The following is a 55844-nucleotide window of genomic DNA, read 5'->3' as shown; positions in this document are numbered from 1 at the left end:
GGACTTGCTGCCCACTGTGCTCCTTTAACTCGAGGGGTGGGGTTAGGGAAGCTGAGCCTCTGCGTACTGTGCTGTTGAAGAAGTTGTGATAGTGTATTTTGTAGGTGGTAAACATTGCAGCCATGATTCATTGCTAGTTAAGGGAATGAACATTTAGGCTGATGGATTTGGTGGCAGTGAAGGATATTAAAAGGGTATTACTTTCTCCTGGGTGGAGTTAAGCTTCTGGAGAAGTGTTGGATCTGCACTCATCTCCTCTTGTCTCATTATCAAGCACAGTCACTCTCTCTACACCTCTAGAATTCAGTTCTTTGGTCTGTATTTGAAACAAGGCTAGAATACAGAATACAGTCAACAGCTGATTCATCCCAACCAAACCCAAGCGAGTTGTTGTTCAGCAGGTCGGCGAGAGAATACCACTTAATATTACCATCAACAACACTTTACAGCATTTTGATTATAATTTGTGAGTGATGTGACGGAAAAATAATAAACCAGATTGGATTTGTTCTGCAGCAGTTGAGATGGTGGCTCTCCAATATCTTCCCAAGGACAATTAGGGAAAGGAATTAAATGCTGATCTTGGCAACAAGGTTCACATCCTGTAATAATCCTTCCACATCCTCTGTAACATCAAAAACAGAACACATAACTTATCAAGTTTCTAATTACCTTTGCATTAAAAATATTCAAAGACTGAATGTCCATATGTCTCTTTTAAGTTGTCTGTGCCTACTTCCTGTTCACAAAACCCATGTTATAATTTTTGACATATTTTAATGTAAACATTTTTTAATTATAAATTTTTCTACCCAAGGTGGTACAGCTAGTTGAGCTGCTGCCTCACTGCGCCAGAGACCTGGATTCAATCCTGACCTTGGGTGCTGTCTGTGTGGAGTTTGCACATTCTTCCTGTGACCACGTGGGTTTCCCATGGGTGCTCATTTCCTCCCACATCCCAAAGATGTGCTGGCTGGTAGGTTAATTGGCTACTGCAAATTGCTCCTAGTGTGTAGGTGAGTGGTAGAATCTGAGTTGACAAGAATGTAGGGAAGATAAAATAATGATATTAAACTAAGATTAGTGTAAATGGGTACCTTGATTGTTAGTGTAGACTCCATGGGCCGAAGGGCCTGTTTCCACACTGTATTTTCCTATGACGTATGACCATCAATGTAGTCTTTTATAGGTGAGTTAGCTTTGTGTATGCAGTAACCAAACTCTAAGGTTTCTCCTTCTCAGAGCCACTCTCAAAAAATTAATAAAACAAAGGTATACTGAGTAACAGTAAAATGGTCGGCACGGTAGCATAGCGGTTAGTGTAACGCTATTACAGCACCAGTGATCAGGGTTCAATTCTCGCTGCTGTCTGTAAGGTGTTTGTACGTTCTCCCCGTGTGTCTGCGTGGGTTTCCTCCGGGCACTCTGATTTCCTTCCACATTCCAAAGACGTATGGGTTAGGTTAACATGGATGTAATTGGTGGCACGGGCTCGTTGGGCGGGAAGGGCCCGTTACCGTGCTGTATAAATAAAGTTTAAAAAGTTTAAATAAAATTTAAAAACCAGCATGGTTTCTAAATTTTAGTGTCACTCAGTATACCTTTGTTTTATTAATTTTTAAAAAATATATTTTCCCCCTCATCCAAGACTCCTGCCACGTTAAAGCTCTTAAAGCGACAGGGCCTCCTCCCTCCCCTAATTACCTTTGTCGGTCTTCTGCTCCATTGCTTTCTCAATCTTTTGCTTCCATCCTGCTCCCATTCCTCTCTGTTTTAGAGTTTGCCAGCACTCTCCATGTATTCCACATCTGTGTTCCCATCTCCTTGAGCACTCCCTCAATGTTTTAAGCTGGTATGGTCCTTCACTTACTGGGTCATTTTATCCTTATAGGTTCCTGGTTCACCGCAAGCCGTAATCACTCTAAAAGGGAGTGCATTGCTCGCCCTGTCAGTAATTCATAGGAGGTGAGACCCAGCATGCGGTTTGGAGTTGCTCACAATCTCATCAGGGATAGCTGGCAGTACATTGACCCATATCGTTCCTGTCTCTGCTTTGGCCTTAGCTAATGTAGTTTTGATTGTTTGGTTCATTCCCTGTACCATCCCTGAGCTCTGGGAGTGGTAGGGTACATGGAATTGTTGTTGTATTCTTAACAGCTTGCACATTCCCTTCATCCCTTTCCCTGTGAAATGTGCTCCCTAATCTGAATCTACCTGGGCTGGAGTTATCCACCTGGGAAGGATTTTCTGAGCTAAAATCCGTGCCGTCGTGCTGCTGGTGTAGTCTCTTTTGGGAAGGCCTCTGTCCACCAGGTGAAATTCTTGATCACTAAACAGTAGCTTCTCTCCATACCCTTTGGCAGGAAGTCATGAAGTCCATCTGGATGTTTCTGCAGGGCTTCCATGGCTGTGGCTGGTTTGTGAGCTGCACCTTTATGCCCCTGCCTGGGTTATGCTGGGCACAAATAATGCACTGCTAACAGAATCTCTCTACGTCACTGCCCATCCCTGGCTACCACTAGCCCTGCAGCCTCCAATGCAACTGAACCCATGTTCACTGTCGAGGACGTAAGATAGTCTTCCAGAGAGTGAACCCAAGTAAAGCATTTGGCCTAGATGGTGTCCCTAGCCGAGTGCTCGGATCTTGTGCTGATCAGCTGGTGGGGGTATTTGCAGACATATTTAACCTCTCGCTGCTTCAATCTGAGGTTCCTACCTGTTTTAAGAAGACCTCCTGGTATCGAAGAAAAACAAGGTAACATGCCTTAATGACTACCAACCAGTGGCTCTGACATCAACCATCATGAAGTGCTTTGAGATGCTGGTCATTCACGCATTAACTCCAGCCTCCCAGACAACCTCAACCCACTGCAATACACCTGCCACCTTAACAGGTCTACAGTGGACGCCATCTCCCTGGCCCTACACTCATCTCTGGAGCATCCGGACAGTGAAGACTATTGTTTATTGACTACAGCTCCGCCTTCATTACCATAATTCCAAGAAAGCTCATCACCAAACTCTGAGACCTGGGAGTCAACACCTCCCTCTGTAACTGGATCTTTGACTTTCTGGCCAACAGACTGCAATCAGTGAGGATAGGCAGCAATACCTCCAGCATGATTATTCTCAACACTGGTACCCCACAAGGCTGCGTCCTCAGCCGTCTACTCTACTCCCTATATACTCATGACTGTGAGGCCAGATTCTGCTCTAACTCCATCTACAAGTTTGCAGATGATACCACCGTAGTAGGCCATATCTCAAATAACAATGAGTCGGAGTACAGGAAGGAGATAGGGAGCTTAGTGACATGGTGCCATGACAACAACCTTTCCCTCAATGTCAGCAAAACAAAAGAGCTGGTCATTGACTTCAGGAAAGGGGGCAGCATACATGCACCTGTCTACATCAACGGTGCTGAGATCGAGAGGGTTGAGAACTTCAAGTTCCTAGGAGTGAACATCACCAATAGCCTGCCCTGATCCAACCACAAAGACGCCAAGGCCAAGAAAGCTCACCAGCGCCTCTACTTCCTCAGGAGGCTAAAGAAATTTGGCATGTGCCGTTTGACACTCACCAATTTTTATCGATGCACCATAGAAAGCATCCTATCTGGATGCATCACAGCTTGGTATGGCAACTGCTCTGCCCAGGACTGCAAGAAACTGCAGAGAGTTGTGGACACAGCCCAGCGTGTCACAGAAACCAGCCTCCCCTCCATGGATTCTGTCTATACCTCTCACTACCTTGGTGAAGCAGCCAGCCTAATCAAAGACCCCACCCACCCAGGTCATTCTCTCTTCTCTCCTCTCCCATCAGACAGAAGATAGGGCACATACCACCAGGCTCAAGCACAGCTTCTATCCCACGGTGATAAGACTATTGAACGGTTCTCTTATACGATGAGATGGACCCTTGACCTCATAATCTACCTTGTTTGACCTTGCACCTTATTGTCTACCTGCGATGCACTTCCTTGTAGCTGTGACACTTTACCCTGTACTCTGTTATTGTTGTTACCCTGTACTAACTCAATGCACTTTGTACTAACTCAATGTATCTGCACTGTGTAATGAATTGACCTGTACGATTGGTATGCAAGACAAGTTTTTTACTGTACCTCGGTACAAGTGACAATAGTAAACCAATACAAATACCAATACCCTGCTGGAGGATCAGGATCATGCTGTGCCATCCCTGATGCATTGCCCTGTGATATAACTTTAGCAGTGTCTGCCTAATACATGCTGGGACTACAGCTACTTCTGCCTCCCCGTGAGCCCAGGTGTTATCAGGTCCCTCCTTTGCTTCCTCTTTTCTCCACTTCTCCTTCTCTGACTCCACATCTCCATTTAATTTTACTAAGTTGGCTTTGGTAGTTTCCTTCTCGACATAGCAATTTCTGTCATCTCCTGTTCTTCCGCTGCCCTTATTGCCCTGAGATCTGCCAACTCATTCCCTTTCTGCTCCTTATTTTCCCCTTTCTGGTGTGCCTTTAATTACTGCTACCTCTACAGGCAGCCGCACAGTTCATGTTTGTGTTTGGCCCCTACCCCTGGGAACTCCTGATATAATCCGTACACACTTATAAACAAGGATATATACAGCCCCCCCCCACCCCCAGAACAATTATACACACACCCTCTGGCATCCCAAATGGTCAATAATCACCATCTGTGGCCCTATCTCACCAAACTACCCAGTGCCATCTGATAGCTTACACAAAACACACACACCACACTTTTGTATCTACCACTTCAGCTCTTTGCCGTGTTCTTTGATACTTCATAATCTTGTGGTTGTTGGGCTTGAACAGAATTAAGTGTGGGGTGCTACACTTATAAATACTCACCCCCTTAGACTGCTGAGGTCACTGGCCATGCAATGGTTCATGAATGTATCCTGGACAAGCCCCCAAATGTTGCAGCTATGAACTGAGTCACTGGAGAGGCACTGAACCTGGTTGGTACAATAGGTCTTTATTCATCACAACAAGCAGGCAGTCTCCTGGAGACCCCTTAAGTCTTGAAAACTCAAAGTACATCAAATTTTTATACTCCTGAGAACAAAGGTAACAGTAGGTGATTCGATACAATTTCAATAGCTGCAATAACATTGTTTACTTCAGTATTTTGAGTCTGACAAATTGTTCCATTGAACTACATATTTACAATGAGAGCATACTGTAGCTGGGACAAAGTGATTCACATGAATGGTCTAAAAGCTTCTGAGGACAGAGAACCCAGACACCTAAAATTACTGTTGTGAGGGCTGGCTCTCTGAGTACACATATGTCCCAATTATTGATAGCAAATATACCTGTTGACCATGTTTGATAAGTAACAAAATCACTGGTCTGGAAGCTTCCTTGATCTCAGTCATGATGGTGTAAAATAACAGCCAGTGTCAATGCCTGGTTTAATGTAGGCCAATTAACATACTCCCATTGTTTTATGTTTGGCTGATGCAGACAAGAATGTCTCATGGTCATGTCAGTTTACAAACTGTATGTCTTGAGCAGCCAGCCTCCTGCTGTGGGCCAGTGGCCTGCACTTTGTAGACAGTACTGCTTGTTTACAAAGCTGTCCTTTTAACTTCAAACTGATTACTACTTGCAATAAGTAGTAATCAGTTCTCATTTGAATTAATGCCTGGTATATACATATAATTCCATAACTCCTGAATCCCTAACAACCTGTATGCCCCCCGAAAGATTTGGTCTCCAGGGGCTGACTGTTGAGTGAACAAACAAGGAGCACCATAAAAGGTCAAAGTAAATACATCCCAGGAGAAATATGCACAGAAACAGGATATTGAAGATGAACTGTGTTTTAGAATAATTGAATATGTTTGATGGACCAGCAAAAGGATAGTATGCGGATACAGCAAGTAATTAGGGAAGCCAACTTAATGTTGTTATTTATTGCTAGCCGAATTGAATACCCAAGTAGGGAGGTAATGGTTCAGTTGCATAGGGTGTTGATAAGACCACATCTGGAGTACAGTGTACAGCATTGGTTTCATTTGAGGAACGATGTGAGTTTATTGGAAGCAGTTCAGAGAAGATTTACTAGTCTAATTCCTGGAAAAGGCAGATTTTCTTATGAGGAAAACTTGGACAGGCTAAGTATTGTCACGAACCAGCAACAAAAGAAACACACTGAGCATGATTCAGTGTTAAAAACTATTTTATTAATCACTACTTATGATAATACATAAAATAAAAGTAAAAATGTTAGTATGTTAGAATTGAAAAATGTTAAACCTTGAACGTTAACCCCAAAACTAAACTCTTCGTGTGTGTGTGACAAAGTCCCAAACTCCAAGTTCAGGAATGGTTCTTAAAGTTCAGTTCCGCAAGCCATAAGGTGAAACATGAGCAAGGGCTTCTTCAACAACCACCGTTGTCTGAAGATAAGACGTAGACGTAGAGAAACATGGAGAGAGTAAATACGAAATCCAAATGTTCCACGATGGAACCCCAGCGACACTTCAGTGTTTACTCGGTAGTGACTTCCTCACCCCGAAAAGCATCCGAATCGTGGTCGTCCACACACACAAAAACCTGTTTCCTTCTACAGGTCAGCAACAAAGTGAACTCCACCGGATTACTTCCAACTTCCATACATGGATTTCTGTGGCAGACACAGTTATTGTTTCTCATCCATCGATAGAGAAAACTAGCAGGCTGGTGTCTCTCTCCCTTCTCTCTCTCTTCTTCTTCTGTCTTCTTCAACAACGTCACTACGTCCTTTATCTTCTATTGACGTAAGCACGCCCCACACACACAAACACACACACTCTCTATCTTAAAGGGACTTTCACTGAGTCCGTAACAGTATCCACTGAAGTTCAGAAGAGTGAGAGGGGACGATTGAAACGTAAAAGATCCTGAGGATTGTTGATGGTGGATGTGGAGAGGATGTTTGCTCTAATGCATGAATCTAGAACTAAGGGGTCTAAAAGTCCATTTAAGACAAATTTATTGCTTTCAGAGGGTCATGTTCTTTGGTAGAATCACCAACATATTCCTTTTCTTCTCAGCATTTCTGCAGAGGCAGGGAAATAAGCTTTGTGCAGCAAGTTGTCACTCCAGAGGACCTGGAGAAATCTTCTGAGGCACAGGAGATTCAGGCATCTCCTGCTTCCAAGGACACCAGCTCAGATACTGACACCTTGTGGTCACAGGTTAGAATGCAGAGCACCAGTGGCCTGCGGTTGATCAGGAGGGAAAAGGGAACTCCTCTCTTCAAAGAACAAACTGTTGGAAGAACTAAGCAGGTCAAGCAGCATCTGTGGAGGGAAAGAGATGGTCGACATTTCTGGTTAAGATTCTGCATCAGGACTGAGAGTGTAGAGCAGGGATAGCTAGTATAAGGAAGTGAGAGTCAGAGCTCAGTGAGATGGGCAGGAGGAGTCCATGCTCCACTTGAACCTATTTTTATGCACACGGCACTCTTCCACGCAGTGTTATAGGAAGGAATTCCTAGGTTCTCTGTCTCTTAATGATCGCATTTACAACATGGGTGTAATTCAATATTCCGGATATGGTATGTATATCTCAACTGAAGTGTGTCCAAGACCAATGCCAATATTGTAACAAGGCCAGGGTTTGTTTGGTAAGGACCTGATGGCACTGCAACTTTCAGTAAAGTGCTTCTCTTTTTAACAGAAATCACAGGAACAAGCTGGTGCACTCTATGCTGAACTCTGATGACCTCAACATACTAAGGGAAAAAGAAAAACCCACTTTCCCAAAGAAACGGTTGAGTACGCCACAGTACGGAACACAGGTATACCATTTTGACCTTAAATTTCTCTTAGATATCAGCACCCACAATAACCACTACAAAGTGCCCAGGGACCTATTGAAGATTTCTTTGACTGCCCAGTGATCTTAGTATTTTGGAGTCTGGGAGGAGTTTTTCTGAGTTCTATTTTGCTTTGCAGCCAGAGAAATTATTTTTTATGGAATACCTTTGTCTTAATGTTAAGAATAGATCGAGGAAGAGTTTAGGCAAGGGTTTAAGAATTAGTTGTCATCGAAGATGTCTCTTCCATATATGTACACATTTATTCACCAGAGACTATAGACCCAGAAGGACTTAGAGACAAGCCAGAAGGCTTTTTTTTCTCAGGTGCACATTGTGGAGTGGAAATAGAAGAGTCATCAGTTTAAATAAAGAAAACACTAGCTCAGCCAACACCTCCCCATGTACAAGCCAAACTACCAACTAAGCTGCAATTCCTAATAAGTATTTAGTTCGCAAGGTGAAGTTGAATGTGTATGGTCACCTGAATCACTGCTGACCTTACTTGATTTGTCTCAAAGTACTAGCTTTTCCTGACAGTGCAGGTACTGGCAGATCAGCACTTGGATTTACCAAAGCTTCTTGTCTGAAGCTTCTTTATCTCAACACTGAAGGACAATAGCATCACTACCCATCCTTGACAGTTCACTAATGCAGGGCAGACAGACAAGGGTGCTCCTGGGCAGTGCAATTATAGACCTTATAGTCCAGTGAGACCACAGAAATTCTATGCAATGATTCTGTTTGAAACATCCTTTGAAGCACTGGTACCTGCAACGCCTTTACAAACTCTTCTTGGTGTCTTGATACTGCAACATTTTTCAGAGTTTTCACAGCCTTCAGCTCATCTCTTGGCCCCAGAATCCACAATGTTACAGTGTGGAAGGAGACCACTTGGCCTGTCCAGTCTATACCAGCTCCATGTAGAAACAATCCAGCTGGTTCCTCTCATTCAACTCTGCAAGTATTTGCCTATCAAATACTTATCCAGCTCCCTTTTGAATACTACAATTGAATCTGCCTCCAGTACTCCCCTAATCGTACAATCCAGACCCTAACCACTCACAGCAAAGAAGTTTTCCTTATTCACTTTCAGCTGTTCTGTTAATCATCTTCATTCATTCATGTCGCTGAATGCTTGACACATTCACCAATGAAAACAGTTTTCTTCTATTTATTTTGTCCATATATTTCCTGATTTTAAATCCCTTTATTTGATCCACTTTCAACTTTCTCATTTCCAAGGAGAACCACCTTAATTTCAGTCTATCCCCACGACTAAAGCCCCTTGCCTCTGGAATCATTCTTGCAAATCTCAGATTGTGGCCTCCTCTGGTCCAGAACTGTGCATTATCTGTGTTTCTCCTGCTCTTGCCTCCAGGGGCAACTAGGATGTTAATTAAGCCACTCTGTGGGGCAGCTTTGTCAGTTTGCTAGGCTGGGATTTCTTTTCTGAACCTCTCCCCATCTTTGCCTCGTTTTCCTTTAAAACGAGGCTATCAATCTTAATACAGGCCATCCTCGAGTGACTTATGGACACCCTTACATATAAATGAGCTCCCATAATATTACTAAATTCAAAGTCTGACGTACATACGTCTGTTTGTTCCAGTGAATGACAGAACTGGTTTCGTCTCTCTCTCTCTCCACTTTTAGTAATTGTTCTTTCTTATCAGTGTTACGTGGTTTTGATGCCATTCGTTACAATACTGTGGAGGTATGATTACCATATTGAGACTTTTTTGACTTATGGACAAAATTGACTTTAAGGACATCTGTCAAAACAGAACCCACTCGTTACCCAGGGACAGCCTGTATATTAAGTCCTTTTATAACTTGGTGTCAAACTTTGATCAGTAATGCTCCAGTGAAATACCTTGGGTCATTTTATTTTGTTAAAAGTGCTTTGAAAATGAAATGATTAAATTACATCGGACCATTCTGGGATAAGGAATCCATCTAAATGTTGTACTCGTTGTGGTACATGTACAAAGCAAGACCTTCTTTGCACACTGTGAACGAAACTTGCTACTTGTAATTTTAATGGGCAGATGTTTGAATGAATTTTGCACTGTCAGAGCCAACATATAATAGAAATAAAACAGCAGAAAACACCGATACTGGAAATCTGAAACCAAAACAAAAAAAAATGATGGAAATGGCTCAGCAGATCACTGAGCATCTGTGTCGAGAGAAACCAAAACAACTTTCAGGCTGATTGTCAGGGCTGGAAAAGATTAGAGATTTAAAAGGTTGTAATCAGTTCCAGAGTCAGTGCAAAGAACAAGTACGGAGTGATGAGACAAAGAAAGAAACACAACTGAAATGGTTGTAAGGGCAACAGCAGTGTCATTTCCAACACTTATTGCAAAATGGTTCCGGTGGTTATGACCTGAAATTGAAAATGCATCTTGACGTGCTGTCAAGTGGCTCAATATAAAATGAGATGCTTTTCCTTGAACTTGCACTGAGCTTCATTACAGCAAAGCAATAAACCCAAGGGCAGAGAGGTTAGAGTGGGACTGGAACCAAAAGTAAAGTGTCAGGAACATGGAAACTTGGGTCACACTTGTGTTAGTTGTCCCCAGTCTGGAAGAAACCACATTGTGGGCAGTAAGCACAAGTGTTCTAAAGAAGGAATAACGTAAGCTGCTGCTTGACTGAAGGGTGGTCAGGATGGTGGGAAGGTGTGAAAGGTGATGGGCAGGTGTTGCATTGAGGGGGGGTCTGTGTGGGAAGAAGCCGTGGGTGTTGGGTGTGATTGGGAAGGGTGTTGTGTATTTTCAAAACAAAAATTTCGCCGTACAAGTGAGATGAAGATGGTGGAGCTTCCCACACATTGTGGACACTGACACTTACCCAAGCTTTTTAAAGAGACATTAACTAAATTGAGAAACAAAACTCTTCAACTTATAAATGTAGAAAAGGAACAAGTGTTCAGAAGTTCTGGTGCACCCAAGAGGGGCATTGGAAGGGTAGTGATAGGGTTGGAACAATGTCATTTCTGTTTCTGTCCCACTGCATCAAGGTTTCCTTGTGACCAAGGCCTCGAGTTGTCACATGTGAGTACTGGAAGATTTGTCGCTTGGCCTTGCTCTTCTGAAGATGGGCTTGGGAGGTTGGGCTTGAGCTCAACTGGACCCACAGTGAGGTGGAGCTTAGAGCTTATATTACATCATTGGCAGTGCAGACTCCAGACCACTCGGGGTCGTGAGGTGAAGTGCCAGAGAGGTTGGGTGTTGGGAAGATGAAGAAGCAGGTGCTTTTGGCCAAGAGTGGGAGGAGAAACAGGGTGGTACCTCCCGTGGACAGGAGAGGGTGCATTGGAGTATTGAGGAAGAAGGGAGGGGTGATGGAACACCAACTGCACATCCTGGAGGGGTTGGGTGGAGCGGGATTGGTGCCATGAGGATGTGGAAAGGCCAAGGATTTAGATAGGGACTTTACTTACCTGAGGGTCTGCCGGTCAAGCAGTGTGGGATTAAGACCATTTGTTCCAGGAGCAGTCAGTGACATACTCCCAGGGTAAATAGTTCAAGATTTCCAGCAAATATCCAGAAGGAGCATGCAGAGGACGGTGTCGTCACATGTCCCTGACACAAGAATTGCACTGGGGTCACATGGGGAATTTGCAACCAAAAGTGCACAGTCAGATCTCCCAGTTGGTGACATTTGACCAGAACTGATGGCAAGCACACAATCTCCAGCGCTATTCTTCAGACTTGTTCATGGCACCATTATCTTTACCTGCAGGCAGTGCTTCTCTTACCAAGGGGTCCAAGACAAGCACCGTCAATGAATGGTCCCTTCTGATATCAGTAAGAAAGAATATCTGGCCATTAGGCAAATAGAAACAATGGCCCCTTTACACACCTGGCACTAGAAAGTTGAAACCAGGCAGGAAGAGAGGGGGATCCAATACTTAGGCTCCACAGAGGTTACACCCACTCAGTAGTCCTGAATCCTAGAGGTCAGATGATTCTCTTGAGAGGGAAGCATCCCGGAGAAAGCTGAGGCGCTTGCAGAATGTCTGGCCTATCAAAACAACTCGGTGAGATGAGTAGGAATATGGACGAGTCCATCTCCAGGTTATGTCTTCTGGAGCTGGTGCAGGATCAGGAGAACCTGACCTCATACTCTGTCAAGCAATGATGATGCCAAGGGAACACGATGGCTGAGGGAGGAGGTGTATGCCTTTATTCAATCCCAGTCCCAGTGCCCAGAGCTCCACTAACCCTGAACCAGCAGCAGTAAACAGTTCCAAGTTTCCTGGAGAGGTCTGCATCATGTCTCATTAATTCATATGCCTTGTAGCAGGAGTATATACTGACAAGTATTGGCATTGTGAAACTTCACAGTAAATGTGTACATTTGTACCTAATGGGAGAACATCTGATACCATTTTGTTAGATCTGGAGATGATGTTGTCCAGAAGGTTTTTCGGAAGTCAAGAATGAGGCACAAATCTTATGGTTAGTCATTTTATTAGATTTTATTTCATCATAGTACAGGTCAGCCAGGATCAGTCTGCACCAGCAAGCAAGGCAAGTAAAACAAATAAACAAAAGAACTTGGCCGCATGCTCTCCCTTAATACTGCAAACCAGTCTAAGCCAATTAGATAAGGAAACTGGTAAGATAAGATTTTTATAGATTTTTATTGGTTATGGGACATGGGTCCAAGGAGGGTGAAAGGATTTCAGATGCTGATCAGATGTAATCTCACCAAAGGGCAGCCTAGGTTTGATGGTCTGAATGGGCTATTGTTGAACTTTTTAAGGCTGGAATGCTGAGCAACACAAAGGATCACTTTCCAGCAGGAACAACTATGATAACAGTGATGTGTCACATTTATATAGCACCATTCACGTAGCAAAGCTTATCAAGCTGGTCAAGAAGAGTGATAAAATGTTGACTTGGCTCAGAAGGAGAACACAGGATACATTGAACAAGGAGCTGTGTACCTTACAAGAGGAGTGTAGGGACGCAGAAGACAAGGGAGGGAATTCCAGAGGTGTCAGCAGTGGAGTGATGAACATCAGGTATGCACAGGAGCCAGAACTGGAGGAAAGCAGTAATATTGAAGACTTGCTGGTAAGGAATGAATATATAGGAGGGTTTAAATTAGTCTGGCAGGGGGTTGGGATCCAAAACAATAGTGTGGCAGATGGGAAAGTTGAGGCAAGTAAAAAATGTTAAAGCAAACCAATTCTGTAGGCAAGGGCAAGACAGGGAGAGAGGAAGGTCTGATATGCTAAGCTGCCTTTATTTTAATGCAAGAAGCCTGACAGGTAAGGCAGATAAACTCATGGCATGGATTGGTACATGGGACTGAGATATTATAGCTGTAGCAGGCATGGTTGAAGGAGAGGCAAGCCTGGCTGCTCAATATTCTGGTGTACAGATGCCACAGGCATGAGGTGGAGATAAGAGAGGAGGGAGAGTTGTGTTTTTGAATATGGAGAACATCACAGAAGTACTTAGAGAGAATATTATTTGGGGGTCGTGTAGTGAGGTTATCCAGGTGGAACTTAGAAATAAGACGGAAAGACCACTTTGGGATTGTATTATAGGCCCCCCAATAGTCAATGGAAATTAGAGGAGCAAATATACTGTATAGGGAGAACTCAGAGCTGCAAGAACAATAAGGTTGTAATAGTAGGTAATTTCAACTATCCTTATATTGACCGTGATTGCGAGAGTGCTTTGGGTTTGGATGGAGTAAAATTCATTAACTGTGTCCAGGAAAGTCTTACTAGCTGATGAGGCACAGGACCTACCAGCATTTGGAAAGGCAAGGACTGACTAGAGATAGTCAGCACAGCTTTATGCATGGGAAATCGTTTCTCATAAATTTGATTGAGTTTTTTGAAGAGGGGACAAAGAGGATTGACAAGAGCAGGGCAGTAGACACTGTCCATACGGACTTTAGCAATGCCTTTGAAAATTGGCTTGGTGGTAGGAGTCAGAGGGTGGTAGTGGAGAGTTGTTATTCAGATTGGAGGCCTGTGACCAGTGGTATGCCACAGGGATAGATGCTGGGTCCACTGTTGTTTGTCATGTATATTAATTTGGATGAGAATGTAGTTGTTGTGGTTAGTAAGTTTGCACATGACACCAAAATTGACAGTGTAGTGGGCAGTTCAGGAGGTTACCTAAGATTACAACAGGACCCAGATGAACTGGGGCAGTGGATCAAGGAATGGCAGATAGAATTTAACTTGGACAAGTGCGAGGTGTTGCATTTTGCTAAGTTAAACAAGGGTAGGAATTGCACATTAAATGATAGGGCCCTGGAGAGTGTTTTAGATCAGAGAGACCTAGGTGTACAGGTACATAGTTCCCTGAAATTAGTGACGCAGGTAGACAGGGTGTCGAAGAAGTATTTGGCATGCTTCTCTTCATCGGTCAGAACATTGAGTGCAGGAGTTATGACGTCATGTTACAATTGTACAAGACATTGGTGAGACTGCACTTGGAGAATCGCCCAGCTACAGGAAGGATGTTACTAAACTGGAAAGGGTGCCAAAACAATTCACAAGGATGTTACTGGGACTGGAGGGCTTGAGTTATAAGGAGAGACTGGGTAGGCTTGGACATTTTTCCTGGAGCATCTGAGATTGAAGGGTGACCTTATAAAGGTATATAAAATCATGAGGGGCATAGATAAGGTTAGGAATGCTCATTGTCTTTTTCCCAGGGTTAGGGAGTCTAAAACTAGAGGGCATAGGTTTAAGGTGAGACCTGGGAAAGATTTAAAAGGGACATGAGGGGCAACATTTTAACACAAAGGGTGGAGGGTGTATGGAGCAAGCTGCCAGAGGAAGCTGTAGCGGTGGATACAGTTAAAATGTTTAAAAGCCATTTAGGCAGATAAATGGATAGTAAAGATTTAGAAGGATAGCAGCCAAACTCAGGCAAATAAAACTAGCTAAGGTAGACATTTTGGTTGGCATGGACAAGTTGGGCCAAAGGGACTGTTTCTGTGCTATGTAACTCTCTCTATAACTTTATGAGAGTGTGCAATCCCTACGCAGACAGCGTTGGAGGTCAGGATTGAACCTGGGTTGCTGAAGCTCTGAGGCATCAGCTCTACCAACTGGGCCACCCCTTCTATTATCACTCTGTAACTGCTCTCATTTCTTAGCTTTTATGAGTAAAGGACCATGCCCCTCCCTCCATAACAATCAGATGGCCTTGCTTACTGCTTGTCCCCATGGTAACCCTTGTCTCACCCTATCAGAGATATTCCCATTGCTCTATCCATCCTTCACCCTCTCTGCAACTCGATTCTGACTGGTTTTCTCTCCTTCTCAGTTCTGGCATAGGGTCTTTAACCTCTGCTTCTCTTTCCATTGATATTGCCTGACCCACTGAGTGATTCCAGCATTTCCAGGTTTTATTTCATATTTCCAAAATCTGTATTTTTGTTTTATTTTCAAAGTATTACCCCATTTCATTTATTTGTATTTCCAAACACACAGCACTGTACATTAATACTCTCGGTAAAAGTTCTCATCAAACATTAACAGTGTTTCTATATTATTTAAGGTGGCTGAGATGGCAAGTTGTGGACATCATAACCACAAGCAAGCAAATCTGCTGATCGCACAGCTAGGGCAGTCTACCAAAGCCAATGAGCTAAAACATCCCAAAAGAATTGTTAGAGAAAGATTAAAAAGGCAGGAGTTAGCTCAACTGATGCTGCTAAATCTGATATTTTATATGACACATGAAGGAAGCCTTTTGACCCATCAAGTCGATGCTATCTCACAGAGAGCAATCCGATCAGTTCCCCCCATGTCCCTCTCTCTTCCCTCTCATATGTCCATTAGCTTTCCTGATTTTCCTGCCACATACATACACTGGGGGCAATTTACTTACTAACCCACAGGTCTTTGGGATGTGGGAGGAAACTGGAGCACACAGAGGATAATCTGCATGGTCACAAGGAAAACATGCAAACTCCACACAGACAACACTGAAGGTCATTATTGAGCCTGGGTTACTGGAGCTGTAAAGTAGAGCTGTTACATGGAGCACCACCATACCTCCCACTGTATCTGTGAATCAAAGTCTAGTGCAGCAATACAGAAACGTACAAACCTGGAGTTTTTGCAAGTGTTCTTTAGCAAGAGTTCTCAAGAGAACCCAACTGAAACTCTCCCCTCAGAGAATAAAGTTAAAGTATGGGAAAGGGTTGTGGAATAAGTAAACAAAATAATAACTGTTGATGTGAATATGACCTAGACTGGGAAGTTATTGGATAACTGGAATTCTAACATTTCAAAGTTGAACCAGGTTTTTTACCTGGAAGATTTACAACGATATTTTTGTTAATCTATCTGTATTTAATCAGTGGGGTACTTAAGATATAACATGTATGAATTACCTTGGGAAGCACTTCAACAAGGCTTTTCCAATCCCAGGGCTGAAAGGCTGTTGCAGCTTCTAACTTAAGAAAGACAAAAGCAAACCAGTGACCATCCCATCTGCTGTGGCCTTCCCAAAAGGGCTTTTACCATTGGTTGGAGCCTTCATATACTGCACACTGCATCTGCTGCTGTGAACGTTACCTTTTAGACCACTGAGCAGTGCCCTTTGTCATTGGTATTGCCTTTACAAGTGTAATGATTGGCCAGCCGCATGCTTGTTTATCCATTTAGCAGAATTTCATTCCTTTCAGGGATGTTCAGGGATCTTATGCAGGATGTTAGGGATAAATATGTCCTGGTGAGGCAGAGAAGGAATGGCAGGGTGAAGGAACCGTGGGTGACGAGAGAGGTGGAACGACTTGTTAGGGAGAAGAAGGTAGCGTACGTGAGGTATAAGCAGCAAGGTTCAGACAGGGCCCGTGAGGAATATAGGGTAGCGAGGAAGGAACTTAAGAAAGGGCTGAGGAGAGCTGGAAGGGGACATGAAAAGGCGTTGGCTAGTAGGGTTAAGGAGAATCCCAAGGCCTTTTTCAAGTATGTGAAGGGTAGGAGGATGGCTAGGGTAAAGGTAGGTCCGATTGACAAAGGTGGGAGAATTTGCCTGGAGGCAGTGGAAGTGGGAGAAGTTCTGAATGAGTACTTCTCTTCGGTATTCACCAGGGAGAGGGGTCTTGATGATGCGGAAGGGCATGCTGGTAGGGGTAATGTTCTCAAGGTTGTAGATATCAAGAGAGAGCATGTATTGAAGATGTTAAATAATATTAAGACAGATAAATCTCTGGGGCCTGACGGGATTTTCCCCAGGCTGCTTCAAGAGGCTAGGGACAAGATTGTTGAACCGCTGGTAAAGATCTTTGAGTCCTCGTTGTCCACGGGGATGGTGCCGGAGGATTGGAGGGTTGCGAATGTTGTCCCCTTGTTCAAAAAAGGTAATAGGGACAGGCCAGGGAATTATAGACCGGTGAGTTTCACGTCTGTGGTGGGTAAGCTGTTAGAAAGGATTCTAAGGGATAGGATTTATGAACACTGAGAGAATCATGGACTGATTAGGGACAGCCAGCATGGCTTTGTGAAGGGAAGCTCTTGCCTCACAAGCCTGATAGAGTTCTTTGAGGAGGTGACCAGGAAGATTGATGAGGGCAGTGCGGTGGATGTGGTTTACATGGATTTTAGTAAGGCGTTTGATAAGGTTCCTCATGGTAGGCTTCTTCAGAAGGTCAGAGGCCAAGGGATCCAGGGAAGCTTGGCTGTGTGGATTAGGAATTGGCTTGCCTGTAGAAAGCAGAGGGTTGTGGTGGAAGGAGTGCCCTCGGATTGGAGGGCAGTGACTAGTGGTGTCCCGCAGGGATCGGTTCTGGGACCTCTACTTCTTGTGATATTTATAGATGACTTAGATGAGGGGGTGGAGGGCTGGGTTAGTAAGTTTGCGGATGACACTAAGATCGGCGGTGTTGTGGATAGTGTGGAGGGCTGTCGGAGCTTACAGAGGGATATTAATAGGATGCAGAGCTGGGCTGACAAGTGGCAGATGGAGTTCAATTCGGAGAAGTGTGAGGTGGTACACTTTGGAAGGACAAACTCCAGGGCAGAGTACTGGGTGAATGGCAAGGTACTTGGCAGTGTGGAGGAGCAGAGGGATCTGGGGGTTCATATTCACAGTTCATTGAAAGTTGCCTCACAGGTGGAAAGAGCAGTTAAGAAGGCCAATGGGATGTTGGCTTTCATAAGTCGCGGGATTGTTTAAGAGCCGCGAGGTGATGATGCAGCTTTACAAAACTCTAGTTAGGCTACTCTTAGAGTACTGTGTTCAGTTCTGGTCGCCTCATTATAGGAAGGATGTGGCGGCGTTGGAGAGGGTGCAGAGGAGATTTACCAGGATGCTGCCTGAATTAGAGAGTATTGAATATGAGGAGAGGCTTAAGGTGCTAGGGCTTTTTTCACTGGAAAGGAGGAGGATGAGAGGAGACATGATAGAGGTATATAAAATATTGAGAGGAATAGATAGAGTAGACAGTCAGCGCCTCCTTGCCAGGGCATCAATGCTCAAGACAAGAGGTCATGGCTTTAAGGTTATGTGTGGGAGGTTCAGGGGAGATGTCAGAGGGAGGTTTTTCACCCAGAGAGTGGTTGGTGCATGGAATGCACTGTCTGGGGTGGTGGTGGAGGCAGATACATTGGACAGGTTCAAGAGCTTGTTGGATAGGCATATGGAGGAATGTGAGATGGAGGGATATGCGGGAGGAAGGGGTTAGGTAGTGTGAGGGTGGTTTGATGGACGGCACAACATGGTGGGCCAAAGGACCTGTTTTGTGCTGTATGGTTCTATGGTTACTCAATGATTGGTGTCTCTATCTACTGTCCGGTACCTTTACCCAATGGATGGAACCTTTCCCTGTTGGTTGGTAACTTCACCCAATGGGTGGTGCCTTTACCTATAGGGCAATGCCTCACATATTCTGACATTGAGGACATTCTGACAATTTGCTGCACACATTAACAAAAGGAAATCCTGAAGTATTTGTTCATATGTTGGACCCCTGCTATATGACAAAATCACCACAGTAACAAGATCATGATAGTAACAAGTAATGAAACTTTGAAAAGAGTTCTGAGTTGAGCCTTAACTAGTTTTCCTTACTCACACAAGCTCAGGCCAATCTCAGAAGATAGCTGTAGGAGAGACTACCAACAGTCTAATTGGTGTTGAATTAGGAGTGGTTTTGTACTACCCCCATTGGTTCACGAGGATCTGTACTCAGATGGTCCATTTCATATTGGGGATTTGTGATGGTACAGAAAGTAGGGTATGATCCCTCCATCCTCAGCGATACCTTGGCATAAAAAGGAAGTGTGTTGATTAACTGCACTGGACAGCTATCTGGCCTTTCAAAATAAAATTAAATCAATGAAGTTACACTCCACTACACTGAGTACACTAAAAGTCCAGCATTGCAAAGAGGGGTTATGCTGACACTGCTCCAGCCTGTTTATGGTGCAAATAAAAATAAATGCCTTGGGAGCTTAGGCCAAATCTGACTCTATACACACCTTAGTGTGCGAGGTTAATTTTAACTTTGGCCGATGGTGTCAGATTGGCAATATGGAGTTGATCATTGTTTTACAGTTAAAGGGATAACATTTAGAGTTTGCTGTTTTATAGAACAGATGGGGTTGAAGGTCACTTTGTTGAAATGTTATTTTTCTGCAATGCAAAACTGCTCTCAAGCATACTGGGGTTGAGTCTAATATAGTGGCATGGATTAGGGATTGGGTAGCAATCAGAAGACAAGGAGCTAGGAAAACCCTGTCATTTTTAGAATGGCAGTCAGAAACCAGAGGGATACCACAGGGATCAGTACTAGGGCCTCAGCTATTTATAATCTCTATTAGAGACTTGGTTGAAGTACTGAATGTACTGTAACCAGCTTTGATGATGATGCAAGCAGAGGTGGGTCAGCAAACTGTGAGGAGATTGCAAAAGGATATAGACTGGTTGAGTGAATGGGCAAGAAGTTGACAAATGGAGTATAGTTCAGCAAATTATGAGATCATCTGCTTTGGAAACTCAGAACTGCCAATGCGACTTGAATCTGATCACTGCCCATTGGTCTCAACGGAGACCAACCTCACTCTGCTGACAACTCCCACATACAGCTATGGTGTTCACCCACTAAGGGTCTTCAGTCAGGAAAATGTTAGCCATCCAAAGGCAAATGGTGCTTTAATTACAATTAATGTGGACTTTTATCTTTAGGCAATTCTGATAGGCAATCCGGGAGCACATGGAAATGGTGTAAACGGCTAAAATGGCCATTTTTGGAAGTGGCTGTGTGTGAGGAATATGTGCTGTGTTTGAGGGTAAGTGCTGAGGCTTTGGCTTGAGAGGCTTCGGCGAGGAGGCAGAGGAGGGGTACAGGTAAGAACAGGTAAAGTCTTTTCATCCTTAATATTTCAGCAGTGTAGTCAGGATTGCAGTTAGGGCAGTGGCATGCTCCTCCTGCAGAATGTGGGAGATCAGAGAAACGTCCAGTGTCCCTGATGACTACACTTGTGGGAAATGTGCCCAGCTACAGCTCCTGGCTGTCTTCATCAAGGAACTGGAGCTGGAGTTGGATGCACTCAAGATCATCTGGGATGCTGAGAGCATCATAGAGAATAGATTTCACGAGGTGGTCACACTTAAAGAGCAGTCTGTAGGCTGTTGGGTGATCACCAGGAAAAGTAAAGGGAGTAGCCAGACAGTGCAGGGTTCACTGTGGCCATTCCCCTCAGCAACAGGTATATCTCTTTGAATACTGTTGGGGGTAGATAGATAGACATAAATACACAGATGGGCATTTCTATGACTGCAAATGAGACTCCAGGATGGTGTATTGCCTCCCTGGTGCCAGAGTCAATGATGTCTCTGAGCAGGTACAGGAGACTCTGAGAAGGGAGGGTGAGCAGTCACTGGTTGTGGTCCAGATTGGTACCAATGACATAGGCAGGAAGGGTGATGAGGTCCTGCAAAGTGGTTTTAGGGGGGGCTAGGTAGAAAGTTAGAAAGCTTAGAAAGTTAGGACTCAGTGTTGTAATCACATTTTGCAACATGTGCGAGGTACTAGTGAGGTGAGAAATAGATACATAGTGCAGTTCAACATGTGGCTAAGGAGGTCGTGCGGGAGGGAGGGCTTCAGATATATGGATCCATTGGGCTCTCTCCAGGCCAGGTGTGATGTGTACAGGAGCGATGAGTTGCACCTGAACTGGAGGGGAAGCAATATCCTCACAGGGAGGTTCACTAGTGCTACTCAGGAGGGTTTAAATTAGAGTGGTAGGAGGGTGGGAACCAGAACAACAAGGCAGCAAGTGGGGGAGTTGAGGAGAAGTTTATGACAAGTAAGTCTGAAAGGAAGGACATGTTGGGACAGGTTAATGAACAGGGTGGGACTGATGGGCTGAAGTGTATTTATTTTAGTGCAAAGTGTAGGTAAGGCAGATGAAAAGAGCCCAGATCAGTACATGGAATTATGATGTTGTGGCCATTACAGAGACATGGTTGCAAGGGGGACAGGACTGGGAGCTCAATGTTCATTGGTTTCAGACAACGTAGGGAAGTAAAAGAGGTGGGGGAGTTACTAATCAGGGAGAATCTCACAGCTGCTCTCAGAGAGGACATGCTGGAGGGCTCAACCACTGAGGCAAAATGGGTAGAGCTCAAAAACAAGAAAGGTGACTATAGGCCTCCCAATAGCCAGCAGGAGATAGAAGAACTGATATGTAGACAGATTATGGAAAGATCTAAAAGCAACAGGGTTGCAGTGGGTGATTTGAACTTCCCCGATATTAATGGGGACTTCCTTGGTGCAAGAGGCTTAGACAGTGCATTTTTCAGTGCATTCAAGAGGGTTTCTTGAAGCACTACGTGGATAGTCCAACTAGAGGAGGGACCATACTGGGCTTAGTTTGGGCAATGAGCCTGACCAGATGACCGGCCTTTTGTAAGAGAACTTCTTGGGAACAGTGATCACAACTCCATAAGTTTTAAGAAAGTTATGAATAAGGATAAGTGGGAAAGTATTAAATTGGGGAGGACAAATTATGACATTATTAGACAGGAGCTAGGAACAGTTAACTGGGAGCAGTCGTTATTGGGCAAGTCCACATCTGACATGTGGGAGATGTTTAAAGACCAGGTGATCAGAGCTCAGGACAGGCATACTCAGGTAAGGAGGAAGGTCAAGGATGGCAAGGAGAGGGAACCTTGGATGATGAGAGAGGTTGTGGATTTAGTCAAAAAGTAAAAGGAAACATATGTAAGGTTTAGGAAGCTAAAATCAGACAGGGGCCTTGGGGGAATATAAAGATAGCAGGAAAGGACTCTAGCAGGGGATTAGGAAGGCCAAAAGGGGCTATGAAATGTCATTGGCAAATAGGATTAAAGAGAATCCCAAAGCATTTTATACTTGCATTAAAAACAAGGGGATAACTAGGGAGAGGGTAGGACCACTCAAGGATAAAGGAGGGAATTTATGGTTGGAGTCAGTGGACGTGGATGAGGTACAAACTGAGTACTTTGCACAGCATTCACCAAGAAGAAGGACTTGGAGGAGAGTGAGATGAGTGTGGGGCATGCAAATGTACGAGGACATTTTGAGATTAAGAAGGAGGTGGTGCTGGATCTTATAAAGAGCATCAAGTGTATAAATCCCCAAGGCCTGAAGGGATTTATCCCAGGTTACTGAAAGAGGAGATTGCTAGGTCCTTGACAGAGATCTTTGTATCCTCATTGGCAACAAGTGAGGTCCCAGAGGACTGAGAGTAGCCAATGCTTTTCCTTTGTTCAAGAAGGGAAATAGGGATAATCCAGGAAATTTTTAGGCCAGTTAGCCTGGGACAGAGGCTATTGGAGAGGATACTTTGGGATTGGATTTACGTGTACCTGGAAGAACATGGCTGATTAGGGACAGTCAGCATGGCTTTGTGCGGGACAAGCCATGGTTTGAAACAATACCCATTCATGAATCAAGGGCCAAATGTTGGTTTGCTGAGGCCGGAACTTCAACGGCTTTCTTACCCAAGATTGGTTGATTATCACTGTAGCTGTTTCTCCGCTGACAGCGGCTGAACGTTTATTGCATAAACTCAACTAGTTTCAACTGTTGAACAGAACCTGCAGAAAATGTTTAAAGAGGCTTTGGGAGTGTGCTGCATCTGTCTTTTCACTTATCTCTTTGCTGTTAATGGTGAGAGTTTCCACGATTAACAATTAGATTTATATGCATTACCGTTTCTTCGGGTACGTTGGGGGATTTATCTGGGATAGTCCATCCGACTGTGTCAGATGTTGGGTTGCATCCATAAAAATGATGTACACCCCGCATATTGAATAGTTGACTTTTTTTACCTGGACATTGGATTTGAGAAAGTAACATAATTACATGGCTGTGGGGAGAAGGGGCCGGTAATCCTGACCAGAAAGGTCAGTCAAAGAGCCGGTACCGGCAGGATGGCTCAACTGTCCTGTTCTGCTTCAATCCAAACGGAATCACAATTTATTGAATGAAAACTGTCCAGAGTTATTCCTGGGCAGAACTAATATAAAATAAGGAGTATCTATCACCGTTTGAGTTTGTCTTTCCACGGATACCAGTGAAATGTTAACATGAAATGTTACGGACTGTCGCAGACTCGGTGCCCCGGAGAGCAGAACTTTCCCAGCACTGAACCTAAACGACCAGCGCCGTGTCGTGATGAAATATGTAAAGCATGGAGAATATCCTTTTTCATTCGGTTATACCTTGCAACCTAAACAATTAGTGTTATTCAGATAGTGTTACCTAATATTGAGACAATTACTATCTTCTCCCTTAGCCGCTGCAACGCTGAGAGTGGCTCGGGACCGCCTGACTGGAACCGTCGGACAGTCCGTGCTCCTGCCGGCATCTTACACCGACTCAGATTCACACGGGTACCTGCGGATCACATGGACCAAAGCCGGGTCTAGAATTGCGGATTTTCGATGCCCCTCGGACAGAAGCGGCAACTTTGATGGATGTCACCAAACCATCCCTATTCCCGATCACTATAAACATCGGGCTGTGTTTTTTCTGGAAAATGCATCCTTACTGCTGAGAGATTTGCAGATCAGCGACAGCGGGGTTTATGAATTATCCATTGGCCACTCGACGGGAATGGAAAAGGGCAGTTTGAACTTGACGGTGCAGCCCAGCACCAGGGATACACCTGGCACCACCAATAGAACCGACATGGGCCATAAAATAGGTTGGTACTTTCCCAGACTGTGTAATGGTTTTATTCAATCGTTAGAAACTTCCACATAAGAAACAAATATACACGTAGTGGTCGTCCATTCAGCCTCTTGTGCCTGCTTGGCTATTCAATGATCATGCCTGGTCTATTATCTCAACATCACTTTCTCGCACAAATTTCATATCCGTTGGGTCTCTTAATATCCAAAACTTATGGATCTCAATCTTGAATATGCTCAGCACTGGATGTTCAGAGCCCTCCAAGTCACAGTGTTAATACTCTGAAATATTGATAGGTAATCTAAACATAATAGGGAAAAGGAGAAATTGAGAAAAGACCTCCTCATAATTGATGCTTCTTATTCTGGCATTATTTGGGAAAATCTCTGCATCTCCTCAAGGCTTTGACATCCTTCCCAGAATCTTGTACCCAGACCTGGACATAATAGTGAGGAAAGTAGTTTTTGATATTGATAAGTTTGTAACATGGATAGACCAAGAGCAGATGGAATTTAATCATGAAAAATGTGAGGTGATACATTTGAGGAGGACCAATAAGGCTCGGATTTACGTAATGCTAGTACTCTAGTATTGAGGAACAGAGGAACTTTGGGAGGAAAAGGTGGTGAAGAAGGCATGTAGGTTACTTGCCTTCATTAGCTGAGTACTGACTATAAGAGCAGGAAGGTTATGGCACAACTATATGAAACATTAGTAAGCCCACAGCTGGATACTGTGCACAATTCTGGTCACCACAATACAAGAAAGACATGATTGTATTGGAGAAGATACAGAGGAGGTTCATCAGATGTTGCCTGAGTGGAGAATTTCTGTTATGAGGAGAGACTGGGCTTATATTTCTTTGGAGTGGGGAAGGGGTGGAGTGGGCGAAACCTAATTGAGGTATACAAAATTGCAGATAGGATATACAGTGAGATCTTTTCCTTTTAGCAGTGTCTTAATCTGAAGAACATGGATATATGGTCATTTGGGGGGGGGGGTGGTGGTTAAGAAGAATTTTTTCAACCAGAGCCTGGTTGAAAACTGGAACACACTGACTGAGTGGGTGGTGGAGGCAGAGAATCTCGTAGCATTTCGATGAACACTTGAAATGCAATGGCATAGAAGGCAACCAGCTGAGTGCTGGAAAATGAGAGTAGTATAGATCGGTACTTCATGGGCAGCATGGACACAGAGGGCATATGGTTTGTTTATATGCTGTGTTACATATGACTATTAATAATCTAGCTGGGAGCTAGCCAGTACACATAAACTTTGGCAGAAATTCCTTGCTTTAGTGTCTTGTAAAAGAGCAAACATATTGTATGGAATTTTGCAAACTTCTTAATTTCTTCTGCCTTAATTCTTTCTGATCCTTCAACATATTTACTTCCTATTGCCCTTCCTTATTCTTCATATTTCTCTCTGTTAAAATCCCTTCTGTCATGTTTTTGCCATTGGTTTATCCTGATACTGCCCTCCTCATTCTTCACCACATTTCAGTGTCATATGCCAACTACAGACTATTAAATTATGCCTTTTATGATCATCTAGGTTATTAATATACATCCAACACTCCACTTTAACATAATTATTGATTTATGCATATTAAATGAAAGGTGAGACAGCATAGCTACAATCTAGTGGAAGGTAAACTTTTGTCTGTGAGCACTTATTTTACACAATGATTAATGCCAGCAATAGAGATGGGGTAGGGATGTTGCAGAGAAAAAGTATGAAATGCTTTAAGGACTTTTAGAGTGGGCTTCAGTGGAAAAATAAAGTACAGCCACCTATCTCACCTTGACAACTTCATGTTCTGTTAAAATATCGGGTGGGGAGGGGGTTGCCATGGGAATGCCTCAAGCATAACAGGATTATGTGAATAGCTTCCATTATAAATGCTGACATGGAAATTTACCAGAGGAAAAGATCTCTGCTCTGCTCTCTGTGTCTCACTGTCTTAAGCTTGGTTGGTAATTGTGTTCTCATTTGTTATTGTGCAAATAATCTTCAGGTTTATTGCTGCTAATTCCGTTATTTTCTCTGGAACTAAGATCATAACAACAAAACTGGTTACAGACCTTACTATGCGCTGATTATACTCAGTGAATTACATGCGCTGACACATGTAAATTTATCTTAAAATGAATTTTAATGTTTACTTTAAAGTAGTTTAGAACTTAAAGCAAATGCAAAAGTTAAGATTTCCACTGCATTAACAGCAGTATAATTAATTAATCAGATGTGTGGGTGAACTAGGATATAGAAATCAAATACAAGAGAAGCTGTAGCCGATGAAATTATTGTAATAATTAGTACAGGCTACCAACAAGAAAACGGCTAAATTCTTCTTTGTTTTTCATAGATATCTTGTTCAAAAGTATGTTACATCCTCAATTATATTGAAATTATTATTTCATCATAATCAACTTTGGGAAAAACTTTATGACTCAAAACAATAGTGTCTTCAAATAATTTTCATAATACCTTTAAACCGTGGATCATATATTCTGATATAGCTTAAATTATCAACACATTTTGTATTGTAATTTTAGAACTTTTATCTCCCAGAAATAACCGGATATTTTATGCCAGAATCAATTCTACTAGTTCAAAAGTATCCTAATTCTTACACCATTGGACTGTTGAGTTTTGTCACTTACAAAGTTCACTTTTAGTTTCCTACTTAAAGCGTTCCTGCATGATGTAGTTGAACCCATAGGTTTAATCATCAGGTAAATTTCTCCTGCTTCAGAAAATTACAAACAACCCCGAGTGGCCTGAATACCAGTCGCTGAAAGGCAAAGTCTTTAAGCCAAATCATCAGGCTGTAACATTTAATCTCTGTGAATGAAATTCCCTTACTCTTTTGTGAAAACTGCCAAATATCTAATCACCCTGTCAATATTAATGGGCTACAAAAAAAAAGCCATTTCCACCTGTTTATAAGTAAAGAACAAACCTTCTTGTGGTTCTGCTTAAAAGCCAGAAGTGTGAAATTATCAAACTTTCTTTCTGTTTCCACGGAGGAACAAGTTACTTGAAAATTATTAATGTAATAATATTGGACATGAGTGAACATTGGTTAAACAAGCATTTTGTGGTGAAGTAGGGAATGCAAAAGTGCTGCCATTAGAAAAGGTTAATTTCATTACAGGTTTATTAAATATTATCAGAAGTAATTGCATCATTTTATGTCAGTGTGGAGGAAATGATTTGGGGCAAAAACAACAGTTCATCCCTTTGGCATTTTCTATGATCCGTGGAAACATTTATTTCTCCCCACTAAAAGAGAAAGTTGAGATCATCAAAAAACTCCCTTAGTTGTCTTATCATAAGGTGATATATTTTGTGTCAATTATATAGCAATTAAACTCATCTAAAGCATGTTAACCCACTGAATGCAGTGGGTTTGTGCAACATTTTTAAGCAAGATTTCTTAAAGCTCATTTCGCTCTGTTTCCATCCTTGATGACTGTGGTTGGTTTAATGTATGTAACGTGTGTGACTCCCTTCAATTTCTGTGGCTCTGTAAGACTTCCCTGGAAAAAAGCACCCTGAGTAGGCACTCTCCAGTGCATTAAATAATATTGCAAACTATTGTCAGAGCCATGTTGAAAGATCATGAAAATGCTTCTGCCTTTTACTCCATTTATTTTATACATTTTTTCACAATCTTTGTACCCCTTCAAATTTACACCTAATTTATCCTTTGGAAGTGGAACACAAGGAATTATTATTAACTTAAAACAAAATCTCTTTGTGGAAGTCAGCATTTTACATTAAACTCTAGTTGCTTTTAACCTGTTTGGTAAATTGGTTTATTATTGTCACATGTACTGAGGTACAATGAAGATCTTTGTTTTGCAAGCCATCCATACAGATCATTTCATCACATTAGTGCATTGAGGTAGTACAAAGGAAAACAATAACAGAATGCAGAATATAGTGTCACAGTTACAGAGAAAGTGCAGTGCGGGCTACAATAAGGTGCAAGGCCATAACGAGGTAGACTGTAAGGTCATTTTATCATACTAGGGGACTCTGCAAGAGTCTTATAACAATGGGATAGAAGCTGTCCCTGAGCCTGGTGGTACGTGCTTTCAGGCTTTTGTTTGACAATGTTGTTTTTGAAGGGATGTTTCCAAACCCCCCCAAAGTTCGAGGACGTAAAATGATAAAGCAACCAGCAGCATCTCCTAAAATTCCAATTTCAACCATTAAACACTTAAGACAGTCAAACTTACAACTTTAAATATATGACACTCCGGCATCTGAAACTAAGACTCAAACTATTCATAACAATAACCAGAATTTCATATGGATGCACTGAATTTTTATTTGTCACAATTTCTTCCAAATTCATCTATAATCTGAACTAAGATACAAGAAAAAAACAAAAGAAAAGCAAAAGGAAGAGAGAGAGAGAGAGAGAGAGAGAGAGAGAGAGAGAGAGAGAGAGAGAGAGAGAGAGAGAGAGAGAGAGAGAGAGAGAGAGAGAGAGAGAGAGAGAGAGAGAGAGAGTGCATGTGGTACAAAAGGACATTAACTTAAGTTTTTTTCCTTCCTCTGGTACCTTTTCCAAGTTCTGAATATAACTGAAGAAAAACTGATTTCATATTCTCGTACAATAGGAATTTTAAAAAAGAGATAGTAGGGATGGAGCTTGACAAATCTTGTGGACTTGGGAGCAAGCTTTTTAAAGAGGGTCTGACTAAAAAGAAAAAAAATCCTTCAACTTATTACTATGCAGAAAAACTTCTCTTGTCTCATTCTAAACTGTCACAAATTAAATCAATACTTTTCCCCTAAAATCAATTTACAATTTATGACAATCTCTAGTTTAGCAAAACTCTTGGTGTTGGAGCATTGATCAGAAATACACATTTGAATCACTCCAAGTAGGAGCCCAAATCCTCACTGCATTGCTCACCAGAACCTATTCATGCTCGGATGTGGTTTGGGATCATTTGCAGTGCCCAGTGCTTCTTTAAGCAGCATCTTGTGTGGCTCCTAACAATTGCCACATGAATTTTGCACACCTCTGCCACTTTCCAATGCTACTTCATGTTAGGGCTACGGCCCTTTAAAAGACTTTCACTTAGCCACATCACTGCTGATAACGTGTACTTTTCTTTCCTTTGATAACATTATGATTCTTTGGATTTTTCCACCCAGATGAGCTGTGAACTATTGAGCATTTTCAAGACTGAGATTGACAGATTTTTAGAATCTAGGGAATCAAAGTACATGGACATTGGATAGGCAAGTGGCTGTAAAATGGTGGATCAGGCTTGAGGGGCCGAATGACCAGGTTCAGTCATATTTCTCATGTTCTTCGATTCTTGTGCATAGGTTCCCACTCAAGACTTGAATTCATCCTTCCACCTGTTGGCATTGCTGTTATTGCTATTTTCTTGCTTCTTACTGTGAAGATGAGAAGAGGTAAGCTGTTATTTTGTGACGTAGTTTCAGGCAACCTTCTGCCTCTATATTTGTACAACGTTTTATACATACATACTTCCTATGCATGTGTGGGGTGATACAGTAGTGCAGCTAGTAGAGCTTGTGTCTCAATCCACAGTTCAGTCCTGACCTCCAATCTCCCCCCACCCCCATGCTGTCTGTGTGGAGTTTGCATGTTCTCCCTGTGACCGCATGGGTTTCCTCCCATATCCCAAAGACATGCAAATTGGTAGGTTAATTGTCCGCTGTATATTGCCCAAGTGTGGAGAATAAAATGAGGTTAGCGTGGGATTAGTGCAAATGGGTGCTTGATGGTTGGCATGGACTCAGTGGGCCAAAGGGCATCTTTGCCTGCTGTATGACTAAATAATGTAAAAAGGTTGTCAATGTAAAAATGTTTTTGTACACATGGTGGAAGATGATTAAGGAGCTACTGCTTCACTCATTGTATTTATTCATTATAATTGATCTTATCCCAAATGAACTGGATAATTACCAGTAAGGAATAAACTTAGGAACAAGTAACTAGGTTAAAATGAATTATATTTTAGGTTTTGTGATAGACGCACCTATTAATTGCAGGGAAGGTCAGATTTGACAAAAGCAGTAAGACTTTGATAATCCACTGTCTGAATATTTAGAAATCCCGACGGTTTGGCACTTCACTCACCTGGTTCTAATTCACATGCCCCCTTGAATCTCACTGGGTTCACTGGTAATCTTATTTTACTACCAGGTAACATCTTAAATAAAATGTAAATTAAAAGTCCATTGGGGCAGTAATGGAAATAACATCTCATAGTCCGTAAATTCTGCCAGTCCGGCACCAGCAAAGTCTCCAGCGTATTTTTGGAATGATTACTGGTAATTTACTGTATTGATAATTCTTAGGCATACAAATCCTAATGCTTATTACCAGCTGAGTATATGTTCCGGCAGCTATCAAGTAATGTCAATATTACAGTAAACTATGACTGGTCTTTTTGTGAGTCTAACTGCATAATTTGCGTGAATTCATTTTTTAAAGCCTCAATGTCAGTGTGGGTTTTTAATCTACCAAAACTTCCTATAGATTTAAAAAATATTCACTGGTTTACGAATTAAAAACTCCTGTGAAAAGTATACTTGACAATAATTACTCTTCATTTCCTTTAAAGTTCCTGCAGTATTTTTTCTTCCTTACTTCCTCTCCAGATTGCACTTAGTCACTTGCTCCTACTGGTAATCTTTACTAGTAACCATCCAGGTCCTTATGTGGGATAAGATTAACTTTCTTTCACGAATATCTATTCCATGAGAGAAAATTAATTTATCCCAAATAAAGAACTGGTTGATGACCAGGAAAGAATAACCTCAGGAGTAAGTGGCTAATGTAAAGTGAATTATATTTCAGTTAGTGTGGTAGCATTTCTGAATGTGAATTGCATTAAGGTTCTGAAATAAAATGCTGTCTGGAAGTTGTTCACTTGTTCTTTTTGTCCAGTTGAGTGTCTGACAACAAAGAAACCACCACCCTTTTAACAGTTTACAAGTCATGCTACTGAAGAACCTGGCACTTGCTTTCCTGCACGTCTTCTCCCCACAAGTCACGCTGTTCTAAATTTAGTCTTCACAAAATGGTCACAAAAGCAAAATACTGCAGATGATGGAAATCTGAAATAAGATAAAAAAAACTCTGGAAATGTTGCTCATATCAGGCACCATCTGTGCAGAGAGAAAAAGCATTGTATTTAAGGTCTGATCAAAAGTTATAAGCTTAAAACACAAACTGGGTTTCTTCCTCTACAGATGCTGTCTGACCTGCTGAGTGTTTCCAGCATTTCAATTTTCAATACAGCTAACATTTCAGTTGATAATTTTCAAATCCAAACAGGTAAATCCCACATGATGATTGATTGTGACAAGTAGATCCACAATTTCCTCTTCCATTTTTTTAACACTGAAGAATGGTTCTAGGGATTTATTTGTCTGTAGTTTCATTTACTTTGACCAGCAATTTGTCTCAAGCTTATATTGCAGCTGGTTTATTTTTTTATTTTCCTTTTATCTCTGGTATTTTACCTCCATCCTCTGCTATGGTAACCAATGCAAGGTAGGTATTGGGCACCTCTACCATTTTGAAATATGTTATGAAATTGTGTCTTCAAGGGCCCCTGTTATGCTGAGCCACCCCACTGAATAAAATGACCAGAATGTTGTATCCTCAGACTTTTTTCCATCCGTGACCACTCGGGTTCGATCAACCCTAAACTATTTCAGGTAGTACTCCCCATCTCTTGATTACATTTAAACAGGTTGACTTCAGCAAAGACAACATTTACCAAACAGTACATGTTTGATGTTGTAAAAGATCAAAAGAAGAAATCCCACCTCATCATTGGAATACTGCAGAGAACAGCCAGGAGTTGTGTACGTGTGGCATTCTGCTGCCTTCAACTGTGCGATTCAATGGTAGCTAACATGAATAGGATTGAAGAATGTACAGTTCTGCACCCACACTGTTCCAAAACTGTCCTTGATGTATATTTATTTTAACAAGGAAGCATTTAAAATAACGTTATAACCTGTGAGAAAACAATTGATCATTGCCACAGGAAGATTAACAAGAGTTTTTCTCCTCAGGTTGTAAACAAGCTCAGGAACAAACAGAAAAGCGAAATACTGCAGAGGATCATCAGGTAAGTAAAGTACCAAATTGAAAGGATTATTTGATGAACTTGGCTCTTACGTTTTTAAATTATTCCCAATCTTTCTATTTTCATTGCATTTTCAAAGTATCAGCACAAACCCATCCTCTGATCATGGTCTGAGTTGTGGACCCCCTGCCTTATCGTCATGGTGAGGCTTAACTCATAGAAGAAAATATAAGAGGGGTCTTGCAAGATTAAGTGGGAGAGGTTTCATGCATGAAATATCTTGGATTGCAGTCAATTGGTCAGCTGGCTTCTGCCATGTCAGAATTCAGAATTTCAGAATCAGGTTTATTATCACTGTCTTATATGACGTGAAATTTGTTGTTTTGGGGCAGCAGTACAGTGCAAATACATGAAAATCGATAAATTACTAAATAGTGCAAAAAATGAACATATGATTGATGGTGGGGAAGGTTGTGCCTGTGATGGAGCTGGCTGAGTCTACAACCTTCTGCAGCCTCTTGCGATCCTGCGCATTGGAGCCTCCATACCAGGCTGTGATGCAACCAATCAGAATGCTCTCAACCGTACATCTATAGAAATTTGCAAGAGTCTTTGGTGGCATACCAAACTTCCTCAATCTCCTAACAAAGTAGAGCTGCTGGCATGCCTTCTTCATGATTGCAGCAATGTGTTGGGCCCAGGACAGATCCTCAGAGATGTTGACACCCAGGAACTTAAAGCTGCTCACCCTTTCCACCGCTGACCCCTCAATGAGGACTGTAGCATGTTTTCCCGACTTGCCCTTCCAGAGGTGCACAATCAATTCCTTGGTTTTGCTGACATCGAGTGCAAGGTTGTTGTTGCAACACCACTCAACCAGCTCCTTGTTGCCATCCTGAGATTTTACCAACAATAGTAGTATCATCTGTGAATTTATAAATGGCATTTGAGCTGTGCTTAGCCACACAGTCGTGAGTGTAGAGAGAGTAGTGCTGTGCACCAAGCACACATCCTTGAGGTGTGCCTGTGTTGACGTCAGCGAGGAGGAGATGTTACTACCGATCCGCACTGACTGTGGTCTCGCAGTAAGGAAGTCGAGGATCCAGTTGCAGAGGGAGGTACAGAGGCCATGTGGGAAAGAGCACTGCAAATGTTTTCCACAATGTGATGAGAAATGTATATCATGGGAACTGAAAGCCTAGAAGCAAAATACTGTGGATGTTGGAAATGTAAAATTAAAAGACAAAGTCCTGGAAATACCCAGCTGCTCAAGTAAATGAAAATTCTATTTTCATACTGTCTTCACCTCCTGAGAAATATGACCGTTACAAGGGCATACACAGGAATTTAAATTTGAAGAAGAGCACAATAAACAAACATATGTGCACATACACACACATTCTTAATGTATTTAAATTATGTCCCTGGAATGTGAGAACTAAATCTCTAAGGTCCATTTAGAATGCACAGCTCAGAAACAGTCCATGCATCCTGACTGGTCTTCAAAGGTGTTTGCATTCCACCAGAGTGTCTGTCCATTCCATATGTCTCATCTCATCTTCTCCATTTGTCACTCTAGTCATATTAAATTAAACTTTATTTGAAAACATACAATCAAGTTGCCTTAATCACTTCCCTTGATAACGAGTTCCACATCCTGAACACTGGAAGGCTAGAGAAGAAACGGAAGGGGCCCTGGCTGAGATATACGCATCATCGTTAGCGACGGGTGAAGTGCCGGAAGACTGGAGGCTGGCTAATGTTGTGCCTTTATTTAAGGAGGGCTGTAAAGAAAAAACTGGGAACTATAGACCAGTAAACCTAACATCTGTGATAGGTAAGTTACTAGAAGGGATTCTGAGGGATAAGATGTATAAGCATGGGGCTAACACAAGGGGGCATAATTTTAAGGTGATTGGACGGTGATAAAAGGGGGATGTCAGGGTTAAGTTTTTTACACAGAGAGTGGTGGGTGCATGGAACGCACTGCTGGCAGAGGTTGTGAGGGCAGATACATTAGGGACATTTAAGAGACTCTTAGACACATGAATGATAGAGAAATGGAGGGCTCTGTGGGAGGGAAGGGTTAGATAGATCTTAGAGCCGGATAAAATGTCAGCACAATATTGTGGGCCAGTGCTGTAATGTTCTATGTTCATTTGAAAAGACGGCGTTGATTAGGGATAGTCAGTGCGGCTTTGTGCGTGGGAGATCATGTCTCAGGAATTTGAATTCATTTTTCGGAAAAGTGACCAAGAAGGCCTATGAGGGAGGGCAGTAGATGTAGTCTATATAAACTTCAGTAAGGCCTTTGATAAGGTTCCGCATGGTAGGATGCCATGGAAAGTTAGATCACATGGGATCCAGGGAGACCTAGCTAATTGGGTACACAATTGGCTTGTTGATAGGGAGCAGAGAGTGATGGTAGAAGGTTGTTTTTCAGATGGGAGGCCCGTGACTAGTGGTGTTGCCCAGGGGTCAATGCTGGGCCCATTACTATTTGTCATTTATATCAATGATTTGGACGAGAATGTCCCAGGCATGGTTAGGAAGTTTGCAGATGACACTAAAATAGGTGTCATTGACAGTCAAAATGGTTATCAGGATTTACAGAGGGATCTGAAGCTAGATAAGCTGGAAAGAGTGCAGAGGAGATTTATGTGGATGTTGCCAGGACTTGAGGGACTGAGTTATGGAGAAAGATTGCGCAGGTTGGGACTTTTTTTCATTGAAGCCTAGGAGAATGACAGTGATCTTCTTGAGGTGTATGAAATCATGAGGGGCACAGATAGAGTCAATGTGCACAGTCTTTCTCCCATGGTTGGGAAATCAAGAACTAGAGGGCGTAGGTTTAAGGTGAGAGGGGAGAGACTTAATAGGAACCTGAGGGGCAACTTTTTCACTGAGAGAGTGGTCAGTATATGGAGTGAGCTGCCAGAGGGAGTGGTTGATGCAGGTACATTAACAACGTTTAAAAGGTACTTGGACAAGTACACGGATAGGAAAGGTTTAGATTAGCTTAAATAGCATGGACCAGTTGGGCCGAAGGGCTCATTTCCCTGCTGTTTGACTCTATGACTCTGAGTGAAAAAAAATCCTTGGTTCACTCTTGAAAATACAGTATTTGCATTGTATTTATGGCCCCAAGATTTGGATTCTCCCATAAATGGGAACATTCTTTCCCCATTTACCTGTCAGCTCACTTCATTGATCTCCATCAGATTACTTTCAAGTCTCTTTCATAAATAAAAAAAATCGAGCTTTTAATTTTTTTCCCCAAAGGACATAAAGTCAATTCTGATACCATTCTTATAATTATTTCTTTAGTGCACCTGTGTCCTTTATACTGTGTGGGAACTAGAATAATGCAGTTTAAACTAAATGCCTTATAAGCAGGGCCATAGCCATGTTTAACGTAGAGTTATACAGTTATACAGCATGGGAACAGACCTTTCAGCCCAACTCATCCATACAGACCTATTTGAGCTAGTCCCATTGCCTGCGTTTGGCCCATATCCCTCTAAACCTTTTCGATCCATGTATCTGTTTAAATGTCTTTTAAACATTGTAATTGTATCAATGTCTACCACTTCTTCTGGCAGCTCATTCAATTTACCCACCACCGTCCATGTGGAAAAAGTTGCCCCTTGGGCACCTTTAAAATATTTCCCCTCTCATCTTAAATCTATGCCAGTTCAGATGAAGGGTCTCAACCTGAAATGTCGACTATCCATTTCCCTCCATAGATACTGCCTGACCTGCTGAGTTCCTCCAGCTTTTTGTGCATTGCTCCAGATTCCAGCATCTGCAGTCTATTGTGTCTTCCTTAAATCTATGCCCATATGCTCTCTAGTTTTAGACTCCCCTCTCCTGGGAAAAAAGACTGTAACCATTCACCTGGTCTACTCCCATGATTTTATATACCTCTATAAGGAATAGAGATAGATTTCCAAGTCAGGATAGTGTGGAACTTGGAGGGAAGCTTGCAAGGATGGTATTCCCCAGGGCCTGTTATCTTTCTCATCCTTAGTTTTAGAAGTTCTGAGAGGTGATGTTGGTGTAACCAAGGAAAGTACTATAGTACATTTTGTGGATGACACACACTATAGCTACGGTACCCAGTGTTGACAGGAATGAACATTTAGGGTGATCTCGAGCTTCTTGAATATTGATGGAACTTCATTCATTCAGGTAAGGGAAGCGTATTTGATCACACTTCCGTCTGTGCCTTAGAGTTGGTGGAAAGACTCGGGAGGGGGAGGGGGGTAGTGATGTCGGGAGGTGTGTTATTTGCCACAGGACACCCAGCCTCTGACCTACTCTTGTAGCCACAGTATTTATGCCGCTGATCCAATTGAGCTTCTGGCCTGTGGTTACCCCAGGATGATGATGGAGGGGAACTTGGTGGTGGTAATAACATTGAATGTTGAGGGAAGATAGTTACTTTTTCGTTTGAGTTGGTCATCACCTGGAATTTGTACAGTGGCAGTGTTACTTGCCACCTATTAGCCCATGCCTGAATGTTGTCCAGGTCATGCTGCGTGCAGGTCTGTTCATTCTCTGAGGAGTGTGAATCATTGTGTCTGCAGACATCCCCACTTCTGATTTTACAATGGATGGAATTAACAATGGTAGTACATAGGACACTGCCGTGAAGGACCTGCTGCAGCACTGTCATGGGGATGAGATGATTGACCTTGGCCTACCATAACCATCTTTCTTTGTACTAAGAATGGCTCAACCACTGGAGTTTTTTCCTGGATGCCCAGTGCCCAGTTTTATCAGGGCTCCTAGATGTCACACTCAGTCACTTGTTATGCTCCAAAAGGAACACTGCAGAGAATGATGCTGAGGCAGAATTGTTTCTAGATCTTAAAGTTGACTGGAAGTGCCTGGCTGATTTGACCCAGAAACCATTGATCCAGAAAAAAGTATTTAATTTTTCATATCGTCTTATAGGGTGCCATCAGTCCATGCCTGTTCTCAGAGAATTCCTATCAGTCCCATTCATAGACTTATTTCCCTGTGATCTACTTCGACATCAGTTCCACCAATTTTCCTGACAGTTGCCTGAAAGGTAACAGTTCTTATTTATTTATTAACAGTACTTATTTCTTATTAAGAAGGGTCTTAGTTTCTCCTGAAATTGTGCTAAAGGGCCAAAACTCAAACTGTATTCTACGTACTTTGTGAAATCTGTGACTGCTAATGTAACTTCACATATGAAGTCCATGGAGGTCAGGGTCACGGTCACTCTCAACCACCTAGCCTCAGATTTCATTGCAGGCTGCTGATGGTGAACTCTGCCACGTTGCACTGTTTGCTGCAATAGGGAGATCACCCGAGGTGAGGAGACTTCATCTACCTTTTCACCAGCCTACATGAGCAGGCAGAGCAGGCTAAAACATGCTACAGATAGATTTGGGCACAGCACTATTGGGATAGTTTAATGTTTGGAAGGACATTTCTAGAGCTTTCGATCATCCCATCGGAAAGTCAGGAATTAAATTTTCCCCAAGGTACCGAGGCCCAGAAATGGAAGAAATAGTGCTTTACAGTTAAACCTATCTTTAACTGCACTGATTTAATGTTTTGTTGAGTTGTGCAAAGAAATTTATTGGCCATTATGGACTTGGCATTTTCTATTTTAATAATTTACATTGTTGCTGTTTTTAATTAAATAACTTCAACCAGCCCATGTCATATTCCTGAATGTTTGGGGTTCAATGTAATTCCATTGCTGTTCGTGGATCTTTTTAAATTGATCAGAACAGGGCTAGATCATTCTGTGGTCAGTGACATGAAGGTAGCAGGGAATAGAGCACATCCAGCAAAGGGTGCAATTCCAAGAAGATAGTAGTCTGAAGTAACAGGTGGAATCAGGAGTTAGATTGGGATTTAAGGCTTGTTGAAGTTGAAAGTGCCAGGATGGGCTGAAATAGTTTTTTCTAACCTTTTGATAAGAATTATGGGCCATAAATTATCTTGACAAGATCCCAAACATTAGTTGAACCCAATCTGAGAAAATTTCCACTGGTCACTAGTTTTAGATAAATGATAAAAGCCCATATAACCTGTGTAAATCATTTCCCCTCTGATTCACTAACTAATACAGACATAATGTGGAATTTATGTGCCACTGGGTCATCGGCATTTTGTATGGAACTGATGGATGAGATGCAGTGGATGCCAGTGGATTTTAAAATGTATTACAGTTCATACAATATTGATTCAATGTGTGTTATGTGCCAGCTTGCTTGAAATATTCTTTTTGTGACAAAGTATAAGATGGGCAATAAAATTTTAAAAAGTACTGGAATAGGATATTTCTATTTTCAATGCGTTAAACACAAAGGTTGGTTTATTGTAGAAAGAATGTGATGAAAGTTAGGGAATAATTTACTTCTTGGCTGTTCCTGTGTGAAACATTAGATGTTTAATTCTTTGGTGTTTAAGTCACCACATATGTTCAGCTGTTGTTGAGCTAGAGTTGTGATAGATATTAATCTTTCTTCTCAGTTTATATTTGCTCAACGCCTGGTGCTCATATGAGGTATACAGGTATGAACTGGTCTCAAACCACAAAGTTACTGAGAAAAGGTAGCAAGTGAGCATAAAAAAACGGAGGGGGCTACAATCATCCTGATGGTCAGGACATTAAGAATTAAAAAGACGAGGAGTAATTCTTAAAATGTCTAAAAGATTCTGATTGTCTACCCTATCTTATTTTATAAATGTCTATCAGGTCTCCCCTCAGCCTCCGATGCTCCAAAGAAAACAAGTTTTCCAACCTCTCCTCACAGATTATACCCTCTAATCTAGGCAGCATCCTGGTAAACCCCTTCAGTACCCTTTCCAGTTTCCACATCCTTCCTGTAATGGGATGACCAAAATTGCACACATTAGTCCCAAGTATGGCCTACCCAAAGTTTTATACAGCTGCGCATGACTCCCTGACTCTTATACTCAATGCCCCAACCAATGAAGGCAAGTATGCCATGTACCTTCTTTACCACCCTATCTACTTGTGTGACCACTTTCAGCGAGCTGTGGACTTAGATCCCAAGATCCCTATGTACATCAATGCTGGTAAGGGCCTGTGATTAACTGTATACTTTCCCCTCACATTAGACCTTCCAAAGTGCAACACTTTACACTTGCTCAGATTAAACTCCATCTTCCATTTCTCTGCCCATATCTGTAACTGATCTATATTCTGCTGTAACCTTTGACAGCCCTCTAAAGTCCACAACCAATCTTTGTGTTATTTGCAAACTTACTAACCCACCCATCTACATTTTCATCGACGTCATCCCCAGCACCAACCCCCATGCTCACAGTCCCTAATCAGGCCATGCTTTTCCAATGCATGTAAGTCCTTTAGCTTCTTTACCACTGATGTGAGGCTCACCAACCTCTAATTTCCCAGATTATCTCTACTTCCCTTCTTGATCAAAGGAACAATATTGGCTACTCTCCAGTCCTCCGGGACCTCACCTGTTGCCAGTGAGGATACCAAAACCTTCGTCAAGGCCCCAGCAATCTCCTCTCCTGCCTCTTTCAATAACCTGGGATCGATCCCATCAGGCTCTAGGGACTTATCCACCTTGATGCTCTTTGAAAGACCCAGAATAACCTCTTGATTTCAAAATGCCCTCTCACATTAGCATGCCCCACACTAATCTCACTATCCTCCACATCCTTCTTCTTGGTGAATACTGAGCAAGGTACTCCTTTAGTACCTTACCCACATCCTCTGACTCCAAGCAAAAATTCCCTCCTTTATCCTTGAGTGGTTCTATCCTCTCCCTAGTTATCCCCTTGTTTTTAATGTAAGTATAAAATGCCTTTGGATTCTCTTTAATCCTATTTGCCAAGGACATTTCATGGCCCCTTAATTGGCCTTCCTAATCTCTTGTTTGAGCTCCTCAAGGGCCCTGTCGAACTTTAGCTTCCTAAACCTTACATACGTTTCCTTTTTCTTTTTGACTAAGTTCATAACATCCCTCATCATCCAAAGTTCCATTACATTGCCACCCTTGTCCTTCATCCTTACTGGAACATGTCGGCCCTGGGCTCTGATCAGCTGGTCTTTAAACACTCCCACACGTGAGATGTGGTCTTGCTTGATAACAGCTGCTCCCAGTTAATACCCCCTAGTTCCTGTCCAATAATGTTGTAATTTGCCCTTCGCCAATTTAATGCATTCTCACAAGATCCAAACTTATCCTTATCCATAACTGTCTTATGGAGTTGTGATCATTATTCCCAAAATGCTCTCCCACTGGAAGACCAGTCACCTTTCCAGGCTCATGTCCCGAAACAAGGCCCAGGATGGTCCCTCCTCTAGTTGGACTATTCATGGGCTGTTTCAAGAAACCCTCTTGAATGCACTGAAGAAATTCTGCCCCATCTAAGCCTCTTGCACTAATAAAGTCCCAGTCAATATTGGGGAAGTTAAAATCACCCACCATGACAACCCTGATGTTTTTAGATCTTTCCATAATCTGTCTACATATCTGTTTCTCTCTCTCCCGCTGGCTATTGGGAGGCCAATAGTATAACACAACCAGAGTGATTGGATCCTTATTTTTAAGGTCTACACATATTGCCTCAGTGGATGAGCCCTCCTCTGTGTCCTCTCTGAGTGCATCTGTGACCTTCTTCCTGATTAGCAATGCAACTCCTCCACCACCTCTACCTCCCTCTCTATCACGTCTGAAACATTGAAATCCTGGAACGTTGAGCTGCCAGTCCTGCCCCTCTCGCAGCCAAGTCTCCGTAATGGCCACAACATCATAATTCCATGTACTGATCTAAGATCCAATTTTAATGCAAGGAGAATTATGGGTAAGGCAGATCAACTTCATCTGCTTTACCTATAATTCTCCTTGCGTTAAAATAAATACAGTTCAGCCCATCAGTCCCACCGTGTTCATTAACCTGGCCCTGCCTGTCTTTCCTTTCAGACTTACTTGTTATTAGCATCTATCTTCCCCTCAACCCCTGCACCTGCTACTCTGGTTCTCACTCCTGGCCACTCTAGTGTCAGCGGGTAGTTGTCCTGAATTGTCACTGTTTTTCTCTCTGCACAGATACTGTCTGACCTGCTGAGTATTTCGAGCATTTTCACTTGTTATTTCAGATTTCCAACATCCGCAGTGTTTTGGTTTTCGGTTAAAAATGATTTGGCCCAGATGGATTTGAATTAAACAATTGTTTGGCAAAGGAACAATTAAGCAATGGAGTCTCCAAAGAGGGAATAGTTCAGGTACAAAGTAAGTGTTACAGACTCAGTGAATGTCCCCTTAAGATAGAGCTAGTAGTGTGTGTGTGTGTGTGTGTGTGTGTGTGTGTGTGTGTGTGTGTGTGTGTGTGTGGCGTGCTTACGTCAACAGAAGATAAAGGACGTAATGACGTTGTTGAAGTCAGTCAGAGAAGAGAGAGAGAGAGAGAAAGGGAGAGAGACACCAGCCTGCTAGTTATCGATGGATGAGAAACAATAACTGTGTCTGTCACTGCAATCCACGTATGGAAATTGGAAGTAATCCGGTGGAGTTCACTTTGTTGCTGACCTGTAGAGGTATTTGTGTGGACAGCCACGATTCGGATGCTTTTCAGGGTGAGGAAGTCACTACCGAGTAAACAATGAGGTGTCGTTTGGGTTCCATCATGGAACATTTGGATTTCAGAATTACTCTCTCTATGTTCTCTACATCTACGTCTTATCTTCAGACAACGGTGGTTGTTGAAGAAGTCTTTGCTCATGTTTCACCTTATGGCTTGCGGAACTGAACTTTAAGAACCATTCCTGGACTTGGAGTTTGGGAATTTGCCACACACACACACACACACACACACACACACACACACACACACACACACACACACACACACACACACACACACACACACACACACACACACACACACACACACACACACACACACACACACACACACACACACACACACACACACACAACGAATTTAGTTTTGGGTTAATGTTCAAGGTTTAACATTTTTACTTCTAACATTTTTACTTTTATTTTTCTTATTATCATAAGTAGTTATTAATATAGCAGTTTTTAACACTGAATCATGACTCAGTGTGTTTCTTTTGTTGCTGGTTCATAACATAAGCAGATTCTCAGGAAGAGGCAATGAAGGACATCCACAGATAGAGCTCATGGGATGACTGAAATTATAGAGAAGGTAGTTTTTTCTAATTGTTTCATAGAGTAGGAATATAGAAAGTAGAGTCATAGACAGCATGTAATTAGATTGGTAGTTGGAGGCACTGAAGTTTTTTATAATTGTGAAAAGGTAGTCAAAGGAGAGCACTGTGGGCACTAAAGATATATCATCTTATAAGGTATAAAATGAAAATTTTGTGTGTTTTCAAAAGAGAAGAGAATGATGTCAAATTATTTTAAAGAAAGCAATAATAGCAATATTTAGCAAGATGTAAATAGAGAAGAGAATTATTTAAAAGGTTAGTGGGTCTCAAAAAGTCACCCATTCTGGACGGGGCCCATCTGTGCTTATGGGAGGAAATCATGGCGATTCTGGCCACAATCTTCCATTCCCCCATTGATATTTGTGATAAATGATGCAACGTCTGTGGACAAGAGGATTTCAAATGCTACAGACTGTCCTAAAAAGAGGAAGAGGGATGAAAGAGAAAGTGAACCAGATATCAGCAATCGATGAAACGGGGCAAACTTAACTAGTGTTTACCAGATTAATATAGAAAATGTAACAGATTTGTTCATAGTAACTCGTATTTGACTAATTTGCTTGCGTTCTTTGGTGACTGAAAGGGTTGATGGGGTAAGGTGGTTAATAATGTGTACACAGAAATTCAAAAACCATGAAAGTTTGGATAGGATGGGTTTGTTTTCCCTGGAGTAAAGGAAGCTGAGGGAGGACCTGACTAAAGAGTATGAGAGGCATAGAGGATAGATGGACAAAATCTTTCCTCCATGGTTGGAGTATTAAAAACAAGAGGACATTGACTCAAGGTGAGACATGGGAGTTTTAAATAGGATCTGAGGGGTAAGGTTTTTACAGAGAGTAGTTGATATATGGATCGCACTGCCAGGGGAGGTGGTGGAATTAAATATAATTGCAAGGTATGAGGCATTTTGACAAGGTATAGAAGGTTACCATTCTATTGTGGGCAAATGGGAATAGTGTAGATGGGCAAAAAGATCATCGTGGACTGAGGGCTCGGTTTTGTGCTGTACAACTTTAGGACTCTATTTAGTAATATATGTTCACAAAAATAAAGATCAAGCAATTAATGGGAGGGTAGGCATGGATGCAAAATTGGTTGGAGGTGGAAGAGTAGAGACTAGTGGGCTTTTCAGGTTACAGGGAACCATGCAGTAATGTTACCAGGATTAGATAGCTTTTCTTTTTGCTGTTTATTGATGCCTGTATGGGTAATGCCACAAAACTTCAGAATGTAAGAAGCAATGAGTCATAGAGTCATACAGCACAGCAACACGCCCTTTGGTGCACCATGACCATGCCAGCCATCACACCTGGACTATAAAATGGAAAGACAAAATGACTGACAGTATTCAATGCAGAGAAGTATCAGATGATAAAATGAAAAAAACATTTAACAGGCCATTGGATCTTTGTCTTTATTTTTAACAGTATTTTAGTGTACATAAACAGGAATACTACTGCAAGTATTAATGCCGGTTCAGCTTCAACTGGTGTATGGTGCTCACTTCTGGCCACACTTTCAAAAGGACATACAAATGCAGAAGAGATTTGCCTAGATATACCAGGAATGAACAACATCAATGAAATGGAGTGCTGGAGAAGCTGGTGTTGATCACCTTACAGCAGAGAAGGCTGTGTTGAGATTTGATAAAGGAGTTATGAAATTGAATGACTTTGGTAGATTAAATATTTTTAGTGGCAGGAGAGCAGGTGACTAAACAGGTTGATAATAGTACATAGAACAGCAAGAGGAAGCATTAGTTTCGGCAGCAACTTCAGACGCAGAATGCACTTTTAAAAATTTGTTTGTCTTTTGACAATCCCTGATTACCTTTGAGAAAGTGGTAGTGAGATGCCTTGATGTGCTAATGTCCTTCTGGTGAAGGTGTTCCCTCAGTGTTGTTGGGTAGGGAATTCTGGGATCTAGGGAACATCTTCCAACAAAGATTGGATAAAATATTACAGGACCATGGGAAATGAGGAAGGGAGCGGATTTATTAGATCGGTCTTCAAAGAATTTCCAGTTCTGTGCTGGAGATGTTCTAATAATTGACAGATCTGCCTTGGTTTTCTGTTAAACCAAAGAGCATCTCTGTTTTAAAAGAGATGAGTTGAGATAAGATACAGACCTTTTAATCTTATATGTGTATGAAAAAAGTCTCAAACCATAATTTGAAAATAAATAGATAAGATATCTTTATTGGTCACATGTGCATTGAAACACACAGTGAAATGCACCTTTTGTGTAGAGTGTTCTGGGAGCAGCCCGCAAGTGTCGCCACGTTTCTGGCGCCAACATAGCATGCCCACAACTTCCTAACCCGTACGTCTTTGGAATGTGGGAGGAAACTGGAGCACCCAGAGGAAACCCATGTAGACATGGGGAGAACGTACAAACTCCTTCCAGACAGCGGCCGGAATTGAACCCGGGTCGCTGGCGCTGTAAAGCGTTACGCTAACTGCTACACTACCATGCGATTAGATAAATCGATAGATTTAAGAATATTTTTTAAAAATAAGATGATTTAATGGATACACAAAGGAAATGAAGCACTGTAAGTCTTGTGTTTTCAGAAGGTCTTAATAAAATATTTCAGTAGAAGCTTGCTATAAAGGCTCAGGCACATAATATCAGAAGTGATATGGGAGTATTGTTTGAAGGTTGATTAAGTTGTAAGTATTATACTCCTGAGGCAGTGCTGGGATCCATTTTATTCTTGAGACAGATGATTTGTATTTGGCAGACTAGAATACTTGAGCAACTGATGAAGGGTCTTCTTGCTGAAATGTTAACTCCATTTTCTTTCCACAGATGCTGCCTGATCTGCTGAGAGTTTCCAGCATTTTCTGTTTTTATTTCAGATTTCCTGCATCTGCAGTTTTTAAAAAAATTTCACTCTAACAACTTACCCAATTAATCAGAAACGGAACTTTTGTCAAACACAGAGAATCAATTGTAAAAATGAATTTCTGACCACAAATCTACACCATCAACTAAACCACCCCCCCCCCTTACGTTGTTGTACTCTGTTCTCACCTCAGCTTATCTGCTGAAATCTTCATCCGTGCCTCTGTAATCACTGGATTTGACCATTCTAAAACTTTGCTGGTCTCCCATCTTACACCAAATTAAACCTCAAAAGTAAAATCACACCATAATCTCAGCACTTGCCTTTTTGTCTTTTGTACCATGCTGCACCCATGGACTTTGGGACGTCATGTCGTAAAATGTTCTGAGACATTTCACAGAAAAATCAGCAAATAAATCTGCGACTGGGCCACATAAATCGAGTTAAAGCTGGCATCTTAAAGGGAGGGGGAGGGCCTTGGCAATAGTTCAACAGCACACTTTGTCCCTCATTCCATTACTCCCCTGGCATCCACTCCTCCAGCAGTTTTTGCACAGTGATGCAAAACTGCCGTAGTGTTGGGCCTGCTCAAACATCCCCTATTTCTTTACAGCACAGAAGGAGACAGAAGGGGCAATTTACAGCAGCCATTTTCTACCAGCATATCTTTGGATGTGGGAGGAAACCAGAGCACCTGGGGAAACCCACCTGGTCACCAGGAGAACATACAGACTACACACTGACTGCACCCCATGTCAGCATCAAACCTGAATTGCTGGAACTGTGCGGCAGCAGCCCTACATGCTGCACCACTGAACCACCCCAACTCTTGGAAGTGTTCTCTCTTACTGGCGAAGGTTCCCAGGAATAAGTGGCTGGCACAGCCGGACACCTTGGTGGAACATGTTGATGCCACTGCAGGAGAGTGTGCATCTGAGATCTGCTGGGTCTGATTTAATTGCACCATTTCTCAGCCTTACCCAGCAGTACAGGAGTCTTTACCTGTAGGCAGGCCACTTCTATCCAAGGGGGATCCTGGACAAAAGCACTTTTACTTTCAAAGTGATTCACTCTTCTGGCATCAGTAGTGAAGAATAGCTGACCATGAGGCGGTTGGAAACAATAGTCCATCGCACACATATACAGTATCTCTGAACTGCACCAAGCAGCTGTCTGCAAAAAGGTTTGTGTATTTATCACTTCCTCCTTCAGTCTTTCACATCATGTCAAGGTTATAGCAGCACAGATATGGACCTAACACTCAAGCATGGTTCAAGATATATAGAATCACACATTTATCGCAGGCACCAGCACAGAGCATACTCAAGTACACTACTTTAGATAAAAAAGCAATGGTTGAAGGACTTGTAACATACCATACAAGGGTCAAGGAACATTAAATTTCTGCATCTGCAGAGCTCTTCCTACAGATGAAATATCAATATTGAGTGAAAATTTGTAAGCAGGTGTATGCTCACTTTCTCAGAAATTAATGGGTGATTTTAGACTTCATTAAAAACTTTTGACTCCTCCAAACGTGTCCAGTAGTGCCAGCCAATCATGGGTCATTAAGCACAGCTTCTATCTCTAGCACTAGGACCTAGTGGCCTCTTTAAAGACATCCAAAAGTCAATAGTAGCAGAAAGATGTTGAGTTCTGCAATCATGAGACTCACTTGATGCAAAGGTAGACTCACTAGAGTTGACCCTTGCTGTAGAATCACCTAACATATTCCTTTTCTTCTCAGCATTTCTGCAGAGGCAGGGAAGTGAGCTCTGTGCAGCAAGTTGTCACTCCAGAGGACCTGGAGAAATTTTCTGAGGCACAGGAGATTCAGGCACCGCCTGCTTCTCAGGACACCAGCTCAGATACTGACACCTTGTGGCCAGAGATTAGAATGCAGAGCACCAGTGGCCTGCAGTTGATCAGGAGGGAAATAGGAAGTCCTCTCTTCAAAGAACAAACTGCTGGAAGAACTAAGCAGGTCAGGCAGCATCTGTGGAGGCAAAGGGATGGTTAACATTTCTGGTTGAGATTCTGCATCAGAACTGAGAGTGTAGAGCATAGATAGCCAGTATACAGAAGTGAGAGGGACGGGTGAGGCAGGGGCTGGTAAGTGACGTGGAACGAGATGAGGTGGGGATGGGCAGGAGGAGCCAGTGGGGGGAGAGAATGATGGTCAGTGAAAGGCTGGTAAGTGATAGGTGGAAACAGATATGGGGAAAAAAATTAGGCAGGTGGAACAGGGAGGGGAGAGTAGAGACAGAGACTGAAAGGTGGCGTCAGATAAGGGAAGGATGATGGGCCGTTGGAACAAGGTGGGGCAGGGGATAGGAAAGGTCAACCAAGAAACCCAGGGAGAAAGGCCTGTGGGTGACCGGCCCATAGAGAAGGGTAACGAGTCTGAGTAATGAGGAGCGTTTGATGTCTCTGGGCCTGTACTCGATGGAGTTCAGAAGGATGAGGGGGAAATCTCATTGAAACCTGCCAGATACTTGAAGGGCCTGGATAGAGTGGACGGAGGGTGGATGTTTCTATCAGTGGGAGAGTCCAGGATTCAAGGGCACAGCCTCAGAATAAAGGAACGTCCCTTTAAAACTGAGATGAGGAGGAATTTCTTCAGCCAGGGGGTGGTGAATCTGTGGAATTCGTTGTCTGTGGAGGTCAAGTCATTGGGTGTATTTAAGGCAGAGATTGATAGGTTCTTAACTGGTAAAGGGGATAAGGGTTACAGGGAGAAGGCAGGAGAATGGGGTTTTAAAAAAATCGCCATGATTGAATGGGGGAGCAAACTCGATGGGCCGAATGGCCTAGTTCTGCTCTGATATCTTATGGTCTTATGGATAGTGGTGGAGGGAGGAACAGGTGAACAAATGGAACTAGAAACTGGGTGGATTGGTGGGAGTGTGAAAGGAACACGGGGCTTCTTTGATGGAGCTCCTTTCTTCGCTCCATAGAAGTTGAGCCCAGTCAGAGGTGCTCTCCATGGGGTTGGATGAGCTCAACAGAAGGAGGCATTGAGAAGAAGATTATTGATAGCCACTCTAAAATGCTTGGAAGAGTGTTTGGCCTGTCACACTAGCTCAGTGAGATGGGCAGGAGGAGTTCATGCTCCACTTAAGCCTATTTTCATTCACACAGCACTCTTCCACGCAGTGTTATAGGAAGGAATTCCTATGTTTCTTAATGATCACATTTACAACATGGGTGTAATTCAATATTCCAGATATGTATGTATATCTCAACTGAAGTGTGTCCAGGACCAATGCCAATGCTGTAGCAAGGCCAGGGTTTGTTCGGTAAGGACCTGCTGGCACTGCACCTTTCAGTAAAGTGCTTCTCTTTTTAACAGAAATCACAGGAACGAGCTGGCGCACTCTATGCTGAACTCCAATGGCCTCAACATACTAAGGAGAAAAGAAAAATCCACTTTCCCAAAGAAACGGTTGAGGGTGCCACAGTGCAGAACACAGGTATACCATTTGGACCTTAAATTTCTCTTAGATATCAGCACTCACAATAACCACTACAAAATGCCCACGGACCTATTGAAGATTTCTTTGTCTGCCCGGTGATCTTCATATATTTTAGATTCTGAGAAGAGTTTTTCTGAGTTCTATTTTGCTTTGCAGCCAGAGAAACTATTGCTTATGGAATATCTTTGTCTTAATGTTATGAATAGATCTAGGAAGAGTTTAGACAAGGGTTTAAGAATTAGTTGTCACCAAAGCTATCTCTTCCATACATGTACACATTTATTCACCAGAGTCTACAGACCCAGAAGGCCTTAGAGACAAGCCAGAAGGCTTTTTTTTCTCAGGTGCATATTGTGGAGTGGAAATAGAAGAGTCATCAGTTTAAATAAAGAAAACACTAGGTCAGCCAACACCTCCCTATGTACAAGCCAAACTACCACCTAAGCTGCAGTTTCTAATAAGTACGTATTTATTTCGCAAGGTGATGCTGAATGTGTGTGGTCACCTGAATCACTGCTGACCTCCTTGATTTGTCTCAAGCTACTAGCTGTTACTGGGAGTGCAGGTACTGGCAGATCAGCACTTGGATTTACCAAAGCTTCCTCATCTCAACACTGAAAGATGTTATAGACCTTATAGTCCAGTGAGACCACAGAAATTCTATGCAATGATTCTGTTTGAAACACCCTTTGAAGCACCAGTACCTGCAACGTCTTTACAAACTCTTCCCGGTGTCTTGATACTGCAACATTTTTCAGAGTTTTCACAGCCTTCGGCTCATCTCTTGGCCCCAGAATCCACAATGTTACAGTGTGGAAGGAAACCATTTGGCCTGTCCAGTCTATACCAGCTCCATGTAGAAACAATCCAGCTGGTTCCTCTCATTCAACTCTGCAAGTATTTGCCTATCAAATACTTATCCAGCTGCCTTTTGAATATTACAGTTGAATCTGCCTCCAGTACCCCCCTAATCGTACAATCCAGACCCTAACCACTCACAGCAAAGAAGTCTTCCTTGCTCACTTTCAGCTATTCTGTTAATCATCTTCATTTCATGTCTCTGAATGCCTGACACATTCACCAATGAAAACAGTTTTCTTCTATTTATCTTGTCTATACATTTCATGATTTTAAATCCCTTTATTTGATCCACTCTCAACTTTCTCAGTTCCAAAGAGAACCACCTTAATTTCAGTCTATCCCCATGACTAAAGTCTCTTGCCTCTGGAATCATTCTTGCAAATCTCTTTTGCAAAATCTTTCTTTCTCTGTGACCTCCTCTGGTCCAGAAATGCTCAATATCTGTGTTTCTCCTGCTCTTGCCTCCGGGGGCAACTAGGATGTTAATTAAGCCGCTCTTTGGGGCAGCATTGTCAGTTTGCTAGGCTGGGATTTCCTCCCTGAACCTCTCCCCATCTTTGCCTCACTTTCCTTTAAACCCCATCTTTGACCCATCATTGGCTTTCAATCTTAATACAGGCCATCCTTGAGTGACAGATGCCCGACTTATGGACACCCTTACATATAAATGAGCTCCTATAATATTACTAAATTCAAAGTCTGACGTACATACATATGTTTGTTCCAATGAATGACGGAACTGGTTTTGTCCCTCTCTCCACTTTTAGTAATTTCTTATCAGTGTTACATGGTTTTGATGCCATTCGTTACAATACTGTGCAGGTATGATTACCATATTGAGGAATGGACAAAATTGACCTCATGGAAATCTGTGAAAACAGAACCCACTCGTTACCCAGCGACGACATATATATTAAGTCCTTTTATGACTTGGTGTCGAACTTTGATCAGTAATGCTCCAGTGAAATGCCTTGGGTCATTTTACTTTGTTAAAAGTGCTTTGAAAATTCATGTTGTTGCTGGTTTTGTTTATCAGCTCAATTTGTGACTACTTTTGTCTAATTCGGTTGCAGACTTCATCAATGACAATTCAGCTGTGTTACGTGCTGAGATGCCTTCAGGAACTAATGAGGAGAAAATGCACGTTAGTGGTATGAAGACTAAAAATGTTCGAAATAAAAAATTGAGAAAGTGATTACAAAATGATTAAATTACATTGGACCATTTTGGGAAAAGGGATCCATCTAATTGTTGTACTTGTGGTGCATGTACAAAGCAAGACCTTTGCACACCGTGAATGAAATTTGCTACTTGTAATTTTAATGTACAGGTGTTTGAATGAATTTTGCACTGTAAGAGCGAACATAATAGAAATAAAACAGCAGAAAACACCAATACTGGAAATCTGAAACCAAAACAAAAAATGATGGAAATGCTCTGCAGGTCAGGAAGCATCTGTGTCACGAGAAACCAAAGCAACTCTCAGGCTGATTGTCAGGGCTGGAAAAGAGTAGAGATTTAAAAGGTTCCAGAGTCAGGGAAAGGGGAAATAGGAGGAAAAGACAAAAAGGAAAGTTTGTGATATGGTGGGAGTGGAATGCAGGAAAGATTCAATAGCAAATAATGATGGTGCAAAGAACAAGTAGAGTGATGAAACAAAGAAACACAACTGAAATGGTTGTAAGGGTAACAGCAGTGTCATTTCCAACACTTATTGCAAAATGGTTCCGGTGGTTATGACCTGAAATTGAAAATGCATCTTGACGTGCTGTCAAGTGGCTCAATGTAAAATGAGATGTTGTTCCTTGAACTTGCACTGAGCTTCATTACAGCAAAGCAGTAAAACCAAGGGCAGAGAGGTTAGAGTGGGACTGAAACCAAAAGTAAAGTGTCAGGAACATGGAAACTTGAGTCACACTTGTGTTAGTTGTCCCCAGTCTAGAAGAAACCACATTGTGGGCAGTAAGCACAAGTGTTCTAAAGAAGGATAACGTAAGCTGCTGCTTGACTGAAGGGTGGTCAGGATGGTGGGAAGGTGTGAAAGCTGATGGGCAGGTGTTGCATTGAGGGGGGGCCTGTGTGGGAAGAAGCCGTGGGTGTTGGTGTGATTGGGAAGGGTGTTGTGTGTTTTCAAAGCAAAAATTTCACCGTACAAGTGAGATGAAGATGGTGGAGCTTCCCACACATTGTGGACACTGACATTTACACAAGCTTTTTAAAGAGACATTAACTAAATTGAGAAAAAAATTCTTCAACTTATAGATGTAGAAAAGGAACAAGTGTTCAGAAGTTCTGGTGCACCCTAGAGGGGCATTGGAAGGGTGGTGATAGGTTTGAAATAATGTCATTTCTGTTTCTGCCCCACTGCATCAAGGTTTCCTTGTGACCAAGGCCTCGAGGTGACACGTGAATACTGGAAGATTTGTCGCCTGGCCTTGCTCTTCTGAAGACGGGTTTGGGAGGTTGGGCTTGAGCTCAATTGGACCCACAGTGAGGTGGAGCTTAGAGCTTATATCACATCATTGGCAGCGCAGACTCCAGACCACTAGGGGTCATGAGGTGAAGTGCCAGAGAGGTTGATTGTTGGGAAGATGAAGAAGCAGGTGCTTGTGGCCAAGAGTGGGAGGAGAAACAGGGTGGTGCCTCCCATGGACAGGAGAGGGCGCATTGGAGTATTTGGGGAGGGGTGATGGAACACCAACTGCACATCCTGAAGGGGTTAGATGGTGGGTGGGGAGTGGGTTGCTGCCATGAGGATGTGGAGAGGCTGTGGAGTTCTGGTGTTTGGTTCCTGGGTTCTTTTCTGAGTCAGGAACGAAACATAAATTCTTGTTGCTTCACAGTCGTTTATTGAGAGTTGAGAGAACAAAGGAAACGGTTACAGGCACGTGGCAACTTAAAAAAATAGAAGAGCAGGAAGCACAGGTGCACGATAAGTGAGATAAGAGAGAGAGAGCAAGATAAGCAAGAAAGCTTTTAAACAGAAAACAGCTCCTTTTACACCTGTGATAAGAGACAGTCCTTGGATAACAATGGTCCAATCAGAAAATACCTGTTGATTACTGTGGCAAAAATCAACCAATGGAAAGACGCTCATTCACCTGGTGAAAGAACACACCAGGGAAGAAGCAGTTATACCTCGTACAGCCACGAGAGGTATATCAAACTCTATACATGCAAAAATTACCTAAAAAGAAAAGTTATAAATATATTAAACAGTCGAATCCAACAAGGCCAAGGATTTGAATAGGTAACTTTACTTACCTGTGGGTCTGCCTATCAAGCAGTGTAGGATTAAGACCATTTGTCCCAGGAGCAGTTATTGACAAATGCTCCCAGGGTCAGTGGTTCACGTTCCCCAGCAAATATCCAAAAGGAGTTTTACACAGAGAACGGTGTCATCGCGTGTCCCTGACACAGGAGTTGCACCGAGGTCACACGGGGAATTTGCAACCAAAAGAGCACAATCAGATCTCCCAGTTGGTGACATTTGACCAGAAGTGATTGAAACACAAAACCTCCAGCACCGTTCCTCAGACTCATTCATCGACACAGGTATCTTCACCTGCAGGCAGTGTGCCTCTTATCCAAGCGGGATCCTGGACAAGCACTGTCAATGAATGGTCCCTTCTGATATCAGAAGGCAAGAATATCTGGCCATTAGGCAAGTGGAAACAATGGCCCCTTTACACACCTGGCACTAGATGGTTGAAGCCAGGCAGGAAGAGAAAGGAACCCAATATTGTGGCTCCACAGAGCTTACACCCACTCAGTAGTCCTGAGTCCAAGAGGTCAGGCAGGTCTCTTGATAGGGAAACATTCTGGAGAAAGCTGGGGTGCTTGCAGAATGTCTGGGCTATCTAAGCAACTCCATCAGATGAGTAGGGATGTGGACAAGTCCAGCTCCACATTATGTCTTCTGGAGCTGGTGGGAGATTGGGCGAGCCTCATTTTGTTGTACTCTGCTGGGCAATGGCAATGCCAAGGAGACACATGGCTGAGGGAGGAGGTATATGCCTCTATTCAGTCCCAGTGCCCAGAGCTCTGCTAACCCTGAACCAGCAGCAGTAAACAATTCCACGTCTATATCATGTCTCATTAGTTGGTATGTCTTATGTTACAAGCCAGGTTGCTACTTGCACTGGACGGTAGTGCGGTAGTGTGTGTGTGGTTTTATCTGACTACTACGAGTGGGAGCGGAAAAAGCGACTATAACTGGAACATGCTGGCAATTGCACAGACTGACAGAGAGAGAGAGAGAGAGTTGGTAGCACTGACTGCCAGTCTCTGTATCTATGAGTGAAGCACAATCATTGTGACTGTCACTATACAATCCCTGTATGCAGTTTTGGAACAATCTGTCATTAACCTGTACCAGGAATCAGGTATATCTGTGGGCGACCATGTATCGAGTGCCCTCGGTGTGGCAGATACTTCGGAACAAAGCAATGGAGATCTTTGGCAATTGAGGTGTCGTTCCATCAGGGAACTTGTGGATTTCGTAAACTCCTTCTCTCTATTTTCTCTACATTCTACTGTGGTTTTCAGAAGCCTTTGCTCATCGTTTTGCTCTGTGACTTGCTGAACTGAACTTTGAGAACTGTTCCCAGACTTGGGGTTGGGAACTTGCCGCGCACACACTTAGGGTTTATTTTGGGGGTCAATATCTGATATCTAACATTTTTATTTCTCTTATTATTACAAGTAGTTATTAATAAATAGATTCTAACATTTAAACATGGTTCATTGTGTTTCTATTATTGCTGGTACATAACACTTGCAGCATGAGTTCCACAGAGCACGTACCAACAAGTATCAGCATCCACACTGTGAAACTTCACCACAGTAGGCATGTACATTTGTAGCGAATGGGAGAACATCTGATACCATTTCGAGCCTGAGGCTTCCCAAAGTCATTCACAGTCACTTAATTTGTTGTGATATAATGGGTGTTGACATTTGATCAACCATCCGCAACTAATTTGTTTAGCAAATGAGATCAGTGTTTATACATTAAGGAATATTATTTTGGGCTTTGAATAATTGCTCAAGCTTCTTTGAAGAATCCCTGAATGAACAAGTTGAAGGGATTTCAACAGAACCTCAATGTCACGGTCGAAATTGGAGGTGGAAAGTGAACATGACTTTCTAACACAGAGGTAAGGTGAGTAGATTTTTATTGGTTGTGGGACATGGAACCAAGGAGAGTGAAAGGATTTCAGGTGCTAATCAGATGTAATCTCACCCAATGGCAGCTTAGGTTTGATGGTCTGAATGGGCTATTGTTGAACTTTTTAAGGCTGTAACACTGAGTATCACTTTCCAGCAGGAACAACAATGATAACAGTGGTGTCTCACATTTATATAGCACCATTCACGTAGCAAAGCTTATCAAGCTGGTCAAGGAGTGTGATAAAATGTTGACTTGGCGCAGAAGGAGAGCACAGGATAAGCGACCCAAAGATCGACCAAGGAGCTGGGCATCTTAAAAGAGGAGTGTAGGGATGCACAGGACAGGGAGGGAATTCCAGAGCTGTCAGTGGTGGAGTGATGAACATGCACAGGAGCCCAGAACTGAAGGAAAACAGCAACACTGGAGACTTGTAAAAAATGAGTATTTAAGCCACAGTTCACCCCCAACTGGAACGACATGCTCAATGCTGGCACTGCGCAGGAGGAAGGATGCAACCACCTTGGAGAAAGAGCAGAAGAGATGAACAAGAATGGTCCCAGGTATGAGGGAGTTCGGTTGCATGGGTAGCTGGGACACTGGGACTGCACTCTTTGAGAAAGCTGAGAGGAGATTTAATCAAAATCATGATGGATCTGAGTGAAGTAAAGGAAGAGTAACTGCTTTCATGGTCGAAGGGTTGAGAACCAGAGACATGGGGTTAAGGTGGAGACACAGAAGATTACATGTGCTGGATTTCAGGTGATTGACGCAAGAACCAAGGGTGACCTGGGATAAGATGGGGATTCACCACCCGAAAGGGTGGGGGATGCAGAGTCAGCTGTGACTTTCACAAGAACGTGGAGATATACTTGAGGGGATAAAAATTGAACTAACAGTGAAGAGAAAGGAATGAAATTAGCTGGGCAGCTCTTACAACAGTGATATGGACTCAGAGGGCTGAACACCTCGTTCTGTACTGGAGCAACTCTACAATTCTGGAAGATAGATCCTGGATCTGGAACATTTTGTTCATACACAGATTAATAGGGTCTTAGAGATGCTTCACATGTAAAGGAAAACTGAGATCGAGACTGTCTACTCACCAGCCAATTGATACCAATCACAATGCTTGCTGCAGATTC

General features: G+C 42.5%; 1 protein-coding gene across 1 annotated transcript; it reads left to right on the top strand.

Annotated features, from left to right (window-relative positions):
• Nucleotides 1-21899: 21899 nt before the first annotated feature.
• On the top strand, nucleotides 21900-50911 carry LOC127585951 (uncharacterized). The gene is made up of 7 exons (XM_052043707.1): nucleotides 21900-21953; nucleotides 22898-22973; nucleotides 23602-24012; nucleotides 29358-29447; nucleotides 32091-32146; nucleotides 48545-48665; nucleotides 50603-50911. Exons 1-7 carry the CDS (start codon nucleotides 21900-21902, stop codon nucleotides 50722-50724), a joined length of 930 nt encoding a protein of 309 aa, XP_051899667.1. The 3' UTR covers nucleotides 50725-50911.
• The last annotated feature ends 4933 nt before the right edge of the window (nucleotides 50912-55844 follow it).

Source organism: Pristis pectinata, chromosome 34 (genome assembly GCF_009764475.1).
Source record: "Pristis pectinata isolate sPriPec2 chromosome 34, sPriPec2.1.pri, whole genome shotgun sequence".
In the NCBI taxonomy this organism is placed as follows: Eukaryota; Metazoa; Chordata; class Chondrichthyes; order Rhinopristiformes; family Pristidae; genus Pristis; species Pristis pectinata.
The sequence above is the reverse complement of the archived record's forward strand: the minus strand, read 5'-3'. Positions and strand labels throughout refer to the sequence as shown.

Bases quoted from the DNA above. Each gene is read 5' to 3' on its own strand.
- LOC127585951 (XM_052043707.1), top strand. From the start codon at position 21,900: ATGTGGGAGATGTTTAAAGACCAGGTGATCAGAGCTCAGGACAGGCAT. The intron at 32,147-48,544 runs GTAAGTAAAGTA...TCTTTTTAACAG, and splicing joins ATACTGCAGAGGATCATCAG to AAATCACAGGAACGAGCTGG. The intron at 48,666-50,602 runs GTATACCATTTG...ATTCGGTTGCAG, and splicing joins TGCCACAGTGCAGAACACAG to ACTTCATCAATGACAATTCA.